The 72089-nt window shown below is 45.2% G+C and overlaps 2 protein-coding genes across 5 annotated transcripts in view; one reads left to right on the top strand and one right to left on the bottom strand.

The window, feature by feature from the left end:
- The first annotated feature begins 12068 nt into the window (after window positions 1-12068).
- On the top strand, window positions 12069-45340 carry KLHL8 (kelch like family member 8). Its single transcript, XM_073541418.1, has 10 exons — window positions 12069-12198; window positions 21983-22264; window positions 22498-23046; window positions 30268-30454; window positions 32548-32691; window positions 33795-33906; window positions 36470-36638; window positions 37163-37322; window positions 38844-39045; window positions 41234-45340. The coding sequence occupies exons 2-10, from the start codon at window positions 22052-22054 to the stop codon at window positions 41355-41357; spliced, it is 1860 nt and encodes a 619-aa protein (XP_073397519.1). The 5' UTR covers window positions 12069-12198; window positions 21983-22051; the 3' UTR covers window positions 41358-45340.
- Window positions 45341-65322: 19982 nt separating this feature from the next.
- AFF1 (ALF transcription elongation factor 1) overlaps window positions 65323-72089 on the bottom strand; it is a 121602-nt gene continuing 114835 nt past the window's right edge. For all 4 annotated transcript variants that reach the window (XM_073541427.1, XM_073541437.1, XM_073541428.1 and 1 more), the window contains 2 exons: window positions 69852-70075; window positions 65323-69460 (listed from right to left, as the gene is read on the bottom strand). In XM_073541427.1, the coding sequence (XP_073397528.1) occupies window positions 69339-69460; window positions 69852-70075 (346 nt within the window). In that variant the 3' untranslated portion in view covers window positions 65323-69338. The remainder of the gene's footprint in view (window positions 69461-69851; window positions 70076-72089) is intronic.

Consider the following 72089-nt stretch of genomic DNA (forward strand, 5'->3'; position numbering starts at 1 on the left):
TTTAGTGCGTTCCGCCGTCCCTAACACCCTTCATGCAGCTTCTCGTTTCTCAAGTTCTATGAGAAACTACTTGTTATCCCTGTCTGTGCACCAGTTCCGCTGGGCCAGCTTCCACGTGTCCAGGGTCTAACTGGAGGTAACACCTGTGTCCCTCGGTCATTCCATTCTGATCTTGTTTGAGGGGTTTTACTACGGGTGACCGGGGCTCGCATAGTCACACCCCCTTCGGAGCCCCCAGACCGTGGGCCCGTGGTTCAACAAAAATAGAAATGAACGAATGTGCACTTCACCATCTGTACCTCTGCTTCCATTCATTACACATTGCTCTTGCTATGGAACCCGCTGGGTCCCACGCACCTCCAGCTGCATAGTTGTGTCAAGAGGTTACTCGCCTGAAGGATCAGCAGGACAAGATCACGACCCATCTTTCAACTTGTCTACACTTATGGACTCGGTGATATCCTCGGCTACTCCCATCTCGACCACTGGTCTCCAGGTTTTCTGTTGTACGGCAGGTAAAGGACTTCGTCTAGTGGCTCCCCCTCGCTTTAATGGTGATCTCGCCCAGTGTCAGGGGTTCATTAATCAATGCATACTGCACTTCGAACTCCTGGGGCATATGTTCATTTCTAAACGGGCCAAGGTGGGCTTTATGTCACACCTCGCTGGAGTGTCCCCTTTCCTCAGAGTTATCCTGGAATGACGAGTTCTGGGTGGCTACCTGCTGGGAGGGTTTGTCCGGGAGAATAAAGGACGAGCTGGCAGGTCGGGATACTCCTGGGAATCTGAATGACCTGATATCCTTAGCAACACGGATTGATCTTCGGTTTCAAGAACATTCCAGGGAATCCAAGCGGGAGTGGAGACCTTATCGTATGGATTTTAGTCTCCAGAAACCGCCTGCTTCTCCATCTCCAGTCTCTCCGCGTGGAAGAGAGATGTTTCTGCTGTGGTAGTTCGGAGCATCAGATCCGCTTCTGTTCAGTGAGGTCGGGAAACTCCAGTGCCTAGGGTCGGTAGGAGATGCTTCCCTGGGTAAAGATAATTTTTCTCCATCTCTGCAAATGACTGTTTCCGTATCCTTGCGCACAGTTAAATTCTCGGAACTTGGTCACTTGGATTCCAGAGCCACCGGGAATCTCATCCAGCAAGCGTTGTGGACCATTACCAGATTCCAGTCCAGCGCCTTCCAAATCCGCTGCTAGTGACTTCCATAGATGGCAAATCCCTGACCGAGCCCATTCAGTTCCAGACTGTGCCAGTGGAACTTCGGGTAGGTCTAATGCATTCTGAAGAATCTGTTTTTATGTTTTGCCTTGTTTGTCTCACCCCTTGTTTCTAGGTTTGCCCTGGTTCTGAACACATGAACTTGTCTTGAATTGGAGGACTGCAGAAGTCCCGCACGGGGGAGATTTCTGCTCCGATCATTGCATCACCCCCATTTGTCCTGTTCCTCCTCCAGTTCAGCCAGCTGCCCTTCTGGGTTTACCATCCTCTTACTGGGCTTTCTCAGATGTCTTCGGGAAAAAGGAAGCAGAGAGACTACCTCCACACAGGTCGTATGACAGTCCCACTGATCGGCTTCCCGAAACGACTCCTCCTCCAGGGCGAATCTATCCTCTTTCCCATGCAGAGACCCAGGCCATGTCGGACTACATCCAGCAGAACCTGACTAGAGGATTTATCTGGAAATCATCTTCCCCCAGCGGGGGCAGGATTCTTTTTCGTTAAGAAAAAGGACGGATGTCCTTGGCCATGTATCAATTATCAAAAATAAATATCCGCTACCGCTTATTTCAGAGCTGTTTGATCGTCTCCAAGGGGCCAAAATCTTCACCAAACTAGATCTCAGATGGGCTTACAACCTAATTCGTATACGTCAGTGAGACGAATGGAAAACAGCCTTCAACACTCGAGATGGACACTATGAATACCTGGTAATGCCATTTGGCCTCAGTAATGCACCCGCGGTCTTCCAGGAGATTGTAAATGACATTTTTAGAGATCTCCTCTATTCATGTGTTGTTGTCAATTTGGATGACAACTTGATTTACTCCACAGACCTAGCCACTCATCAGAAACACATGTGCTAGGTTCTCCAAAGACTTAAAGAGAATAGACTGAATGCCAAGTTTGAGAAATGTGTCTTCGAGCAATCCTCTATGCCTTTTCTCGGTTATGTAGTCTCATCCACAGGTCTAAAGATGGATCCGGAGAAATTATCCGCTATCCTCAAGTGGCCTCGCCCGTCCGGGCTGAAAGCGATACAACGGTTCCTGGGATTCGCCAACTATTATCGCCAATTTATTCCACACTTTTCTACTCAAGTGGCACTCATCTCGGCTCTAACTTGAAAAGGCATTAATCCCAAGGATTGGACTCCAGAAGCAGAAGAGGCCTTTGCTTCTTTGAAAGAAGCCTTCTCTTCCGCGCCCATTCTCCATCGACCGGACTCTGACAAACAATTTTTTAGCGAGGTAGACGCTTCCTCCATAGGTGCAGGAGCGGAGCTCTCTCAAAAGTCCTATACCAGTCGTATGGTCTCTTGTGTTTTTTTTCTCAAAGGTTTTTCCATTTCAGAAAGGAACTATTCCGTTGGAGATCAGGAACTGTTGGCAATCAAGTTGGCTCTGCAAGAATGACTACACCTCCTCAAGGTAGCAGTTTATCAGGTTGTCATATTCACCGATCATAAAAACCTAGCTTATCTCCAGTCAGCACAGAGATTGTATCCCCGCCAGGCCAGGTGGGCTTTGTTTTGCGCTCGATTTAATTTTGTTCTTCATTTTCGTCCAGCTGACAAGAATGTCAAGGCCAATGCACTTTCCAGAGCTTTCCTGCCTCCCGATTCAGAGGAAGAACCACAACATATCATTGAGTCATCCAGGTTAGTGCCAGTAGTCTCTGCCAATCTCTCTCGGCTTCCCCCAGGCAAAACTCTTGTGCCCCCTTCGGACAAAAATCGTGTCCTTCAGTGGGGTCACTCCTCCAAGTTGGGCGGGCATGCCGGTTGGAGAAAGACTTTGCAACTTATCTCCCATTACTAATGGTGGCCTACCATGGGCAAAGATATCCTGGAGTATGTCGCAGTCTGTCCTTCGTGTGCCCGTAACAAAACCGCAAGACGCTTGCCGTCTGGGCAGCTTCTGACACTTCCAATCTCTTCCGCTCCCTGGCAGCACATCGCAATGGACTTTATTTCGGATCATCCCATCTCTTCTGGCTGCTCCAATGTCTGGGTCATGGTAGATCGCTTTTCAAAGATGGTTCACTTCGTTCCTCTGTCTGGTCTTCCGTCTGCTCCTGAGCTTGCTGACTACTTCAGACAGCACATCTTCCTCTCCTTGTGTCTGACAGGGGAGTTCAGTTCACTTCGAAGTTCTGGAGAGCGGTCTGTAAACTAATGAAGGTAGAACTGGATTTTTCGTCTCCTTACGATCCTCAATCTAATGGGCAAGTGGAGAGGACCAGTCAAGACTTGTCCGGCTTTCTGCGTCACTTTTTCAATGCGCATCATGATGACTGGGTCAAGTTACTGCCCTGGCCCGAGTTTTCATATAACAATCAAGTAAGTGAATTCTCTGGAAGGTCTCCTTTCCAGATGGTGTTTGGACTGCAAACCGGAATTCCTCTTCTTATCCCTGGGCCCTCAGGCGTCCCTGCAGCTGACACCTTTGCAGAGGAATTCTATAAAGTATGGAGTGATACCAAGTCCGCCCTGGAAAAAGCCTCACAACGTATGAAGAGACATGCGGACAAAAGACGCCTGGATGCTCCAATCTTTCGGCCCAGAGATAAGGTGTGGCTCTCCTCCAAGTACATCCGTTTGAAGGTGCCCTCCTACAAATTGGGCCTCTGCTTCATCGGTCCCTTTGAAGTCTTGAAACAAATTAACGCAGTCTCGTATAAATTGAAATTGCCTGCTTCATTATGTGTGCCTAACTCTTTCCATGTTTCCCTCCTCAAACCTGTAGTTTTGAGCTCCTTCTTTAAGGACCCGGGTACCACTCCTGATCCCGTCAGTGAGGAGGATGTCTTTGAGGTAAAAGATATCTTGGCTACAAAGAAAGTAAAGGGGTAAGATCTACTTCTTGGTGGATTGGAAGGGCTTTGGTCCTGAGGAGAGGTCTTGGGAGTCCAAAGAAAACATCCAGGCTCCTCTTCTATTGGAGAGATTTTACGCAGGCTTGAAAAAGAGGGGGCGTAAGGAGGGGGATACTGTAATACCTGTGCCTGCGCGGGGTCCCCGCCGGGCTCCCCGTCCCCTCACTGTGGCGCCTATACCTCCTCAGGGCCCCCGTCTGGGATCCCCGCTCTCAGCCTGCTCCCTGCCATTCTTGCTACCTGGCGCGCGGCCAGCACATCCCCGGGTATGAGGCTTAAGTCGCACGTGCGCGCGCTCCCGGTCTCATAAAGAGACAGTGTGCATTTTTCAAAAATGTTATTAACCAATGGTATTCTTGTGTGTGTTATTTCGAGCCCCTCTGCCATAGAGAGGGCGCCGGAGCAACAAGTGTTTACTGTTGCTAGTTCCGGTTTTGTGTTCTGACGTGCCTGTGACCAGTTGTGTCTCTTCCGTGTCCCGCCAGTATCCTGCTAATACTGTTTGTCTTCCTAGACTATCAGCGGCTTACTGTTCCACACCCAAGACGATACCAGTGCTGCCTGTGCAAGTACCTGTAACAACCCTGCTGGCATCACTGCATGGCCTCCCATCTCCCACACACCAACTTACTGCTCCAGGTCATGCTGTGACTTTTCTCTACCGCCAGCTCCTTGCCTTGTCTCTTGTCTTCTATGTTCATGTTTCCTGACTGTCTGTATAGGGGGGCGGCGCCTGAACTCTCTGCTTCTTATGGAGTCAGGGTGCACCTGGCTAATGTATCCCTGACCAATTACCTAGAGCCCTCTACTATTTAGGGCTGCCCCACCCATTGGAACATTGCCTGTGCAATGTCTAAACTCAGTTAGTGGTTTTGCTGCTGAGAAAGCCAGGCCCTGTCCTGTGTTTCTCCTTCTCTGGTGTCTACACTCCTAGCTTTGTCTTGTGCCTGACTGCCTGCCCTCCAGGAGGCAGAATATCCTGGTCTCTGTGCTATAGCTCCTGCCCTTGTCTTACCTAGTACCTCCGTCCGCCCTCCAGGAGGCAGAATATCCTGGTCCTTGAGTCTTTGCCCCTGTACCTTGTCTGAACTCTGTCCTACCCCTGCCTCCTTGTCTTTGACTTCTTTCTCTGCTGTATCTTTCCTTGTGTCCTCCCTGTCCATGCTCTGTACCCTTGCAGCTCTGCCTGCTCTGCACCCTTGCAGCTCTGCCTGCTCTGCACCCTTGCAGCTCTGCCTGCTCTGCACCCTTGCAGCTCTGCCTGCTCTGCACCCATGCAGCTCTGCCTGCTCTGCACCCATGCAGCTCTGCCTGCTCTGCACCCATGCAGCTCTGCCTGCTCTGTAGGCTCTGCCTGTTCTCAGCACTCTTGCGGATCCTGCTTGGTTCTACTGCTGCAGAACCTCTTGCCTACTCTGCACTGCTGCGGCTCCGCCTACTCCACACTCCTGCGGCTCTGCCTACTTCGCACTTCTGCGACTCCACCTACTTCGCACTCCTGCGGCTCCACCTACTCCGCACTCCTGTCTGTATCCATACCTGCACATTCTGTGTGAACAGGTCCAAAACCTGTTCCTTAATATTCCACTCCTTCCTGCCTGTATCAATGCCAGCACCCACTGTGTGAACAGGACTCTACCTGTTTCTTCATATACCACTCCTGCCTGCCCTGTGTCTCTCTTGTGCCATCCTGCCCTGTTCCTCAAAGCCATGCCCACTTGCCAGTGTCTGTAGCCGTGCCCGTCTGTCCTGTGTCTCAAGCCGTGCCCGCCTGTCATGTGTCTCAAGCCGTGCCCGCCTGTCCTGTGTCTCAAGCCGTGCCCGCCTGTCCTGTGTCTCAAGCCTTGGCCGCCTGTCCTGTGTCTCAAGCCGTGCATGCCGTGTCTAATTGCCTGCCTGTCAGTCGCACCTGTCCAAGTTCCTTGTCCCCGAGTGTGATCAGCAGCCACAGCCAGACACCACCCTGGAGTGGCACCTGGCAGCTACCTGCCACACAAGCCTGACCTCACCATCAGAGGCTCCAGCGAAGACCGAGGTAGCTGTCATAGTCATGCCCCTTCCAGGGTAGTGTGGTTTGTGGCACAGTGGGGCCACAACCCCCCCAGCTCATGCCAATTAGACAAGGCGCAAGCGTGACGGTACTATCCTGCTCAGCCGTCCGTCACTCCGTTACCCACGACGACGTCAGCACTGCCTGAGCCAGCTCCGTCCCATCCTGCCGTTTCTCATCTGTCAAGTTCTACGCTACTTGTTATCAAGTTCCGCTGGGCCCGCTTCCACGTGTCCGGGGTTTAACTGGAGGTAGCACCTGTGTCCCTCGGTCATTCCATTATGATCATGTTTGAAGGGTCTTACTATGGGTGACCGGGGCTTGCATATTCATGCCCCCTTTGGAGCCCCCCAGACCTTGGTCCCGTGGTTCCACAAAAATAGCAATAAACGAATGTGCACCTCACCATATGTGCCTCTGCTTCCGTTCATTACAGTTTTAATTTTAGCTTTGTTTTATAATCTACTACTTCTGCCACTATTAATACTGCAGACAAGGGCCGTAGGAGACTGCATTGGGTGTGATGTCACTACATCGAGCTTGCAATACAGAGCTTCAGAACATGTGCTGCCAGGTCCGGAGGAACAAGGGAGTGGAGAAAGGTGAGTACAATGAGTACATTCTATGGGGGTATAATGTTGGGCAATCACACTGTGTTTAGGGCCGTCATAAAGTGTGGAAAGCTTTAAGGGCCATTAGCTGAATGTGGGGGTGATTAAATGGTGTGTGGGGTTTCAGGGCTGTCAAACTGAATGTGGAGTTTTGGGTTCATCATATTTTGTGGGGGACATCATAATGTGAATGTGGAGGGTACTGTACAGGAATTCACTCTGATGGTATCATACTCGGTTTGGAGGCTATTTTTATTGACATCGTACTCTATGGGGACATGGAAGGGGTATGTAGTGGGTGAGAACACTAAGGGGCTTGAGTAAGGGCAAAATTACTTTGTAAGTGCTGCAATAAGTGTCCATGTCTCTGTCTTTAAATGTTGGGTGCTACTCCCTTCTGTGACTATGCCTATTGGCCGTGACCCCGCCAACACTGATGAATACTTTTTAATTGCCACGCGCCATCCCACCTCCTCCTCAGCTCTACCCCTATTGTCAGATCTGGCTGAAAGTGAAAAAACTAAAAATTTTATTTATTTTTTTTTGCAACTTCACGTTGTGCAAAGATTTTGAAATTTATCAGTGTTTTACACCAGAATTCTATAGTAAACACGTTGATGAGTTGGGACCTTAGATGAGACAGTCTAAGGATCACCAAATTCATCATTCAGCATGAACCACTGTGATAAGCCTGGTGTACTGACTGTGGCATCAAGGTGATTATAAAAGGAGTCGGGTTCCCTCTGTAACACAATTGGCTCTCAATCTAATCATGAATTACTGATCAGTTACGATAGTAGTCATTGGGGTTCAACAAGGGTGCAAACCCTTAAATGGCTGTATGCCTCCTGACAGGTAGAGATGATCTGAAGGATCCTGGTCTAGTTGGTGGTCCACGGCTTCTTAACCAGTCACCAGCGAACCTCCTCCTACCTGCTGTAATACCCAGAGCCTCTTCTGATTATCATGGCCTTTTCATTGGAGTACCATAAACACATGATGTTGTGCTAGGCTTACTAATCAAAAGAGGAGCCAGATACTCTGACAGGTATTCGGACATTCACAAGGCCCGATCCAGCAGTTATGGACTACCGATGTACCGTAGCCGCTTGGCAAAGGTAATGTGAATTATTTTGGTGATCTCCACTGACAGGTAACACTAACACGTTATAGAAGTGATCAAGTCATTGTATTCTGTGTTCACCAAGTATAACCAATAAAGTAACATGACATAAAATCTATCTTTTTTCCCCTTGCCCCAAAAACAATCAAAGTTAGGCCACGTTCACAAGTTCAGTATTTTACCTCAGTATTTGTAAGCCAAAACCAGGATTGAGTGATAAATACAGAAGTGGTGTTATGTTTCTATTACACTCCTGATTTTGGCTTAGAAATACTAATATAAAATTCTGACCAAATACTGATGATGTGAACCTTGCCTTAGCGTATGTTTCCACAGTCAGTAAACGTTGCGGGTTTTACGCTGCGTTCATCCACAGCGACAAACCCGCAGCGTCCAGATGTTACAGCATAGTGGATGGGATTTCAAGAAATCCCATCTCCACTATGCATTAAAAGACGCCAGTGGCCTCCCTCCGTAAACGGACATGCGGAGCGTCTGTCAAGACCGCAGCATGTCTATTTATGTTGCGGAGATGCTCCGTCTCCGCCACATAAATTTCCCATACACTATCATTAGATGCGGTAAAAGCACATAATCTTCTTGATCATATGCGTATTAAGTGCGGGAATGCAGCTTATTACGCACATGAACTAATTTAAATAATGTCTTACTTGGTACCACAGCCGGAAGTTCGCGTCCACTGCAGTTCTCCCGATGAGCTCAGCTGACCGTGAGAAGTGCCGTGCACGTAACCGCCGGTGTTATCCCCGGTCACTAGCAAAGTTCTCATGGTCAGCTGATTGTGAGAACTGCAAAGCAGGTGACCGCCGGAGACCGAGTTATCTCCGGTGGTTAACTACAAGCTCCGCTGTGTCTGGATGTCATGCTGTATGGTGGCATAATGCAGCATGACATCCATGCAGTACATGGATAGATGTCTCATAGATGCTTCTCCATTACTAAGCCATGGGCTTGATGTCACCGGACAATACAAAGGTGACATCAACCCCACAAATATTACCCCACTTGCCACCAATACAGGGCAAGTGGGAAGAGCCGGGTAAAGTGTCATAATTGGCGCATCTTTGGATATGCCAATTGTGGGGCAGTGCGGGCTGCTATTTTCAGGCTGGTGAGGGCCAAAATCCATGGGCCTCGCCAGCCTGAGAATACCAGGCCGCAGTTGTCTGCTTTTTCCTTGGCTGGTTAACAAATATAGGGGGACCCCACACAGTTTTTTTTGGAGGGGATCCCACTATTTTTGCTATCCATCCAAGGTAAGCGGACTGCTGGGTCCTGGTATTATCAGGCTGGTAAGGGTCATGGATATTGGATTCTTACCAGCCTGAAATACTAGCCCCAGTAGTCTGCTTTACTCTAGCTGGTTAACAAATATGGGGGCCCCACGCCATTTTTATTTAAATTATTATTTATTAAAAAGGTGGGGACCTCTCTCTTTGCTTTCCTCCACATTCTGTGTCATGTACTTCCGTCTGTGTCACAAGATTCACCATTATGTAAATTAGTACACATGCGTAGTAAGCTGCATTCCCGCGCTTAATAAGCATGTGACTAGGTAGATGATGCGGTTTTACCGTATCTAATGAAAGTGTATGGGTAGAGCGCCTCCGCTACATAAATTGACATGCTGCGGTCTGGAAAGATGTGCCGCATGTTCATCTCTGTAGGTGAGCCGCGGGCATCGGTACACGCATAGTGGGCATGGGATTTCTTGAAATCCCATCCACTATGCTGTAACAGCTGGATACTGCAGGCTGAAAATTGCGGATGTACGCAGCATCCAACCTGCAGCGTTTACTGACCATACATACCCCAATATACTGTATATGCAAACAGGAAATCACTTTTTATTCCTTCCCAGAAGCCAACTTTCAATTAGCTTTATTTCAAGAGACAAAAAAAAATGCGTGCAATGAAAAAACGTATCATAAATGCATGTGGAAAAAAACGCATGGAAAAACGCATCAAAAATGCATGTGACCTGCCAGTGACCTCAAATGCAGCTTTGGTGCAGAGATTTCACCTGCATCAAATCCTGAGCAAATCCTGACCGTGGGAACATACTCAACAAAAAAAATTGGCTCTATTAACTAAATGGTGGGAAAAAGTTATAGTTCTTGGGAGACATGAAAATTATTTCACACAATTCCGGTGTTCCTTTTTTTAAGTTAAAAAATGTTTGGTTTTGTTACGCTCGTATTTTTATTTACACCTTATGATGAACGGCATAAATTTAAAGTGCAGAAAAAACCCTTAGGCCACATGCACACATTGAGCATTTTGTGAGGTTTTTTACCTCAGTTTTTGTAGGCCTAAACCAGGAGTGGAACAGTCAGAGGAAAACCACTGATCACCAACGCCAGATATTCTTACAAATACTGAGGTAAAAGCTCACCAAATACCCAGTGTGCACATGAAAAAAACAACAAAATTTGCCTCGGTCATGAAGGGAAGTAAGGTCTCTGGTACTCAAGAGGTTAAACAGCCATCTCTGGTCCGTGATCAGCATTCACACTTATTCCTCCAGAAACACCAGATCTTGGTTTAGTTTTTCTACCATTTTTTAAAATAATGACAAATATCGGCAATAACAAGTATTGCTCATAACAACCGCATCCAAACAGTAAGGCTGTGCTCACACGTAGCGGTTTTTTTTTTTGCGTTTTCGCTGCGTTTTTAAACTCCCGATTTTGCCGCGAAAACGCAAAAAAAAGCATCCCATGCAATCCTATGGCATTCCGCACATGCTGTGCTAATGCTGCGTATTTTTCCACTGCGGAATTGCATAGCGGAAAAATACGCAGCATGCTCATTCTTTGTGCGGAATCGCAGGAAAACCCGCACACATAGGAATGCATTGTTCTGTTTACTTCCCGCATGTGGCTGTGCACACCATGTGAAAAGTCAGCAGAACATTTGCGGATGGTACCCACGGTCCGGAGGAGAGGAGACTCTCCGGGCTGTGGGTACCAAATCCCTGTAAAAAATGGCATTAAAATAAAAATGGTGTTCTTCTCACCTTCCGGCGTCCCTCGCAGCGTCAGCAGGCCTCAGTGATGCTCCCGGCAAGTCCCGTTTCCAGTGATGCCTTGCGAAAATGACCATTGATGATGTAGTGGTCTCGCGAGACTGCGACGTCATCAATGGTCATTGTCGCATGGCATCACTGGAAACGGGACTTGCCGGGAGCATTGCGATGATCGGGAATGCTGTGTGGGACGCCGGAAGGTGAGAAGATCACGATTTTTTATGTTTTTTATTATTTTAAACTTTATATCTTTTTACTACTGATGCCGCATAGGCAGCCTCAATAGTAAAAAGTTGGTCACACTCGTCAAACACTATTTGACGAGTGCGACCAACCTGTCAGTCAGTTTTCCAAGCGATGCTACAGATCACTTGGAAAACGCTAGTATTCTGCAAGCTAAGGCCAGTTTCACATTTGGGTTAAAGGCCGCAGCGAGGGCCTGCGCACGGCCGCCGCTAAGCCCCGCCCCCTGCCGAGCCTCCTCCAGTAGCTCCACCTACCGGCGCATGACGCTGCATGCGTCCTGCGTCCCCTATCTTTATCACTGGGGACGCAGCCCGTGCGGCGCATGCGTCCTTTTGATGGTGCGCCGAGCGCAACCAAATTGCAACAGGTTGCGTTTGGCGCACCGTCAAAAGGACGCATGCGCCGCCAAACGCATACTGCGCACAGCCTGCGTCCCCAGTGATAAAGATAGGGGACGCAGGACGCGTCATGCGCCGGTAGGCGGAGCTACCGGAGGAGGCGTGGCAGGGGCGGGGCTCAGCTGCGGCCGCAGGCCGTCGCTGCGGCCCTTAACGCAAATGTGAAACCGGCCTAATTACGCTTGCAAATCGATAGTTTTTCCACGGGAAATAGGCGGGAATTTAAAATGGAGATTTCTCGCATATTTCTTGCGGAATGGAATTCCGGAATTCCCGCGGGAATTCCACACATGTGCACATAGCCTAAGTGCAGACAGTCATCTTATTGATAACTCAGGGTAACCAGAAAGCTTTTCACAACAGAAGTCTCACTGCAAGAGGCGCCATCACTGAGAGGTCTGAAACTTGCCCAGCTTCTTCATGCCTCGTCCCCTACTACGCGTACTTCCTTTAGGGCCTGCCTACTGGCAGCTGCACTAACAAAGATGGCCGCCAGGCAACGATGCGCATGCGTAAAGGGAAGGAGGCGAGTGAAAGTAGAAGCAGCTGCTGAGAACCCAGGAGAGGAGCGGAGGCTGTTCGGTAGTGCGCGGGGTGAACGAGACCGGTCCGGTAAGGTGAGTGCTGGGCCCGGTGCATGCGCGCTTGCTGTGTTTACACGGAGCTGGACACAAGAGCTTACCATCTACCTGTAGCCATGACGGTCCGGCGCTCTCACTGTCTCTTGCATGTACGGTGTGCTGTATACCCCACAGCGCCTCCATTAATGAGGGCATAACTTGGATCCACACTGAAGGTCCCAGGCTGTGGCATGTGGGAGCCCCCTGGTTCCCAGCCCTCCTGGCTATGCCCCCCTATAAATGGGCTGAGCCTGTAGGTACAGACCCCATCAATGAGAGCCTACTTCTTACTATAAACAACTCCTGAACCTGTAAGAAAGTAGAGAATGACAAGCCCCCTTCTATGTGTGGTGAGCGACCTTAAGGGGGGGTCTTCCCTTGTGACTATATATATATATATATATATATATATATATATATATATATATATTCACGAAATTTGGTCTAAGGCCTGGTTCACACTTCAGTTTTTTGTGTCAGTCAAAATCCGCCAAAATGGCGTAAAGCGGATCCGTTGCTAAACTGATGTGAACAGATGCTACCGGACTGTTTTTTTTTTTTTTTTTTGACGGATCCGATGAATGAAGAATTTTAAAGGTACCGTAGCCCGGGGAGGAAGGGGGGAGAGAGAATTTTTACCGTCCGCCAGAAATGATTTCAGGGTTAAATTTCCAGCTGACTTCCTTCCTCCGGGCATGCGCACTCTAAAATGCGGATCCTGCAGCAAAAAAACGTTGCATGGTCCATCCGGGCATGTCGGCGGACGCAAAAAATTTGACGGAGCCGCAAAAAAAACGGATCCAACAGATGGCCATCCGTCAAGATCCGCCGGTAATGCATCTCAATGGGGAAAAAAACGGATCCGCCAAAAAAAATGGTGGATCCGTTTTTTTTTTAAAAACGGCAGATTTTGACTGATGATCAAAAACGGAAGTGTGAAACAGGCCTAAGTCACTTTTACAATTGGGTTCATTAAAACCTGTTCACTGTTTCCTCCCTAGAGCCTCGGTGCTCACTGTAGTTCTGACTACTTAGGTTGCACAGCTCCCCAGTCCTGCTGGTGGAGGAGCATGTGATCAGTCTCCTCCAATAGGAAAGTGGCTTTCCCATGACGGGTCTGGTCCCATGCTCTGCCATCTGTCTAGTGGATGGGAGATCTGTACAGTTTGTGGGCCGGTGCAGGGGAACCCGTCATGTCTATATAATAAGTGTAGGTGATCATGTCCTCTACACATCTGGTAATGGTCACGTGGCTGGCCTGTTATCTCAGTCTGTCGCCAGCAATACAGTATAGCAGAGGCTATAGGTAATCCCTCTATAAGATCACTGTCACTCTGTTTTTAATCTCCAGCATGTTGATGGTCGGACTATTTACGTTGCGGCCTGACCTGTCATCGGCCTCGCTGTGTAAGGCCAGACCCTTCTGAGTTCTGGAGACTCGTTTAGAGTCTAGATGTTTCTGCTGTGGTATAAAGAACCTTTTCTCTACTAACTTTGGTGCCATGGTATACATCTTATGTATCTTGCAAGCTTGGCATTCTTTCACATTGAGCGGAAGACAAAACACAAGGGCCGTAGACTATAATGGTGCCGGCAGAGCGAATGTGCATACTCCTACTGGAGGACAGCCAGACGCAGCATTATAGTATATGGCCTTGTCGGCACATCTGTCCAAATCCCATGTTTCGGGGTGGTTCAGACATAAGCCCTGCCGGGCCACTGAGCAGGTGCTCGATCACAGTGTGAATGCCCCCTTGAGACTGATCATGGCAAGTCACCATGTGCGTGAATAATGGATTTCTGAATGAGGCTTGACTTGGCCAGACCACAATACTACTACTACTACTACTACTAAGCATCTGCTGCTCTGGAGAGCTCCTGTTGTCTCTGCTGTACTTGGATCCTGGTGTCCTCCATTGGTGCTCTGTGTACTTGTTGCCTACAGCAGTGTATGCATTGGCCATACTCCAGCCATTACTGATGGCTCTCCTGTATCTCTCTAAAAGTCCTAGGAGTCTCTACACTAGTAACCACTTGTAGAGTTCAGTGCAGATATGGGATACACTCACAGCCTTGTATCGCTGACCATGACATGCTATGTGTGGCAGCCATGGTATGTTATGAGTATGTGATTAGCATCGCTTATTGAGTCATTAAATAGCGGGAGGCACAAAGTACACATTCACACGTCAATACCCGGCTTCTTACTGTGGGTTTCCATAGTTACTGGATAATTGTTCTCGTGCTATCACTTCAATAGTGAGAAGTTGGCAAGCGAGTTTTTCCTCTCTACTGCAATTAGCCCGCTAGTGTTAGTGCTCTTCAATGCCTACTGCCGGACAAGCGACTGTGTAGTTGGATGTTCATGTGGAAGAAGTACTTGGCTTCATATTGGCTCTTGAATGGGTTAGCCCGCTCCTTACACTTCAACATCGGGTGCTGTCTGGTTGTGGGACTTGGGCTTGTGCTCCATAGCTTCTAAGCAGGTGAGTGGCCTCTGTTGCGATATTGTCAGCATCTCGCATCCTGTTGCAGAAGTGTGGTGATTAGTGTTGAGCATTCCGATACCGCAAGTATCGGGTATCGGCCGATACTTGCTGTATCGGAATTCCGATACCGACTTCCGATATTTTTTCAATATCGGAAGTCGGCATCGGAATCGGAAGTTGAAAGTTGATTGACAGCCTGACGTCATCATGATGCGCGGTGTGTGCGCATCATGATGCGCCGTCATTTCGGGCCTTCCGGGGGTCTCTGCCGGCCTGCCGGGGGGCTGTGCCGACCTGCCGGGGGGCTGTGTGGACTGCCCGGGGTCTGTACCGGCCTGCCGGGGGGCTGTGCCGGCCTGCCGGTGGTCTGTGCACCCTGTGGGGGTCTGTACCGGCCTGCCGGGGGGCTGTGCCGGCCTGCCGGGGGGCTGTGCTGATGTCCGGGGGTCTGTGCAAGCATCGTCCGATGGGACTATAAGTCCCATCTGGCGATGCCTGCTACCATGACAGTGATTGACACATTAGCCAATGATGGGACAGTAGTAGTCCCATCATCCGGCTAATGTGTTAAATGTTAAAAAAAAAAAAAAAATAAATAATGCTACATGCATGCTACATGCATGCTACATGCATGCTACATGCATGCTACATGCATGCTACATATATACTACATGCATGCTACATGCATGCTACATGCATGCTACATGCATGCTACATGCATGCTACATGCATGCTACATGCATGCTACATGCATGCTACATGCATGCTACATGCATGCTACATATATACTACATACATGCTACATGCATGCTACATGCATGCTACATGCATGCTACATGCATGCTACATGCATACTACATGCATGCTACATGCATGCTACATGCTACATACATACTACATGCTACATACATACTACATACATACTACATACATACCACATATATACTACATACATACTACATGCATGCTACATGCATGCTACATGCATGCTACATGCATGCTACATGCATGCTACATGCATGCTACATGCATGCTACATGCATGCTACATGCATGCTACATGCATGCTACATGCATGCTACATACATGCTACATACATGCTACATACATGCTACATACATGCTACATACATGCTACATACATGCTACATACATGCTACATACATGCTACATACATGCTACATACATGCTACATACATGCTACATACATGCTACATACATGCTACATACATGCTACATACATGCTACATACATGCTACATACATGCTACATACATACCACATATATACTACATACATACCACATATATACTACATACATACTACATGCATGCTACATACATACTACATACATACCACATATATACTACATACATACCACATATATACTACATACATACCACATATATACTACATACATACCACATATATACTACATACATACCACATATATACTACATACATACCACATATATACTACATACATACCACATATATACTACATACATACCACATATATACTACATACATACTACATGCATGCAACTTACATACTACATGCATGCTACATGCATGCTACATGCATGCTACATGCATGCTACATGCATGCTACATGCATGCCACATACATGCCACATACATGCCACATACATGCCACATACAATACATTCATACAATACATTCATACAATACATTCATACAATACATTCATACAATACATTCCCACGCAGCAATGGCATAAAGTGAGACTAGGGACTTTTTTTTTTTTTAAGTGGCGGAGGAATACAGTGCGGAAGGATACCTACCTTCCGTCATTGGATTCCTGCAGCCCGTAGAGAACGGCAGCAACAGCTGATGCTGCAGTTCTCTACCCAAGATCGTCGTGGGACACACTCGTGGACTGCTTCGGATCGTGGGTGAGTATTTTTGTGGTTTGTTATGTTAATATTTATTCCGTAAAAGACAATGGCTTCGGGGAACAATGTGACAAGTATTGGTAAGTATGTGACTCTGTTATATGTACTGTATGTATTGTATGAATGTATTGTATGTAGTATGTATGTAGCATGTAGTATGTATGTAGCATGTATGTAGTATGTATGTAGCATGTATGTAGCATGCATGTAGTATGTATGTAGCATGCATGTAGTATGTATGTAGCATGCATGTAGTATGTATGTAGCATGCATGTAGCGTGCATGTAGCGTGCATGTAGCGTGCATGTAGCGTGCATGTAGCGTGCATGTAGCGTTTTTTTTTTTTTTAACATTTAACACATTAGCCGGATGATGGGACTACTACTGTCCCATCATTGGCTAATGTGTCAATCACTGTCATGGTAGCAGGCATCGCCAGATGGGACTTATAGTCCCATCGGACGATGCTTGCACAGACCCCCGGACATCAGCACAGCCCCCCCGGCAGGCCGGCACAGCCCCCCCGGCAGGCCGGCACAGCCCCCCCGGCAGGCCGGCACAGCCCCCCCGGCAGGCCGGCACAGCCCCCCCGGCAGGCCGGCACAGCCCCCCCCGGCAGGCCGGCACAGCCCCCCCGGCAGGCCGGCACAGCCCCCCCGGCAGGCCGGCACAGCCCCCCCGGAGCCTGCACAGACCCCCTGGCAGGCCGGCACAGCCCCCCGAAAGGCCTGTACAGACCCCAGAGAGGCTGTACAAGGCAAAAATAGGGTTTTTCTTATTCCGATACCGGAAGTCCCATAGACTTGAATGGGACTTCCGGTATCGGAATCGGCGATACCGATACTTTTTTTTTAAGATCGGCCGATCCATTCCGATCCGATACTTTGAAGTATCAGACGGTATCGCTCAACTCTAGTGGTGATGGATGACTCCTTCAGGGTGGCCTTAAAGTTAAGATAGATGTTGGTAGAACACTGGCTTCCCAATAACTATCCCCCTCCTAGATGGTTGGGGACACTATACTAACACTTATCTATTGTGTACGGCCAACTTAATGGTTTTCCACTGCTGAACTACCCTCTATTAATGTTCACGGGGGAGTGTACTTAGTCGATCAGTGCTGCACCTAAGTACTCTGAGGAATGACATTAGCTGGTCTCCTGGAACCAACATCCACCTAAATAATGGCTGCAATGCTCGTGCTTCATCCAAGGGGAATAGACTGGTTGACATGGTCACGGAACTCCTGTTGCCAAATATTGATCCCAGGACAAATTGCGCCTGATCTGAGGAACAGTGCTGAGGAGTATTTCTTGTATAATATAGTATTGTGTTTTTGTTTTTTTATGAACACCCTATTTCTTCTGATCTATTGGCAATAATGCCAGTATTCACACCTTTACCCGAGTTTTAAGCTGGCTATTATATACAGTGCCTTGCAAAAGTATTCGGCCCCCTGGTACTTTTCAACCTTTTCCCGCATATCATGCCTCAAACATAAAGATACCAAATGTAAACTAGATGTGTATTTCCTGAAGGAAGTACAGATAGTGGTTTGAAATGGTGCCCGGGCTGCCCCTATAAGAGAGACTTGCCTGCTGCCCCTGCAAGACTTTCAACTCAGGATACGATTTAACTGTGGGTGCCTCTCAGGGGCCACTTTGGCCTCATGGTCTGATTTTGTGGGTGGGGCCCCTCAGGGTCCGATTTTGTGGGTGGGGCCCCTCAGGGTCTGATTTTGTGGGTGGGGCCCCTCAGGGTCTGATTTTGTGGCCGGGGCCCCTCAGGGTCTGATTTTGTGGCCGGGGCCCCTCAGGGTCTGATTTTGTGGCTGGGGCCCCTCAAGGTCCGATTTTGTGGCCGGGGCCCCTCAGGGTCCGATTTTTGTGGCCGGAACCCCTCAGGGTCCAATTTTGTGGGCGGGGCCACTCTGGGTAAGATTTGGAGTGTCGGCCCGGCTCAGCCTCCGATTTGGAGTGTCGGCCCGGCTCAGCCTCCGATTTGGAGTGTCGGCCCGGCTCAGCCTCCGATTTGGAGTGTCGGCCCGGCTCAGCCTCCGATTTGGAGTGTCGGCCCGGCTCAGCCTCCGATTTGGAGTGTCGGCCCGGCTCAGCCTCCGATTTGGAGTGTCGGCCCGGCTCAGCCTCCGATTTGGAGTGTCGGCCCGGCTCAGCCTCCGATTTGGAGTGTCGGCCCGGCTCAGCCTCCGATTTGGAGTGTCGGCCCGGCTCAGCCTCCGATTTGGAGTGTCGGCCCGGCTCAGCCTCCGATTTGGAGTGTCGGCCCGGCTCAGCCTCCGATTTGGAGTGTCGGCCCGGCTCAGCCTCCGATTTGGAGTGTCGGCCCGGCTCAGCCTCCGATTTGGAGTGTCGGCCCGGCTCAGCCTCCGATTTGGAGTGTCGGCCCGGCTCAGCCTCCGATTTGGAGTGTCGGCCCGGCTCAGCCTCCGATTTGGAGTGTCGGCCCGGCTCAGCCTCCGATTTGGAGTGTCGGCCCGGCTCAGCCTCCGATTTGGAGTGTCGGCCCGGCTCAGCCTCCGATTTGGAGTGTCGGCCCGGCTCAGCCTCCGATTTGGAGTGTCGGCCCGGCTCAGCCTCCGATTTGGAGTGTCGGCCCTTTAAGAGCTAGTTTGGCTGACTGGACTTCTTTTAAATCCACTTTGGCGCACACATTCTCTCTCAGGGGCATGTGTCATGTGATGAAGTTAGATTTGCATTTGTGCTGTGGGTTTCGCTTTAAGAGCTGATATTATGTGGCATAGGCTCTGTGCTGGGGTTCAAGTGAAGTTCGTAGGCGTTGGCATAGTAACTGGGTCTGCCTGCGCATATCAATGAGCTCAACTGTCATTTCAATCGCCTCAGGGCACGTTTTGCCATTTCCTATTGAAAAGCATTGGAGACAGTGCATTCCAATGACGGGAAAAAAAAATTTCAAACGCAAATTGCGCAAAAACTACAAATCCGATCGACACGAAAAATACTTAGCACACCTCTCATGGACACTGGCTTCGAAACGACACCTCAACGGAGTCTGTGCGTGTAGCGGTTCGGGCCGCATTAATTGCGGAAATCAACTTAATAATAATAATAATAAGAAGAATAAGTTAGCAGCGTTCGGATTACAATATAGTGTTTTTTTCAAACCACTATAATTTTTGGTGAAGAATCAACAACAAGTGGGACAACAATTGTGAAGTTGCACAAAATGTATTGGTTATTTTAAATTTTTGTGGAAATTCAAAAACTGAAAAGTGGGGCATGTAATATTATTCAGCCCCTTTACTTTCAGTGCAGCAAACTCGCTCCAGAGGTTCATTGTGGATCTCTGAATGATCCAATGTTGTCCTAAATGACTAATGATAATAAATATAATCCACCTGTGTGTAATCAAGTCTCCATATAAATGCACCTGCTCTGTGAAAGTCTCAGGGTTCTGTTTGAAGCACAGAGAGCATCATGAAGACCAAGGAACACAACAGGCAGGTCCGTGATACTGTTGTGGAGAAGTTTAAAGCTGAATTTGGATACAAAATGATTTCCAAAACGTTAAACATCCCAAGGAGCACTGTGCAAGTGATCATATTGAAATGGAAGCAGTATCATACCACTGCAAATCTACCAAGACCCTCTAAACTTTCATCTCAAACAAGGAGAAGACTGATCAGAGATGCAGCCAAGAGGCCCATGATCACTCTGGATGAACTGCAGAGATCTACAGCTGAGGTGGGACAGTCTGTCCATAGGACAACAATCAGTCGTACACTGCACAAATCTGGCCTTTATGGAAGAGTGGCCAGAAGAAAGCCATTTCTCAAAGATATCCATAAAATGTGTTTAAAGTTTGCAACAAGCCACCTGGGAGACACACCAAACATGAGGAAGAAGGTGCTCTGGTCAGATGAAACCAAAATCGAACTTTTTGGCATCACCCTGAACACACCATCCCCACTGTCAAACATGGTGGTGGCAGCATCATGGTTTGGGCCTGCTTTTCTTCAGCAGGGACAGGGAAGATGGTTAAAATTGATGGCAAGATGGATGGAGCCAAATACAGGACCATTCTTGAAGGAAACCTGTTGGATTCTGCAAAAGACCTGAGACTGGGATGGAGATTTGTCTTCCAATAAGACGATGCTCCCAAACATAAAGCAAAATCTACAATGGAATGGTTCACAAATAAACATGTCCAGACCTGAATCCAATCGAGAATCTGTGGAAAGAGCAGAAAACTGCTTGTTCACAAACGATGTCCATCAAACCTCACTGAGCTCGAGCTGTTTGCCAAGGAAGAATGGGAAAGAATATCAGTCTCTCGATGTACAAAAACTGATAGAGACATACCCCAAGTGACTTGGGGCTGGAATCGCAGCAAAAGGTGGTGCAACAAAGTATTAAGTTCAAGGGGCCGAATAATATTGCATGCCCCACTTCTCAGTGTTTGAATTTCCACAAAAATTTAAAATGACCAATAAATTTCGTTCAACTTTACAATTGTGTCCTACTTGTTGATTCTCCACCAAAAATTTACATTTGGTATCTTTGTTTGAAGCATGATATGTGGGAAAAGGTTGAAAAGTTCCAGGGGGCCAAATACTTTTGCAAGGCACTGTGGGTGCTGGTGGAAATAAGAATCCATATAAGATCTGGAGCATTGGTGATCTTTGATGGATCCATGCTCTAAGCAATACTGTCAAATATTCAGATGTATGCAGGGCTGTGGAGTCGGTAAGCCAAACCTGTGACTCCGACTCCTCAATTTCCCTTACACCGACTCCGACTCCGACTCCCACACATATTGCTTATATTTATTTGAAAAATTTATTGTAGTACAATGTGAACCTCAGACATTTTAATCATTTTTATGATCCAATAATCAAGATATTTAGATAGAACAGAATATATATTGGTGTACTACCCGGTTTTCATTCTTTTTGGTACAGATACGATATGGATAGACAGATATGGATAAATGGATGGATAGAGCAGATTTCTAATCTGCTTTTGCTATTGAAAACATTATCTATGAGCTCAAAAACCTTTCAGGTGATGCAGTTTTTTAAAAAGATGATCAGCTTTTGCAGCTGAAAAACGTATCCTCAAAAAACACAGGAAAAACGCTGTGTGAATGTAGCCTTAGATCAGGAATATAACAGCCATTTATAGGACATTTCATAACTTTCCCAAACTCCTATGAAAAAATATTCAGCACATCCTGCATTGAATTACTGTACCCAATTTATTATATATTTTAGGAGTCGGTCCATTTTATACAGACTCCAACTCCGACTCCACCAAAATGAGCACCGACTCCGACTCCACAGCCCTGGATGTATGTATGAAATTACTGAACTTAAAGGTATATTATATTTTATTTCTAATAGATCAAGATGGCTGCTTTTTTTGGCCATATCCATTTGATATGAAAGATTTGTGACTGCCAAGAGTTTTCTATGCTTCCGATGGCATCAGAATCCATGTTCCCTGGACAACCAAAGCAACCACAGACAAAGGGGAAAAGGAAGCTCCACCAGGACAAGTCCTTCACGAGTGACAGTGAGGGAGATGGCTCCTTTGTCTTTGAAGCTAATGAGGCTTGGAAGGAGTTTCACAGCTCACTTCTCCATTTCTATGAAGTGGGAGAGCTGTGTGACATCACACTCAAGGTACTGCTTTAGGATGTCTTTGTCATAACTGAGATTACTTTAGCTTTCTGGATAGAGACCTTGAGTTTAGATATGACATTCTTGCTCGGTGAACTGGTAAACCTGTAATAGAACAACTTGTCCTAACTTTAATTTGATTGATACTGAGTTGAGCAGAGTCAGGTTTTTACTCACAGAAGAAATTAAGAATTCCCAAATTCTACACTTTTACATGTGTGGTTTCTTTTTCTTAGGTTGGTTGTAAGCTGATCCCATGCCACAAACTTGTGTTGGCTTGCGTGATACCATATTTTCGTGCCATGTTCCTGTCTGATATGGCAGAAGCCAAACAGACTCTCATTGAGATCCGTGACTTTGATGGTGATGCCATTGGAGACTTGGTAAGGTTTGCCTATTCATCACAAATCGCCCTGACTGTTGACAACGTTCAGCCTCTCCTGTATGCTGCCTGCATCCTTCAGGTGGAACTGGTTGCCAAGGCTTGTTGTGAATATATGAAATTACATTTTCACCCCTCTAACTGCCTGGCTGTCCGGTCTTTTGCCGAAAGCCACAATCGTGTGGACTTGATGGACATGGCGGATCGCTATGCTTGTGACCATTTCACAGATGTGGTAGACTGTGAGGATTTTGTCAGTATGTCCCCTCAACACCTCTACAAGTTACTGTCTTCTGGAGATCTAAACATTGAGGATGAGCAGCAAGTCTACAATGCTGCTGTCAAGTGGCTCCGAGCAAATCCGCAGCACCATGAAGCGTGGCTGAATGAGATCATGTCTCAGGTAATGCTTTTAATAGACTTGTTGCATTTTAGCTCCTATTTGTGGTCACTATGAAAGTTTACTTTAATCCTTGAGCTTTAAAGGCTTTGATATTGATAACCTATATCAGTGAGGATCTGACGTGGCACAAGCCAATCAGTTGTTGGCAGGTTCCAGATTATCACAGCCAGAGATGAGCAAACTTGTTCAGATAAATGTTTTTCCAGGTCACCACCTGACAGCACGCTGGAGGACGTCCTTCTTATCCACAGTGGGACAGGAAACCACGAGAGTTTAAAAGGACCCTCCTCTCACCACCCTTCAGTGTTTTTCCTGTCCCACTGCGGATAGGAATGACGAGAGGGATCCGACTGTTCTGAGCAGATGGTGAGGATCGGGGGGCCCAGCCTCTCCCTTCCCGCCTCAAATTCTGCAGCTGACACACACCTGAGGGTCCCTCAGCACACCCAGTGCAGCGCCGCTCCTGGGAGATGGGGTCGCTTCCTCCTGGCGGGGGCTCTCGACTCCAGGCGTCGCCTCTGATGTCCCTCAGCCGGGCCGCCTCTACAGAGCTCCAGCTAGTAAGCGGTCCCGGCAGCAGATCTCCGCCGCAGAGAATCTCCGCACGCGATGACGCAGCATCAGGCCTGGTCTCAACCAGGTGAAGCGGGTGGATCGCGGCCAGCACAGGGCGGCCACGCGACTTCCGGGTCACAGCATCGCAGGCCCTGGAGCGACAGCGTCACTTCCGGTTTGCGACCGCACCACTTCCGGGTCACGCCTCAGGGAGCGCGGCCTATTCAAAACAGAACCGTGTGCTCCCAGATCGGGCCAACAGAGGCAAGGCGACGTCTCTGCTAAAAGGTTTGCGTCGGACATCGCAGCGTGCCAGTCCAGGTGCGCGGTCATCGACAGGTGGACAGCAGCCCCAGGCAGCCCTTCCTACAGGAGCATGGAGGATCAGGCTAAGACCGAAACGGGGCAGGAGAGCCAGGGTCACGTGAGTACCTCAGATAATTTCACTGCAGGGCCCTAAGGAGGCAGATCCCACAAGGACACATATTCTATGTATTCCAGGGGACCCCAGCGGAGGAAAAGGAGTCCAGGAGAAAAGTGCCCAATTTGCTCTAAAAAAAACTGAAAGACACGTGGCAGAAACCCTTATGCGATGCATGCACCAGACGCATATTGGGGGAAGAGCAGGCCACTCATGTCTAACATGAGATCTATGATAAGGGAAGAGGTGCAGGCTTCAGTGTCAGGCCTGGTGTGTCCCCAGACCCCGCAGACTATGGCCCAACCACAGGTATCCTGTGAAAGGCCAAGGGAATCGGACTCCTCGTCGCAGGAGGCCCTGTCAGAGCTAGAGGAGGAGATGAGAGAACCCCCAGAGAAGGGGAAAAGATATCTCTTTTTGTCCGAGGATACGGACGAACTGTTGGGGGGGCAGTAAGATACACTATGCAGATCGAGGAGCCTCCCAGTTAATATGCATATACTGGCAATGATCCTAGAGGAATGGGAAGAAGCGAAGAAGAGACTGACTGTTCCTAGAGATTTTAGACTGCGCCTACCGTTTGACCCAGAGGAAGTCAAGGGCTGGGAGGAGATCCCCCAGAATAGATATCCCGGTAGCAAAAGTGTTTAAAAAGAAAAAAAAAAAACAGCCATTCCCTTCGAGGACTCATCCAACCTAAAAGCTCATGGACCGAAAGGCAGACGGCCACTTAGAGAGCCTGGGAGAGTTTGGCAGCAGTCATACAGGCCAATATAGCTGCAACATCTGTAGCGTGCTCAATGCACCTGTGGGTGTATGATAGAACCCCTAGGGGTTCTATCCTGAAATCCCTTCCCTTATTGAAATTAGCCACGGGGTTTTTAGCTGACGCCTCAGCGGAGACCGTCAGATTCACGGCCAGAGGTCAGTCCCTGACCAATGCGGCCAGAAGAGCCATCTGGCTAAAAAGTTGGTCTGGGGATATACAGTCAAAGAATAAGCGCTACTCAATCCCCTTCTCAGGTCTGAAAACCTTGCCCCCACCCCCCCGTTCTTGACGATATCTTAGAGAAGGCCTCTGATGAAAAGAAGGGGTTCCCTGAAGAGAAACGCAAAAAATATCAGCCCTTTCGGGCAGATGGAGCTACCCCAAGGGAGGAGAGAGCAGGGGTAGAAATAGAGATACCATCTTCTGCAGGTCAGGCTCCCGAAGGAAACGACGCCACCAGAGTTGGGGGGGGGGTTTACTGCTCGGGTTCCTAGCGGTGTGGCAACAGATTTCCAGCAGTCCCTGGGTGCTATATGGAGGTAATATCTCAGGGATACAGGATAGAGTTTGACTCCCTCCCCCCAAACAGATTTCTGGTAACCAGCTCCCACCTCCATTCAGCCTCCCCTATGTGGTCAGATATTCAGGACCTCCTGGGGATGGCCGCGATCATTCCAGTACCCGCTCGAGAAGAGGGCACTACTCAAACCTCTTCTCGCTTTAAAAAAAAAAAAAAAAAAAAAAAGCCATCGGGGGAGTCCAGAACCATAATAAATCTCAGACCCCTAAACAGGTGGCTAAGGTACAAGAGGTTCAAGGTGGAATCTATTCCCCTCCTCGGAAGGGGGCTGGTAATGTGCACTCTAGATTTAAAGAGTGTGTATTACCACGTTCCCATCCACCCAGACCATCAGAAGTATCTCAGATTTGCAGTCAGGGAAGAGGACAGGATCTATCATTACCAGTTTCGCTGCCTCCCCTTTACCTCTACCATCAGCTTTGTAAAGATTCTTGGGGCTGATACTAGACCAGTGGCCTACCTGAGAATTCGGAACATCACGGTGGTCCCTTATCTAGACGGGGGGAGAGAGAGAATGTCGTACCTTCCAAAAGAAAAACAGACCAGCACAGAGAAGGATTTGTGTTGTGAGCTCATTTTCAGGTTTGCCTCTGGCTTCTGGTGAGGGTTATGGAGCTGGCTGTGCTGACAGAGGAGTAGTGAGTTCTCTATCTGGACTCCCTCTGTTGGTGAAGGGAGGTAATGTAGCTGATCTAAATGGCAGAGACCGGCCACCTGAGGAAGAGGACTGCGATTGGACATCAGGAGTTTGATTGGATTTAAGGCAGCTGACTCCCTAGTTTCTTGCTGGTGATTTTTCCTGACTGTGGCTTCTGGTTTCCAGTTTGGTTCCTGCCTTCCTAAAGCTAAGTTTTCTCTGCTATTGTTCATATGAGTTTTTGTCTGGTTTACTTAGTTTTTGTGTTCAGCCAGCCCTGGCTGGGACTGGGCTGAATCCCCATTTTTGTCTCTGATCAGTTGATCTCTTTTGCTCTGTCTTCAGAATATACCTGAGTGCTGATATAGTGATTTGAAGTCTAGCAACTTCAGGGCCTTTTTCTATCAGACGTGTTGGACATTTTTTTTGGCAGGGTTTTTTGCGAGATTGCAGACAGCAGCTTTTCTTTCCTGTCCTTTCTAGTTAGTGAGGGCCCCATCGTTTGCTCAGCCTGTCTTTCTATCTGTGTTTGTGTTTTCATCTTGTTTCACTGACAATACATGTTGGGGGCTGTCTATTGCTTTGGGGTCTGCTCTGGGGCAGTTAAGATTTTTCCCTTTCTTTCTTTAGGCTTATTTAGTTCTCCGGCCGTGGCGAGGAGTCTAGGACCACCGTAGGCATGCTCCACGGCTACTGCTAGTTGTTGATAGGATCAGGGGTCTGCAATCTGCTAGTTACCAACCTCTCCGGTTTTCTGGGCTTAGCTTGCTTTTTGTCTTTTCCTCCTCGGTGACTCATAACAGAGTCGCCAGTTCGCAAAGAACCGGGTCTCTATCAGGGAGGCCATGAGGATTCTGGGCCTGATGACCTCCTGCATTCCCTGCGTCAGATGGAGTCAACTTCACTCAAGATCTACAATAGGCAGTCCTAACTTCCTGGGACAGAAGACAAAGCTCGCTAGACAAAGATTCGATTGTCTCCCCGAGTCAGAAAATCCCTGGGGTGGTGGACCATTCCGAGCAATCTACGGACCAGGGTCTCGTGGGTCCAGTCTCCAGAGGTCAGTCACCACAGACGCAAGCTAACAAGGTCGGGGCGGTCACGTCCAGGAAAGCTACTACCAGGGACGATGGAGTCGGGAAGACAGCAGGGAGTCCTCCAACTTCAGGGAGCTTCATGCGGAATGGAAGGTACTTTCGTCCACCCGGTCCCTGGTGAGAAACAAGCACGTCAAGATACTGTCAGACAATACCACGACAGTCGCCTTCCTCTGTCACCAAGGTGGTCCAAGACACCCAGCACTGCAGCACCTAGCAGAACAAATTAATCAAATGGGAGCCAAACGACGAAGTGTTCTACGGCCTATGCAACCGGTGGGGAACACCAGAGATAGACTTGTTCACAGTCAAGCAGAACACAAAGGTCAAGACCTTCTACTCTCTGAACCCTTTGGGGAACAGCAGGAATCGACGCCTTGTCACAGTCATGGAGCAGAGGCCTGTTATACGCCTTCCCGCCTCTTGCGCTAATTCCAGGAACCCTCAGGAAAATCAACGAAGCCAGTCATACTAGTAGTGTCCTTCTGGCCGAAGAGGAGTTGGTTCCCCTTGCTCAGGAAGATGGCAGAGGAAGAACCCATTCTCCTACCAGGAAGAAGAGACCTCCTCCACCAGGGTCCGGTTTTGCGCCAGAAGCACTCCAGTTGTCAGCCTGTCAGATGACGTCATCTCTACCCTTCAAGCGAGTAGAAAACCTGTAACCGCTGCGATATATAACAAGATCTGGAAAAGATTCTGTGGAGAGGCGACAGTTGAGACTGACCAACTGAACATCCCAAAGATTCTGGACTCTTTACAGGCAGGTTTCAAAAAGGGCCTTAGACCCAGTACGCTAAGAGTATAGATCGCAGTCGTAGAACACGCTATAGTCACACACACTTGGATAGCCCGAATCTCCAGGGCTGTTCAGAAGCTAAAACCCTTAAGGAAGACTGTTTAAGGCTCTGTCTATCCAGGATCCTTACCTACAGGTGTTTGACGACAGGTTAATCTTAAGACTTGACCCGGCTTTCCTTCCAAAGGTTATCCCAGATTCAAATATGAATCAAGAGGTGGTACTCCCTTCATTCTGTCAGTTCCCTAAGAATAAACCTAGACGTCAGGGAATCAGTACTCAGGTACCTGGATGCAACCAGGCCTTGGAGACAGGATGATAATCTTTGTCTAATGGGGGGGAAGCATCTAAATCCACAATTGCAAGGTGGATTAGATCCACAATTAGTCTAGTCTATAGGTCACAAGCGCAGAATCCCCCAGGGAACCTTTAAAGCCCACTCAACTAGGGCCATGAACATGTCATGGGCAGAGAAGGGGGGAGCTTCGGCAGAACAGATCTACAGGGCCGCATCCTGGTCCAGTCTCGGTACCTTCTCTAAGCACTATAAGTTAGATGTGGTATCCACTCAATTGGCATTTGGCAGGAAAGTACTCCATGCAGTAGTCCCACCCTAGGACCAATCTCCTTTGGTACTACTCCAGCGTGCTGTCAGGTGGTGACCTGGAAAACGGTAATTTGACCTACCGGTAACTGTTTCCAGGAATCCATCCTGACAGCACTGTTAGTTCCCTCCCTATGAGATGTCCATACTACTGTGATGTAACATGTGTATGACGAAATTTGGTTAAATAAAAATCTTTTTTTTTGCATCCATCCAGATGTGTTACTTTGTGAAATCACTGAAGGGGTGGTCCTTTAAAACGCTCGTGGTTTCCTGCCCCACTGTGGATAAGAAGGATGTCCTCCAGTGTGCTGTCAGGATGGATTCCTGGAAACACAATTACCAGTAGATCTAATTACCGTTTTCCAATCTCCATTTCGGCACAAACGTTGCACATCCGGATTTGTATTTCCGATTCGTAAGCTTTTTTTTTATTTATTTATTTTTTTCCTAATTAAGTCAGCTAAAATTTGGTAAATAACAGTTCACTAAAGGCTCTTTCAGACGTCAGTGTTTCCGGTAGCAACCCAGGCCGCAAAAATGTCCCGCACTCTTGCATCCCTGTCATCAGTGTGATGCGTACCTGCACGTGGGTATCAGTGGTGCTGTTCCCCAGTGCCAGGTGCTGAAGACAGCTCTCATCACTGTCCCCTGCTCAACAGTGAGCAAGGGTGGCTGATGGGAGTATTCATCCAGCGCCACCTGCGCTTTAACTAAATATTAAGGGCTGCAACCCTCAGCTGTCAGTTAGCAAGGCTGGCTGGTTATCAAGAATAGAGGGCGCTTCATGTGTGGGTTTTTTTTTTTTTTTTTTTAATGAATAAGTAAACTAAACAGCTTGGTCCCCCATAACTTTGGCAACCAGCCAAGCTAAAGCAAACTGGGGGTTGGTATTGAGGCTGGTAAGGGGCCACAGACTGCGCATACCCCCCCCCATCCTAAAAATAGCAGCCCGCTGCCCTAGAGCAGGGTTTCCCAACTCCAGTCCTCAAGGCACACCAACAGATCATGTTTTCAGGATTTCCTTAGTATTGCTCAGGTGATAATTGCTTCACCTGTGCAATACAAAGGAAATCCTGAAAACATGATCTGTTGGTGTGCCTTGAGGACTGGAGTTGGGAAACCCTGCCCTAGAGAACGCACACCTGTTAAATGCGCCAGTTCTGTCGCTTTGCCCCTGTGGCAAGTAGGGTTGATGTCACCTATTGTATTGTCCCACGTCTTAGTAATGAGGAGGCGTCTTTAAGACTCCTAGCCACTACTAATCCTATAGTTGTTTTGTAAATAAACACCACAAGAATAAAGTCTTTTCTTTTAATTAAAAGAATGAGACTCCTTTAATGAATCTAAATTAAACCATATTCGTGTCATCACCCATTCCACTGTATCATAGAATGTTAGCGTTGGAAGATACCTCAAGGGTCATCATGTCCAACCCACTGATCAATCCATGGCCCATTACCAGTCTGAAAATACCAGGCCCCAGCTGTTTGCTTTAGCTTGGCTGGTTGCGAGAAGTGGAGGGGGGGGTCACCATGGCAGCAGGGGGGCCTGCCAAAGGACCCTGCAACTTATGTGTAAACCTTTTTCCAGAGAACTACAATTTCCTGCTACTGTCAGATACTAGTATTGCAATATATACTGTAGTAACAAAAATCCATTTTGCATCTTATTCTTGTGTATCAAAATTATTGAATCTATTCACTGGTTTTCAGGTTTTTTTTATAAACTTTCTAACTTTTTGTATTTACAAAACACTTAGGTTCGACTGCCTCTTCTGCCTATTGAATTCCTCATGTCATTTGTGGCCAAGGAAGACCTCATCCGACAAGACTTGAAATGCAGAGATCTGCTAGATGAAGCGAGGAATTACCACCTTCATTTGAGCAGCCAGGCTGTGCCTGACTTTGAGTACACTATCCGCACAACACCCAGGAAACAGACTGCTGGTAATTAAAATGATCAGAGTTTTCTTGCATGGTTCTCATCCACCTGCAACTTAAAAAAAAAAAAAAAAATAGAAAAATGCTCGTGACTGGCGGTTAGGGTGACCGCAAAAAATCGATGTCGGAATTTTGTCCGTCTGGACCCCACAAAACGATTCCCCTTTCCAGATATTGAGAGAGCCAAAATTTGAGCTCGATCAAACGACGTTAACCCGTGCCGCTCGTCGCTCAAAGTTTGAAAAAATCCAAATTGAGGTATTTTAAGACTTAGGTATTTTGCATAGTCTGTTAGACTATAAAGAATGTGACAACAACATTGCAGAAATAGCCCTGACCAAATTTTCGAACCATTTGTGGTATTTGAATGCAGAGTTGGTGGGATTATCGTTTTTTGATCCCACCATTACAGACAATGAAAAGTTGTTAATGGCTAATAAATTGCTCAGTAGCACAGATGAACCATCAGAGCACGCTAGGGTTGTAAATCCAAAAGTTAGGAAAGAAAAATTAAGAGGTAGGAAGTAACCGACTTTAACGACCTTCTGACAAAAGATGAAGAACAAAAGCAATATGTCCTCCAAGTTGTAAGCAAATGCCGAGCATTATATTCTGACGTTTCAAAAACTACTTTAACAAAAGCTCTAGAATAGATTAGATAACTATGTAGAATTATCAACTCATGTAGGTTAGCGTGCTCTGATGGTTCATCTGTGCTACTGAGCAATTTATTAGCCATTAACAACTTTTCATTGTCTGTAATGGTGGGATCAAAAAACGATAATCCCACCAACTCTGCATTCAAATACCACAAATGGTTCGAAAATTTGGTCAGGGCTATTTCTGCAATGTTGTTGTCACATTCTTTATAGTCTAACAGACTATGCAAAATACCTAAATCTTAAAATACCTCAATTTGGATTTTTTTCAAACTTTGAGCGACAAGCGGCACGGGTTAACGTCGTTTGATCGAGCTCAAATTTTGGCTATCTCAATATCTGGAAAGGGGAATCGTTTTGTGGGGTCCAAACGAACAAGATTCTGACATTTTTTTCCCCCCCCATATGAGATCCGGTCACCCTACTGGCGGTCATTTCACTCATCCCTCTTTTAAATGTTACTAGGCTTTTGCCAAATTAAACTTCATTCAGCTGTCCAAAAGTCAAACGCATACCCATTAGTCTATGGGGCGTATATATAAATTTTTTTTTTTTTTTTTTCCGTTTAAAGCTCCAATACAGGTCTGTGGAAAAAATGACTGCATTGGTGTGCACCATTTTTAACACTGTAAAGGATAGTAGAGGCTATGTCACTTATCCATACATAGAAGGTAAAAACTGAAAAATTTCCCAAATGCTGACACTAGCACTAAGTGTTAAGTTTCTTAAAACACACAAAAAACTGTGACATAACAGCGATCTCACCAGCGAGATCGCTGTGTGTGACAGCGATCAGCGAGCGGCCCCCCCTGACGGTATCACTGATCGCTGGAAGAAACCTCTGGACTTTTCTTTGGTCACTGGTCTCCTGCTGGCCAGCACGCATCGCTGTGTGTGACAGCGGGAGACCAGCGATCAGGTGTAAAAAAATAATAAAAATAGAAAATAAAGTTATTCTCACCTTCCGACGTCCCGTTCAGCCATCCTGCCTCTCTCCACGCTCCGGTCCCAGTGATCCTTTGCAAGAGTGACCGCGAGATGTCACGGTCTCGAGGGATAACAAAGTCTCGCGGTCATTCGTGCAAAGGATCACTGGGACCGGAGCGTGGAGAGAGGCAGGATGGCTGAACGGGACGTCAGAAGGTGAGAATACCTATATTTTTTATTTTGATTCTATTTTTTACAGGGATGGCCAGCGATGCCGGGCGCTCGGCATCGCTGTGCTGATCGCTGGTGAAGCTGTCTGTGTGACAGCTCACCAGCGATCACATAGCGACTTACTAGCGATCCTGACACCTTGATATCGGTGTCGGGATCGCTGGTAAGTCGCTTAGTGTGACGGGCCTTTAGTCTGAAGACATGACAGTTTGTATGTACATACACAAGATATCATCTCATCTCATTATGACATTAGAGTAACTGTCTGTGTGGTCCCATCAGGTGTTCTGTTTTGTGTGGGAGGACGTGGGGGCTCCGGTGACCCGTTTCGCAGTATTGAATGCTACTCTGTTAGCAAAAACAGCTGGTTCTTTGGCCCTGAAATGAACAGTCGTAGAAGACATGTCGGTGTAATTTCTGTGGGTGGTAAGTAGGCCATGTCCTCTCCTTCTCACTAGGTTACTGCAGATGTTATAGATGGGCCCCTTCCAAGCTGACACTGCATGTGCCGATTATGTCAGAGGTAGGAGAGCGGTCGTGTGACCAGACACTTGTAGCCTCACTGATGTAGCTGTCACTGTGCCAGCCATCTGCTGATGAAGTTATTGTTAGAAAGAACAATGAATGTTTCTTGGGCTTTAGTTTTACACTAAATGCACAGGGTGGATATTACACTAAGATTACTGTTGACAAGCATATTTAACCCGTTAGTGACCAGGCCAAATTCTTGAAACCTAACCAGTGTCACTTTGTGGTAACTCTGGAACTCTTCAACAAATCCCAGCTTTTTTTTTTCTCAACCTATCAGGGTTTGAAGTGACTTTGTTGGTCCTACATATTGGAAAAACCCCAATTGATACCATCTTAAACGCCCCCTGACATATTGAAAATTGCCATCACGTAGTTAACCCTTCTAGTGCTTCTCGGGTATTAATGCAAAGTGACATGACAGGAATGAAGTTTTTACCATCTAAATGTTGCTAACTTCTGAACAGGCTGCTATAGATGTCAGGCTCTAATGTCGCTATTTGGCTGTGACTTGCCATGGCAAACATCAGGACCACACAACCATGATCTCAGAGTGCCGATGGGGTGTTAGAGGAAGCCCCCACACACTGTTAACCATTTACATGACGTAGTCACTTGACAGCAGCATCTAAAGGGTTAAACAGATGGATGGTGCCAACACTGATCATGGCTGATGCAACAAGTTGTCAGCTATAGTTGACAGCTGCTGGATTGTCACCTGTATGGGGATGCTATTCTCCTATATCTCGGGTCAGTAAAAAGACATTGGCGGTTAAGGACCCTCGCTCATGGTCTTTCACTATAAACAGACTGCCAATCGCTCGATGAATGCATAACTTCATGAATGAGCATCTTATCTTCTGTGCAGTGCAAAAAGAGCATTGTTCTAGGCTGACTTAGGCCTTGCGCTGCTGAGAACCATAGCGACCTAGACGTTCCGCATGATCTATAGGAGTCTAGTCTTAAGACTTTTTTTTTTTTTTTTTTTTCCTTTCCTCTAGGGAAGGTGTATGCAGTCGGTGGGCATGATGGAAATGAACATTTAAGCAGCATGGAGGTATTTGACCCTTTATCAAACAAGTGGATGATGAAGGCATCAATGAATACTAAAAGGTAAAGTCAATAGTGCAAGATAAGGAATGCAATGATATGACATGATGACCTGTATTCCAGTGAGCACAAGGAATGGGTCTGTCCCCACATCTTCTGAGATCTAAAAGGTAGTCTGTGGGATTAGTTTAATGCCTCAGGGGCACAGCCATGTTTTATTTGGAGATATATATATATATATATATATATATATATATATAATATAATATAATATAATATAATATAATATAATATAATTTTTTTTTTTTTCTTTCTCCTCCTCACCCCCTCAACTTAAACTTTCAGACAGAACTGAAGCTTTGCTATCATCTGCATTAAATCCTAAGCATGGCTTGAATGTTAGAAGGGACAACACCAATTGTGTAGGCTTATTGTGCACATTGGCAGTGTTTGTTAGATGGCTGAACAAAGGCTGTTTTGACTGTGCCCTTCTGAGACCTCATAGGGTCGATTTGTCAAGTGGCAGGACACGAGTTCTTGCTTAGTTCACAATCTGCAGAGCATGCTCAGCACTTTTCTGGGAATCTCTGCTCCTGGCATTCCTACCCTGGGCTAGCTTCATCAATGTTCACAGTTACTGGGTTTATTACTTGCAGTAGGATGCTTGTATAGGCTATATACTGGACACAGGAGGAGAGAGTAGATTTTGTATCTGATCTACATTACCCAGTTTACTTTTTGCTCAAATGCGATGTACATGCAGTCATGGATGAAGGGACAGATGGTGAAGTCAGAAGATTTAGCAGGTTTTCCTCATTGCTTTTACAGAGGGCATAGAGGTAGTAATGGGCCACCTGGATTTCCAGAGCATAACTTCCCCCTTGTCGGAGAAGAGATTTCTATGTCTCCTCAGGTGGAGCTTTAGCCTAGGTACCTAGGATTGGGAGAAATAAAACGAGGGACACAGTTAGCTTGTCTATATCAAGTAAATCTCCTGGTTTTTTTAATGGTGGTAATGGGACGAGTTCTTATAGCCCGCCAGGAGAGGAAATGAACAAATATGGACAATTCCATAACAATTGGCAAAATGTAGAAGAGTTTACACAATAATTGGCAAAAATAAGTTATATACCAATATGTCAGCTATATCCTGGGATATGATAAATTTAAATATGGCGGGAACATGGGGGGGGGGGGGGGGGTTGGCATTTCCTTTAGGTCAATTTAACAATTCATGGAACCCATATCCTTTTAGTGCATTTGGCCAAGAAGAAGATATTTGGCCTCGACATATTTAGACATCAGTCAAATATAGAAGGGGGGAATTTGGAGCTGACCACTGGCCAAAAGTATTCAACCACGTAGACAGATGATAACAATTAAAATGGTGTCATGGGTTACAGACTTTGTTTTTCTGATATTTTTCTAGACTTTAGAGAACTAAGATTAACCATTTCTTTGACACCCTAGAGGTCAATCTTATGGACTGCAATGTTGCTTGGCTCATGTGTACTGTGCCCAAAATAAAATGGGTCAGAGGTCAAAACAGAAGTGTTGGCATGTAGACTACATGCACGAACTGAGATTTAAAGGGACATATCATTAGACTCGTGCTGCCTGAACCACAAAAGCCCCATACTGGGAACTTTCAGGCTCTCTGGAGACTCTGCCCAGGCTGTCTCCACCACATAATGTGCCATAAGGGCCCAGGGCATGCTGTCAGCTTAGTAATAGAGAATGTGCTGGCAGCGTCTGACGTCACTAATGTCAGGTTTGTTCAGCCCCCTCTGCTGCAGCCATACAATGCAATGGAAGTAGCTGTGAATGATTAGGGCTTAATAAAGCAATTACCCCAGGCCCAAGCATGTCTCATCTAGTCTGGGTCCCCCTTTGCTTCTGCTTCTTGGGCCCCATATATCAGTAATGCCTTGACCACAGGTAGCATAAATCTGACACAGGCTGTCCAATGGCCTGTGTCTCTGCTGGCTAGTCATGCTCTTCTTGCCCACACCCATGACTGATGGGGAGAGAACCCCCAGCAACTGGAATGGGGAGAAGCAGCCTGGGCACTTGCGTCAAAATAGTTGGCCAAAAGAACTTCCGCTGTCTGGCTTTTTGGTGTCCCTTTCAGCTCACTAGTCCAAGGCATGTTTCCCATCTGCTATTCACCATTCTAATTCACTGACTGTCTCGGATGACAGTCCATCCCTGTCCCCATCCATGACTGACAGCAAGGACAAAGGCACTAGCTGGATTTTAGGTAAAAACATGCCTGGCTGCAGTTGCTCATCCAATGTCCTGACTTGTGCTGCCAGTGACTCGGACAGCATGATTCTAACAGAGTACCCTTTGAGAGAAAATGCTGCACTGGCAAAATGGCTGAAAGTGTCCAATTCCTATTTTAGTTACATGCTACTCGCCATCATCTGACAAATGGCTGCTCCTTTTGGCTTCCAATAACTGTGCCCATGGATATTTTTGTAGAAATGCAATGTAGTATGAACACGCCTTAATATGGTTCTTGCAAGTTGCACATGTCATGCAGAAGCTTGTTGTGGTCTGTTCGCAATATACAACTGTACCGATTTTGTTATTAATGGCATTTTAATATATTTGGTTTTCACAGGAGAGGCATTGCCCTGTCATCCCTTGGTGGGCCAATATATGCTATCGGTGGGCTGGATGACAGCACTTGCTTCAATCATGTGGAGAGATATGATGTGGAATGTGACCGCTGGACTGCTGTGGCTTCAATGAACACCCCTCGCGGAGGTGTAGGATCTGTAGCTCTAGTGGTATGATGCTAGACAGTAAACTAATGGAGGGCTACACTAAAATGTTAAAGGGGAAAGCATTTGGTGCTATATCTATTGATGTAAATGGCTCCTTTATTTCTTTTATATCCTTTATTTATTAAACACCTATTTTAATGGCTGTAGTATGAGTAAGTGTGGCGATACTCGCAAAGTCCTCAGAACCAAAGACCTTTACTACTGATTCGCACTGGGCAATCCCTTTTCGCAATGAGCTGCTATGAACCTCTGCTAACTGCTGCTGATGGAGCAAGCGCTAATGTCTATTGTCGGTTTTCTTGTCTGTAGACTTCCCCTGCATTAGTATCATGATTAGAAGGAGCCAGAATTGAAGCCGCTCCTTGTAATGGCTCTAATTTCCATGTCTTTCCATCTTTGAACTCTCCTCCAAGGGATCTATGAATGTCCATATGCCCCAATAGTGTTTATGATCTCCTGGTGTCTGTACTTTTTGACAACAACTTGCCTCTTATAAGTAAAGACATGCCTTGTACACTTGTTTTTAGAATCATGTCTACGCTGTGGGAGGAAATGATGGTGTCTCTTCCCTCTCAAGTATGGAAAGGTATGACCCACATCTAGACAAATGGGTGGATGTGAAGGAGATGGGCCAGAGACGCGCTGGGAACGGCGTCAGTGAACTTCATGGCTGCTTGTATGTTGTAGGTAAGTGTCTTGGAGCTTTCTTACTATGGCTATCCATGCAAGTTTGACCCTCCTTGATCAGCCCATGTGATGGCCCCCACATTGTGCTTTTGAGCAGTGTAATGGAAGTTGAACACTATTTTACAGAGTGGTAAAAAAGGGTAGTTTGTATGTAGTTATACAAAGCATTGGTAAATATAATTTTTCAAAATTGTCTTGCTGTCAGTGCAATGGATCCCTTCATTATATCTTTTCATGCAGAGGCCAGGAATGTATAATGTTAGACATGTGTAAGGAAATATCTATTTATGGATTTAAATGGCTTCTGTCACCAGGTTTTGGCACCCATTCAGAGCAACATAATGTAGAAACTGACCCTGATTTCAGCAATGTGTCACTTACAGGGCTGCTTACTGTAAAATCTCTTCTATCTCATCTCAGGCTATAATTAAAATGGATGGAAGAGGCACCGCTTTGTTCAGAACTGTACAAGCTTTAATTTGATAAGTCACGACTGTTTGATATTTTGAGGTGTCAAACTTTAAATTGATGGGTGATTTCGGGAAAACTTAACTTTTTTTTTAAACTTTATATAAGTACTTGTGTTCTGGTCTACATTTAGTCAGACTCAAGTTGGGATCTCTGTAGGATCATATTTTGAAGCATGAAGTCTCCTTCTAATCTGTTTAACCCCTTCACGACCTTGGATGTATAGATACGTCCAAGGTTGCGTCCCTGTCTGCTTCATGCGCCAGTGATGAGCCCGCAACTTTTCTGGGACATGTCAGCTGACTTCTTTCAGACTCAAACGCAAAATTTTTAAGATACTCTTGTGACGTATCAGGTGAAGTCCTATACGGTTCTGAGTAGAATGGTGTGTGGGTTTTTTCTCGATTGTGGTTCTTGCCTGAGTTAAGAGGAGAAACGTAAAAAAATGCAACACAAATTCACTTTAAAAAAAAAAAAAAAAATATTTAACTTTCTCTTTATTCGTTTTCAAACACTTATCAGCGAACAGAATCTCAAAATTAAAAGAAACTGCATTTGTTCACTTGAAATGGAATTACCCAACTCTCTTTCTGTGGGTGGACTTATACATGGCTCACTAGTATGAAGGGTTAAATGGTGGCGGCTTCACTATTCCTCAAGTGGTGGTCTCCTACTGATTGAACCTTTTTATCAAAACTATAGCCAGTAGCCCAGATAGTGACAGGGCAGGATACTGTAGAGACAGTTTCCAGCAATCAGATTTTGGGGGGTGGGGGGGATAAAACCTGATGACCATTTCCTTTAACAAGAAGTCACCACTAGACTTGTGTTCTCATTAACTGTCTTGTGATGTCAAGTGCCACTAAATTAGGCAGAACATGAGATTTTTAGGGTCAAATAATTCTTACAGCCCCAGACTGGATTCACGTATCTGTCTTGTCAGTACTTGGGTGGATAGTCTGGTATCCTGTTCCTGAAGGCATTGCATTCTGTAGTATATTTTACTTTGCTCCCAAAGCTTCTGTTCTGTTAACTTCTGTTTTATTCTTACAGGTGGATTTGATGATAACTCTCCCCTCAGTTCAGTAGAAAGATATGATCCCCGCAGCAACAAGTGGGAATATGTTGCAGAGTTAACTACTCCAAGGGGTGGCGTAGGTATAGCATCTTTAATGGGCAAGATATATGCAGTTGGTGGTCATAATGGAAATGCCTATTTGAATACGGTGGAGTCCTTTGACCCTACTAGCAACAGGTAATAGTTTATGATGGCACACTTAAAGTTTTTGTTTTTTGGGACTGTCCCAGATATCAGTCTCAACTTGACCATTTAATAGTATAATGCCTACTACAGTGCTCAAAAAATAAAGGGAACACATGCATTGTTTAATTCCAAGTCATTCACACTTGTGCATATGTAACAGGTAGAAATGGATAGATAATTGGCAAAACCACCCCTATAGAGGAGTGGTTCTGCAGGTGGTGACCAGACAATTTATTTTCTCATCCTTTTTGGCTGTTTGTCACTTGTATTTTGTCATTGCTCTCACCCCTTGAGGTGGTGTACAATCCACAGAAGTTGCTCAGATAGTGCAGCTCATCCAGGATGCGAGCTGTGGCAAGGGTAGCTGTATCTGTCAGCAGTGGCCAGAGCATGGAGCCTGATGCCAGAAGATTAGGGAGGTCAAAAATGCAGCAGCAGGACTGCTGCCTCCTTTGTGCAAGTAGGAACAGTACAAAATGACCATCAGCAGGCCACTAACATCCTGGTGTCTGCTCACTGTCAAACACTCCATCAGGGTGGTATCAGGGCTGACGGCCAGAAAGTCAGTTTTGGGCTTACAGCCCAACACCCTGCAGGGCGATTGGTATGTGCCATAAAACACCAAGATTAGCAGCTTCGACATTAGTGCCCTTTATGGATGAGAGCAGGTTCACATTGAGCACATGTGACAGTCTGGATATGGCGTAGAGAACATTCTGCTGTCTGCAACATCCTCCAGCATGACCGATTGGGCAGTGGGTCAGTAATGGTGTGGAGTCATTTCTCTGGAGGGGTGCACATCATCACTCTATGTGCTAGCCAGAGGTACCCTGACTGCCATTAGGTACTGGGATGAGATCCTTGGACCCATTGTAAGCCTGTATGCAGGTGCAGTGGGCTCTAGGTTCCATCTGATGCTTTGCAAAGCACAAGCCGCGGAGACACCATCACATTTTTCTCAACGCAAGCAATGACTAGCCAGGTCTTTCCCCGGGAAGGAACAACCACGGGAAGGGCAGTCTCCAATGAAGGAAACCACCTATGCCAAAACAAGGTATCCATCCACAGACAGCTGTTTCGGGGTATTGCCCCTCATCTGTGTGGAGTAGGAAATTGGCCAGTAGGAGCAATGCCTAGTAGAAGACTGTGAAACATGAAACATGTGATGGTGTCTCCACAGTGTTGGATGTTGATCTCATCACATGTTTCTCAACACAGTGATTCTAGAGCAATGCCCCCATCAGTGTGGAGTAGTTTCCTACTCCACACTGAGGGGCAATACCCCGAAACAGCTGTCTGTGGATGGATACCTTGTTTTGGCATAGGTGGTTGCCTTCATTGGAGACTGCCCTTCCCGTGGTTGTTCCTTCCCTGGGAAAGACCTGGCTAGTCATTGCTTGCGTTGAGAAACATGTGATGGTGTCTCCGCGGCTTGTGTTTTGCATGTTTTTACATATTTCCCATAAGGGATGGGGGCATTGCTCTAGAATCACTGTGTTGAGAAACATGTGATGGTGTCTCCGCAGTGTTGGATGTTGATCTCCATGAGTTCATTCATCCTCATTTTTTACCATCTGATGCTTTGGCCTGGCCTGCCCATTCCCCAGATCTGAATCCAATCAAGTACATCTAGGACATGTCTCGTTCCATCCACCCAAGACCATTTTGCACCACAGACTTGCCAGAAGTTGACTGATGCTTTAATCCAGGTCTGAGAGGAGATCCCTTAGGAGAACATCTACTGCCTCAACAGGAGCATGCCCATATGTTGTAGGGAGGTCATATAGGCACATGGAGGCCACACACTACTGAGCATAATTTCCTTCTCTTGAGGCATTTCCACTGAAGTTGGATCAGCCTGTAACTTAATTTTTCACTGATTTTTGGGTATCATTCCATATGTCATAGAGGTCTGGCTATTTGGCTTTTACATTTATCATTTTTGTTTACATAGTGGAATGCATTGAGAACAATTAATAGAGTTGCAAGTGCAATATTTCATTCAGAGATATCTATAATGTGGTATTTTAGTGTTCACTTTTATTTTATTTTTTTCACAATATATTTTAAGTAAGAAGATGATGCCTCTCCCTGATCGCTTTTCTTATTCATCAGTGGATCTTGAACATGACAACATACAAGTTAATAACATTTTTGTCTCTCCAACTTTATACTACAGATGGGAGCATGTTGGAACTGTGGCTCACTGCCGGGCTGGAGCGGGAGTTGCTGTCTGTGCTTGTCTGACCAGCCAAATCCGAGATATTGGCCATGGCTCAAGCAATGTGGTAGATTGCATGTGACCAACAAAACTGTATTTTTATCTCCTAAGCAAAATTGTTATTTGCATTACTTGCTAATGTTTGACTTGTGTACTAGGAATCTTGTGTACATAGTTATGTGAAGGCTACTCTCTTCCAACCTCCTATGCTGTGATGTTTAAAGGGAAGTGATCATCCAAAAATTAACTATTTTTTAAATCAGGTTGTTTTTTGTTTTTTTTGTTAAAGTTAAATATAATATCTTGTAAACTTCATACTGGGCTCTTAAAGGGAATCCGTCACCAGTTTTTTGGCCTATCATCTAAAAATGTCATCTAATTTTGTGTGGTATACGTTCCCCCAACTACTCGTGAAACCCCCTAACTCATCACGCATCCCCTATAAAAACCTTTTCTTTCCCCCACGCGGTATGGTAATAGCCTTGGTCCGATAGGTGTTGGTTCTGGCCCCTCTCTACACCCCAAATCGGTGTGCTGTACGCATTCTGTTCTGTGACTAGCATTGTCCACGTAAAAGTCCCACGCGTGTGCAGTATGCTTTGCCCAACGGCGGGCAAAGCCGAACAGCATTAGTGCACATGCATCGGTGAACTATGTTCCGGGACATAATAAACTTGGCGCAGGCGCACTAATGCTTTTTGGCTTGCCCGCATTTGGGCAAAGCATACTGCACACGTGTGGGACCTGTACGCGGACAATGCTATTCACAGAACAGAATGTGTACAGCATGCCGATTTGGGGTGGAGGGGGCAAGAACCAATGCCCATCGGATCGAGGATATTACCATACCGCGCGGAGGCAATATAAAAGGTTTTTATGGGGGCTTCATGGGGAGTCTGGGTTTAACAAGTAGTTGGGGAATGTATACATCACACACTACTAGATGATATTTAAAAAAAAAAAAAAAAAAAATAGATATATATCTCAAAGCTTAATCTGTGGTGGGAGTATTTTGAAGCTCACAATCTGCATCTGGTTATCAGTCAGTAATCTTGCCTCTGCTAAGGAGTCTGCTGAAACCTTATTGAAAGGAATGGCTTGAGTACTTTCACATTACATTTACGCCTGTTCAGTGGCCCTGTCGACGCTTGTGTCCAAACCATCCTCAAAACCGGATTCAGATGTATGTGCCACTAGGACTATAGAATATAATGGTGCCAACAAAGTGAAGGTGTGCTGTCATGCGTCACTTTTGGATGTATATGGCTGCTCCAGGTGGGCATTCAAATATAGTAGCCAACTCGTCACATACTACTTTCTATAGGCCTTTAAAAATGCCATTCTCTTGCTACATCTAAGACTGCCTTCAGTGTCTCATTCACACAGCTATATAATTTTTTTTTTTTTTTTTTGTGTTCATGAAAGACAGCACTCTGAGGAAGTGCAGAAGAGATGTTCCACCCCCACATGAATCTGCTTGGGGGGGAAATCGCACTGGGGAAGACTGAGACTTTTTTACCTCCAGAATTTGGAAGAAAAATGGTGTCTTAAGGTGTGTGCACATGCTGCAGATCCGCAGTTTTTGCTGCAGTGTACAGTATCATTATAACCTATGAAAAACAAACCGCAAGGCCCACTGTGTGGAATTTTCTGCGGTTTCAAAACCGCAGCATGTCAATTCTTTGTGCGAATTCCGCAGCGGTTTGGCATCTGCTCCATGATAGGTGTCAAACCGCAGGTCTTTTGACCTGTGGATTTAGTCAAATCCACGCTGAAAATTTTGCAGCGTGTGCACACACCCTTATAGTCCAAATATCACTTAATGGGTGAAGGGGGCAGTGGTGGAGTGAGGTCACAGAAGGCAGAGTTATGGCTGCAGGAGTGGGGCAATGCTGCGGGCCTTGGGATGGAAGAAGCCATTGACCTCCCAGCAGTTGGCTTCAGGAAAATGGCCACCGGTGTCTGCACAGGCACAGATTTAGATCTCTGCTCCAGGACATCAATGGCTCCTGCCTCACAGGCCAGGGCCCGCAGCATCGCCCCACTCTTGCCACCACTGACTTTCTGCAGCAGTTCCCCCCCCCCCAATGCTATTACTGTTGGTTGGTCGGTCGGTCTCACTCTTTAACTTCATACCTTTCCTTTCTGAAACAATCTTTCCACTCTACTAATATGCCTTAGGTGGGAATGCCTAATATCAGTCCTTTTTTGTGTGGGTTTCCCCTCACTACTTTCCTGGACAGCACTTCTACTCATAGATTGGATGTGTTCATTGAAAGTATGGATCTGAGAATGAGATCTGTTTGACTTGATGCATGTCCTGTTCTGATATTTACAGATCAGGTTCTGCTGCTAAAGTCTATGGGGATCCATAAAGCACACTGAAGCCATACGTTGTACTTTAAGTTTTATCCATGTTTAACTGAAGCACTGCTAATCAGTGCGAAAACTAAAAGTTGAGACTACTTGCTTCACTGAAAATTAGTTGTTTTTTTTTTTTTTTTTTCAAACTCTTTATTTCTGACCTTCTTGAAGCTGAAAAAAATTGTTTTTACTGCCTCAGCTAGGCTGATATTTCTGTCTAGGTCATACACTGCTGCCTCAATGGTGTGCCAGTCATTGCACCCATTGCAAATCCATTAATCACACTTGTCCACAAAGCTCTGCAGTGATACACCATCATTGATCTCTCATATATCAGGCTTGGAGTCTTAGCCGCATGGAGAGGACAGGTATGGTGGTAGACAAACATACTTCATAATGTGAGCCTTGCATTCAAGTCTCATGCTTTTCCAGTTTTGTCTAATATACTGTCCTAGGCAATTCCCAGTGGCCATAATTTAAGTGTACCTTAACACTAGGACTACCGGACTTTTCACCACCCCCCCCCCCCCCCCACCCCCGCCTGAACTACCCAATGGAGTCATTTTGACTCCTGCCTTGTTTTCATATATTTTTAATTTTATAGAATGCAAAATAGCAAGAATATTGTCAGGCTTTAGCGCACTTCTCCCAGCCATATTAGCAAAACTGCTAATTATTATAAGTCTAAACCAACATTTATTCTAAACATACAAGTAAATGAAAACTAAAATAACATTTAGCAACAGACTAGCAAAAAAGTACTTTTTTTTTTTTTCCAAAATTTACCCTCAATTACCAAAGGGAGTCATTTTGACTCCCTTTGGTAATTAAAGGTAAATTTAGGAAAAGTTTTTATTTTCTTCCCTATAATTTTTTTTTTTTCTCAATCCTTTTTTTGCATCCTAAATAAGTCACCGAGTCTAAAGCTGGAATATGGAAAAATGTAGTCACGAGAGAAATAAAAATTGCAAGGAGTCAAAAAGACTCCATCGTTAGTTCTAGTGCTAAAACCGCATCTCTTTAGCCAGGCCTGTCATAGTCACTAGGTTAACTATTCAGGTCTTCCTTTCTGCACTTGATTAGCTGGATATAGACAAATACTGACCAGGTCATGCAGCTTTACGTGAATATTATATTATTGATTCCTTGTCCTGTATGATCCAGCCATCTTTAATGTTGGTCTTTCCTTACACATTGTGAGCAGGGCACTTACTCTCCTTAAATAGTTTACCAAAGTTATTCTGACATTAGCACATGCACCCCTGACTTGTAGAGTGCTGCAGAATATGTTTGAGCTATACAAAAACTAAAAATCCATCTGTGAAAATTGCAAGATTACTATGAAAAGAGAACTTTTTTTTTTTTTTTTTCCCCAAAATTCTTTTGCTACAGCAACCTGACTTAAACTATAGGTAACTTTCTGATGCCACATTCCCTTTAATTACTGAGCAATACTACAAGTCTGTGTTTTTTTTTCACCTTTTTACATAACTGTAGACTTAAAGGACAACGGGTAATTTTATTTCTTGAGGTGCCAAATGTTTTTTAAATAGGTTTCTGTATATAGTCTGCATTTTTTTTTCTTTACCTTTTTTCATGTGTATATATAAGTATATTTATTTAAGTGTTTATTTTGTGGATTAATGAGTTACTAATTTAGCAAACTGACAATAAAAAGTTTCTAGTTTGTTTCTAACTGTACACTACATGGACTACAATTTTCTGTAAACCTAAGGGTAGTATGGCCTTAACACACAAGGTATGGATGGACACATGCCTGGAGTTTACAAGCTCACTGCAGAAATCAAAGCAATCCTCAGCACTATTACAGTTTTAAGCTAAAAAGCCGTCACACTGCTCACAGTATTATTTGCGGCCTAGATGTTAATGTGCAGCCTCTGCTGTAGCATTAGATCTCTACTCCTGTGGAAGATTGCTACAGTACAGCCAACTTACCACTGGACAATACCGTCAGTAGCTGGCCACTTACAAATATTCTTCTTGGTCTAGAACCGGGATGTGGCCAACTTGCTGGTGTGTTTTGGGGTGGTTTTCCTACTCAAACATCAAGTTCAAGGGCATTTCTCCTTCAGCATAAGGTAACATGACTTCTTCCTGTGTTTTTTTTTTTTTTGTTTTTTTTTTTTTCTTTCCTTTTTGAGATATTCAGACTGGTCAATGGTACCTGACATGCAATTAGACTCAAATCCATAGTATGTGAAACCTCCCCTATAGACCCAATATGAACAATCTTGCTCTCATGTGTCTTTAAATTGTTGCATCTATTTTCTTTAGGCTAGTCAGTGTGTCCTTTGGCAAGCAGTAACCTTTTCAATAGGTTTTTTGTTTTCAGCAATGGTACTGTACAAAGGTTTGTTAAACAGTTTGGCTTCTTCAGAAAGTTGCAGGACTCACTTCTTTTATATCCATGTTGCTGATAATTGGACTTTGTCATTCTTTGACACCTATGGCATAGATTATGAAAATCTGAAGGCCTACAGGCAGAATCCAGTCTACCTTGTCATTCTATGTGGCCCATGAGGTCAGGCCACACTTCAACATTGCTCTGTCCAGCTCTTCATACTGGGAAAGTGGAGAGCTGGTTGTAGTATTGAAGCGTGTGCTGAAGCTCAAAATCTAAGATGGCACCAACCCCTCTACTAAGTACCGGCTGCATTCTACATTGACACAGCATGTGCGTAGCGGATAGAGGAGCCGGTGAAGCAAGCTTATGTGATATTTGAATCTGAGGAGATGCAGATTCAGCCAAGATGGGACAGCATAAGGAGCATAGTCAGCCAGCACAAAAGGTGACTGCAGTGAACAACCTGCACTTTTGTGTGGTTCCATCTATGAATCAGAGCATACGCAGCTTGTACTTAGCATAGGGACCAGTCCATATGGCACCACACTGAGCCCTGCTAACCAGGGACAGCTCTTACTCCTCCCCCCCGCCAGTTTGTGCATTGCAGTGCTTGTACTGTGTTGCACAGACATCTGTATGATGCCTTCAAAGGACAGATTTTAAGGAAAGTACCGCTGTATATTGTGGATATGGCCCTCAGCAAAAAAGTTTCACACCCCTTATGTCCCATGAACGAGACATTTTACATGCTATAATGCAGTCTCTCGTATTGTTGCTATGTGTTCCTGTGTTTTGCAGAGCTGAAATCATCCCTTTCCTTGAAGTTTGTCTCTTCTGTCTCCCTCTTCTGGGTGTGATGTCACTTCCTTCTTCCCCCTGTCTCATTCTCCATTTTGGCTTCATTAGAGGCACATGTGCTTTCAGCCTGTCTGAAGAAAGTTTTTTTTTTTTTTTTTTTTTTTTTTTTACCTGCTGTTGTTTGTATGCATTCAACAAGAATTCTTAAAGGAATGAAAGTCTCTTCTCGATTCTTCATAACATGTGTGCCGGCAGCTGAGTTAAGCTATCTGTGACCGTCGCCAATTGTAAGTAAGGTGAAGAGATCCAGCATCTCTCAGAGCCATATTTGCAGCCACAGGCCCCGGGGACAGAATACCCCGAATGTGCAGATGTTAGTATTTCTCTTACTACCATGTGTTTCTGGTTTTGATTGCTATTTTAAAGAATTGGAAAATCTTTTTATCTGAGCAGCCAGTTATTTTCTGCACTTCTATGGTTTCCCCTTTCCAAAACATTGATTAAAGTTTTCTTTCTCCTTTGGGATAATATCTGGAATGACCCATTTTACTCACTGAGAGCACTAAAACCAGCAGGTACAACATTTGCTGCCCCCCTCTCCCCGACATGCGTCATACTAGTACTGCGTCTGTCATGTCCCCCTCCCCCCTGCGGTGAGCCCACATCTTTCCCGTGATATGTCAGCTGTTTTGTACAGCTGACGTGCCTGGAACAGCTGCAGGTGGCATTGCGATCCACCCACGGCTATTAACCCGTTAAATGCCGCTGTCAAACTGAAAAAGTTATATGCTATGCTATAAAAGTATAGCATGTCTGCAAAAAACAAGTCCTCACATGGCCATATTGACTAAAAAACAAAAGTTATGGCTTTGGGATGAAGGGGAACAAAAAAACACGCAAAAACGAAAAAGGCTCCATCATGAAAGGGGTTAAATAAGGGCCATAATTGACATCTGTTGCTTCATAGTGAATGAACACTAATTGACTTCCACTGGTATTAATTAGAACACACCCTCTTTCAGTAAATGAGTCAATTACACCCAATTAGCAGCGTGCATGTCATGACTTTGTTGCCCATTACTGCCCCACACCTAAAATTTTTAGTTACACCACGTTGTATCATCTTTTCCGCCAAAAACCATAATTAAAGGTACTGTCATACTAAGCGATATCGCTGTGTGAGATACTTACCTACGACCCGCTAGTTATCGCTGATCGCGCGCGAACATCCAGGACTGTTTCTCGTCGTCAGCTTCCTGTGGAGAGACGAGCATGGAGCCGGGCGGGAGGACGCAGGATCGCCTCGTCTGACAGGTAAGTAGCGACCCCCGTCCCCAGCGATGTCACTGGTGAGATCTGCCTGTGTGGCAGCTCACTAGCGACCACTTAGAGATGCACCAGCGATCCTGACCACGTCATATCGCTGGTGCATCGCTAAGTGTGACAGCACCTTAAAAGTGTTAGACTGCTATTTTGCATATGACTGCATTACACACCAAGGTATGTCAGCAACCGGGCATAAAGCCCTCTGGCAAAGTCGGTTTTGAAGTAAAACGGCTGTGGCAAGCCTAAAATGTGAGATGATTTTAACAACGCAGTGGTTGCAAGAGCTAATGCTTTGTTTTTTGGAAATTGTCTCTTCAGAGAGGAAGAGGACTGGAACTCTAGTGCCCCTATAGGAAGTAGCAATCCTAGAAGTCAATGTTGACCTTTAACAAACCTTGTCACATGATTTAGGATAAAAGCCAAACCAGAATCTCAATTTGCAGAAAGTGTTTGGGGATCTTGCCCCTCGTCAGTGCACAGTGTGAGATCTGGTTTGTCTGTGTGAGAAGCGTCTGACCAGGATCCAAGGAGTAAAGTTTCTCATTGCGGAGAGTGACATGTCAGACATGCCGAGATGAGGAGACTTAAGCCGCAGTGTGTTTCTCTGGGAAACATTTTTGGAGGAACTTGAGCAGTTTGTAAATACTGCAAGTAGTGGCAAGTTAATGTGTCTTACGCTCCCAAATGCATCACAGCTATACTTTCCACTTCCCCACTCAGATAGTAAGGGACAAGGTGCAACAGGCTGACAAACTCAATAACTGCCTCTATACAGACAACAGGTCAAGGGAGTCTGTTATTGTCTACGACCATGCTGCCGCCTCATCACCACCAGAGCTGCTGCACCCCTGACCTTCTGTCTCTTCCCCACTATGCCGTAGAATGTAAGTCCGCAAGGACAGGGTCCCCTCCCCTCTGTACCAGTCTGTCATTGTAAATTTGTTTACTGTTAGCGATATCTATAACTTTGTATGTAACCCCCCTTCTCATGTACAGCACCATGGAATTAATGGCGCTATATAAATAAATAATACCATCTATAACGGCTTTATAATTGTTAAGTGAGAATGTTTCTGCTCTATTTGAACATCAATTTAAAACTGACAATACTCTGCTGTCAAACCAAAAAAACTGAACTGGACTGGACTATAAGCTGGTATATGTTAAAGTGTAAGAGCGTGTTCACACTGTGGTCATTGCACAGGCAAAACCAAAGAAAATCACGAAAATGAGTATATACAGCAGGTAAAGTATTAAGTTACGTAACGGTATTTTTCGGAAGCCCATGACAGCACCACGAGAGAGGGGATCCGCCCTTTAGGAACAGGAAACCTACAGATACAAAAGGGCGGCACCTCTCCCACGCATCAGTTGGTTTACAGAGCTTGAGAGGCTACCAGGGTTAGTACACAACATATAATATATACAACCTATCTACCCTATATAGCAGAAATATTTTTTTATTTTTTTTTACACCATCTCCCACATACCGTAAATTGTGGACAATCCTCTTAAGGAGTGCACCCCTATATGTGAACAAGGGAGGGAACTAAGGGTGCTGTCATGGGCTTCCGAAAAATACCGTTACCGGTACGTAACTTAATACTTTATTCGGACTCCCATGACAGCACCACGAGAGAATTACAGAGATGTAAACTAATTTAGGGTGGGACTACAGCCTGCAGCACCCTTAGCCCGAAGGTGAGATCTGAAGAGGCACCCATATCTAATCGATAGTGGTTAAAAAAGGTGGAAGGAGATGACCAGGTGGCCGCCTTACATATCTGATCAATTGACACTCCAGATCTTTCTGCCCAAGATGATGCCATGGCACGAGTGGAATGCGTCCTCAGGTTCTGCGGAGCCGGACCTCCACCTGCTGTGTAGGCAAGAGAGAGAGCCTCCCTAATCCACCTCGCTAATGTGCGTTTTGATACCCTACAACCTTTCCTGGGACCTTAGAAGGATAGGAATAATGCATTCTCCTTCTTCCAAGGATCCGTGGCTGCTAAATATTTAAGTAAGCATCTCCTAATATCTAATGCCTGAAGTTTTTGCTCCTTAGGGTTGGTCGGATTAGGGAGGAAGGAAGGCAGAACTATCTCTTGTGTCCTGTGAAATTGTGATGCTACCTTGGGAAGGTATGCTGGATCTGGCCTTAGGATTACTCTATCCTGTAAGAACTCTGTGTAAGGGGGCAATCTGGAAAGTGCCTGTATGTCGCTCACTCTACGTGCGGATGTTATCGCCACCAGAAAAGCTGCCTTGAGATATAATCTTTAATGAGGCCGAATCCAGAGGTTCAAATGGTCTTTCTGTCAAGGCCGTAAGGACTAAATTTAAGTCCCAAGGTACACATCTGTCTTTGTTTATGTGTCTCGATCTAGCCGCTGCTTTGATGAACCTTGCTACCCAATAGTTATTGGCAATATCACATGCAAACAAGGCCCCTAAGGCTGAAACTTGTACTTTTAATATACTTGTGGAGAGACCCAATTCGAGACCCTTCTGGAGAAATTCCAGAATGTTTCGTGGGAATTCCTTCTCTGGCATCAAACTGAAAGGTGGATAGGAATCGCTTCCAGGTCCTAGCATAAATGTTAGTGGTAGTCAATTTCCTGCTTTTTAGGAGGGTATCAATTAACTTCTTGGAGAACCCTCTATCCTCTAACAGTGACCTTTCAAAGACCACGCCGTCAAATGGAGTCTCGCTACTTGTGGGTGGCTGACTGGCCCCTGGTAGAGGAGATCCGGAAGGTTCGGCAGCACCCAGGGATCGCATACAGACATGGTCCTCAACCATGCAAACCAGGTCCTCCTGGGCCAAAAGGGGGCAATTAATATGACTCTTGCCCGATCTTCCCTGATCTTCCTTACTACCAGAGGTAGAAGATTTAATGGCGGGAAGGCGTATGCCAGAGAAAAGTTCCATCTTATCAGGAGGGCGTCCACTGCTAGTGGATTTTCCCTGGGATTCAGAGAGCAGAACGATTTTTCTTTTCTGTTTTCTCTGGTGGCAAAGAGGTCTACCTCTGGCCGACCCCATCTGCGGACAATCTGGTGGTAAATATCCCTGTTCAAAGCCCATTCTCCTTGCTTTAGAGCCTTGCGGCTTAGAAAGTCTGCCTTTACGTTGTCCTTTCCTCTGATGTGGAGCGCCGTCAAAGATAGAAAACTTCCCTCTGCTATTTGAAGGAGACGTTCTGTTGTCCGCATCAGGGCGCCGGAGCGGGTTCCACCTTGGTGGTTGATATATGCTACCGCTACCTGGTTGTCCGAGAGTATCCTCACGTGATGGCCCTGTAGGTACATAATGAGTTCTTTGACTGCCTGCTCTATCGCCAATAGCTCTCTTTGATTGGATGAGATCTCCGTATTCGAATCCCACTGTCCCTGTACCACTATGTCCCCCATATGGGCCCCCCAACCGAAGGGACTAGCGTCTGTGGTTATAACACGGGTTATCTGCGTTATCCAGGGCACCCCTGAGGCTAGGTTCTCATCATCGAGCCATCATCTAAGCGATGTGACAGTCGAGGGGCTTAGCAACAGTTGACCTTGTAAGGAGTGTCTTAAGGCCCTGCTATTAAATAGGACATCCTTCTGAAGGGCTCTAGTATGGAATTGTGCCCACCTAACTGCTGGGATGCATGAGGTTAGAGATCCCAACAGGGACATGGCCTGTCTGAGGGTCATAGAAGGATTATCAACCGCCCGAAGAACCTGCTGCTGTATCTTTTGCATTTTATCCAATGGCAACAGACACTGCTGAATTTCTGAATTTAATAGTAAGCCTAGAAACTTTTGTATTTTTGAGGGCTGGAGTCGGGATTTCTCGTAGTTTAATATCCATCCGAGGTTTTCTAACCTGGACTTAGCTCTTTCTATCTAGGATGTACAATGGCCCACCGATTTTTCCCACAATTAAAAAATCATCCAAATATGGAACAATCAGGATGTCCACTTCCCGTAAATGTGCCATCACTTCGGCCACTATCTTTGTAAATACCCGGGGCGCTGCTGAGAGACCAAAGGGAAGGGCTCTATATTGATAATGACGGACTGTGCCGTCTATTGAAACCGCCACCCTCAGGAACTGCTGGAAGTCTGCATGGATAGGTACATGATAGTACGCATCTTTCAAATCTATGACTGCCATAAAACACCCTTTAAACAATATTTTTATTGTCGTATTGATGGACTCCATCTTAAAAGTACGGTTCACCAAAAACTTATTAAGGAAACGTAAGTTAATGATCGTTCTAAATGTCTTATCAGGTTTTTGGATCAGGAATAAGGGAGAGTAGAACCCTCTTCCTCTCTCAGCTTCTGGAACCTCTGTCAGGACGTTTTTCTGGCATAGGCTCAAGACCTCCGCTTCTAAAGCTGCTTGTTCGAGGGGTGAAGATCTTAAAGGAGTGGATTTAAAGGTATCCCGCGGGACCTGGGTAAACTCCAATCTAAGCCCGGTGGATATTACATTGCGCACCCAGTCACTATTTGTAATCTGTGACCATGCCGGAAGGAAGGATGATAGTCTACCTCCCACGGGAATTGCTAGTCATTGATCTTGTCTCTTTTGATCTCTAGACGAGCGTCTAAACATGTAGCCCGTACGTCTTCTCCTTCTATCTTCCCATCTGGGACGGTCTCTAGTAGGCGAAGAATTGCGCCTTCTCCCCCTGACCAAATCTCCTTCTACCAAATGGGCGTCGGTAGGATGTAGGCCAGAGATTTGGGAATTTTTTCTTGTCGTTCCCAGCCTTCTCAAGCAGTTCGTCCAGGACTGCGCCGAACAAATATTCCCCCCTCACACAGAATAGTACAAAGCTTCGCCCTGGTCTGAATGTCTCCCTGCCAGCACTTTAGCCACAGGGCTCTACGAGCCGCATTAGAGAGACCTGCTGCTCTGGCTGCCATTCTTACTGCATCCGCCGAGGCATCTGCTAGGAAGGCTGCTCCCTCTTGGATTGTTGGTAGGGCCCCAAGAATTGTTTGTCTTGACGTACCCTGTTTTAATTGTGACTCCAACTGGTCAAACCAGACCATCATGGACCTGGCTGTGCATGTTGATGCCACTGCTGGTCTTAAGGAACCGGCTGCCATCTCCCAAGTATTCTTAAGGAAGGTGTCTTCCTTCCTGTCTAGGAGATCTTTAAGGGATCCCATGTCCTCAAAGGGCAGTGAGGACCTTTTCGATGCCTTTGCAATGGCCGCATCTAATTTGGGGGCCTTGTCCCAAGTATTTACTGCCGGATCGTCGAAGGGATATCTGCGTTTGAGGGCTGGTGGTATCGGCCGGCCTGGGATCCTGGTCTTCTGTAGGATCCCGTCCCTTCAGGAACAGGAAACCAACTGATGTGTGGGAGAGGTGCCGCCCTTTTGTAGCTGTAGGTTTCCTGTTCCTAAAGGGTGGATCCCCTCTCTCGTGGTGCTGTCATGGGAGTCCGAATAAATAATAGTACATTTAAATAACATTGGGTAATTAAAACAAAACATGAAAGCCATCCCACCACAAGGTGTACCCATTGACATGGTACTAACCTGTCTCTAGTATTAAAACCTCTGCTGCCTCCCATTGGTGCCTGTCATACAATTTGGATCAGGAAATATCTTAGAGTTCTCCAAGAATGTGACAAAGATGGCATCTGTAACATAATTCAAACTGCAGATGTCCTAGACACGTGTCTGGACTGCTGCATTCTGAAGAAACAGCCTGAGATGTATCTCATCTGTCAGAAGAGCTGCCATCACAAGCGCGCATACCTATCTCAGCCAAGGACCAGCACTCACATGAGCCACAATGATATTTTCATTGACTGAGCACAACAGAGGAGGGGTGTTTCCAATTTCAGTGCTTTTCAATGCCTCAACACTAGAAGAAGCTATCTATACCAGACTGCTAACGGATCTATGGACTTCCAATGCACATTAGAAAAAGCGTATTTTCAACTGCAGGATACTGTTGGACAGGAGCAGCCATTTTGTAGACTTGAATAATGCACAGCCTGTGAGGAGGTTGTACTGAAAAGTGCTGGATGAAAATATATGTTTTGGTGTCACAAACCGTTTCAGACTTGGATGCCAAGGGTCCAGTTACATAGACTTTGGGGGGCCATTGTGAAGCTACATGTAAGTATTACTTTACCATCATTAACAATATTTCTCTGCTTTGTCTGTACGTAGTCAATCAACTACTGCTCAGATAGTGGGTAAAGACCCCACTTTAGTACATAGGCCCATCGAGGGATTCACCTACTCCCCTGTGGACCAGTATGAGCCTTGTCACAAAATTTAAATAGCTCAAGACAACTAGTATAATATCTGAATTCATCACAAAATGAATTAAGTTTTACTGACTACTAGTGTCTCAGAATTATTCGACCCTCTGAATAGAATCCCTCACAAATGAAATACCAACGTGGCTAGGGGTTGTTGACTGTGAGGTTTGGTTGCTAGTTAAAAATATGGCTTAGTCAATAAAATGGTCCAAGAAGTTGAGATCAATCTTTGCACAAACAAGGAAAATGATACAAAAATATAGCCATGGCACTGTATGTTCCTAGAGAAACCTGTCAGAATCAAAGTTCTTAATTTCCAAGTTAAAAATAACACCGACTACACTGTGGACATGACAGAAAAAGCATGTCAAAAACAGCCAAGTGGCTGCAAAAGACCTGTAGCAAGATTTGTTGGCATAAGGCACTGAGTTTTCTAAACGTACTAAATGCTGAAGGTCTCTTATGTCCATACTCCCAAGACACGCAAATCCATTGATCCAAAACCAGAAGAGAAGCCGGCTTCAGTATGCTCAAAACCTTATAAATATGCCATGGAAGATTCTGTGCTTTGCACAGATGAAGCAAAAATGGAACTTTTCATGCATTTAGATTAGCGGTATGTCTAGTGGGGGAATAATGAAGCATATTATGAAAAGACCCTGCCTACAGTGAAGTATGGTGGGGGCTCAGTGATGTTTTAGGACTTCTTTTCTTCACCTGGAAACCTGCAGCGAGTGGATTGCAAAATGGATTCTATCAAGTATCAGGATATCCTAGGAGAAAACATACCTTCTGTAGGAAGCTGAAGCTTGGGTGTCATTTGACCTTCCAACAGGACAATGTACTCAAGTAAAGTAGCACTATAGCATGCAAACATGAAATATGAAACTTGAATTGCGTTACTGCTCTAGAAAATGTGAAAAATTGAGAATGCTTATCGTGTAAATAGGCCAATTCATGTGTACCTGGCAGCCACTATAAGTCGATTCTCAATGCTGGGACTTGCCTAATGTGGAATAAATCAACATTTGAGGGAAAAAGTAAACATTTTCAATTTTTTCCTTCCACATTGCTTTAATTGCTGTGAAGAACCTGAATGGTTAATAAACTTTTTGGATGTGGTTTTGAGCACTTTGAGAGGTTCAGTTTTTAAAATGGTTTCATTTTGGGGTATTTTCTATCATATAGTCCCCTGAAAGTCACTTCAAATGTGATGTGGTCCCTACAAAAATAGGTTTTGCAAATTTTGTTGGGAAAATTGCTGATCAACTTTTAACACTTATGACTTCATAACAATAAAAAAAAATTATGTTTAAAAATTTATGCTGATGGTAAAGCAGACAAGAGTTTTTACCTCAAAGGGACACTGGTCAGAATTGTAAAATTTGGCCTGGTCAGGAAGATGAAAGGGTTAAAGCACTACTTCAGTGTTTTTTTTTTTATTTCAGCGTTGGAGTGATGCAACTAATCTGCGTTCCCTGGCCCAGCATTATACTCTTGTGACCATTACTTCTAACGAGAGCCTCGTTCTGGTAGTGTTTCTAGGTCTCGTACACTTTAAGTTGTGACTGCCAGATCACCAAGCAAACACTTGTGCAAACCGGCTGGTCAAACTGCTGGAGACCGATTGGAGCGGCGCCCAGAGCAGAAAAAAAGCAATTTCCTCTTAAAAATTATGATTGTGAGAATAAACCTTTAGCTAAGCAAAGTAATTGCATACTTAGTGTAAATATGCAGACTAATGCCAAAACCGGTTATTACGTACCGGTAATAGGATTTTATGGAGTCTACGACAGCACCCAAGAGAGGGAATCCGCCCACCATCAGGACAGGAACCTACAGATTAAACGGGGGCGGTCCCCCTCGCCTCCTCAGTTGTGTTTCAGAGCATGAGAGGGAGGAACCACCCATGGATTAGCACACAAAATTTATCTTGTTCATTTTATCAATACCGTCACCACTATAGAGTGAAACTTTTAATAACTCACCTTCCGTCAGAGTGCAGGAAAACTGGTGAATAATTACAGGGAAGGGGGGGGGGGGGGGGGGGGGAGACAACGTGCAGGTGCTGTCGTGGACTCCGTAAAATCCTATTACCGGTACATAATAACTGGTTTTTCTATCGCCACAACAGCACTCGCCAAGAGACTTTCAGAGACTATCACCTGGGAGGGACCACAGCACTAAGTACTTATTGCCCGAAGTCTAAACTGGAGATGGATGAAAGATCAAGATGGTAGGTGTCTATAAAAGGTGGAAGGTGACTACCAGGGTGGATTTGATTTAAATCTAACTGATTTAAATCACGATTTAAATCACTAGTCAGTAAGGCTTGATTTAAATCAGTGATTTAAATCAAAGTTTCTACCTAAACTAGTTCTTGCTACTTTAACATGCAAGTAGATGAAGATTTTTAGAATCACTTTTTATATTACTTTTTTCTCCCCAGTTTAATGGGTTAATCATTCATATTTGGACACCACTGTTCTGTTGTACTTAGGAAGGAGAAAAATAATCCTGACCTTAATAACAATTTAAATAGATTTATTCAACTGAAACAATAACAACATTACAGCATAAGTTATTTGCTTAAACAAACATCCATGTTTATTAACTAATTTGGCTAAACAAAATATATATATATTTTAAGAAACTTAGACGGTCAGCCCAGCCGACACATGAAAAACTTAAATACTACTGTCCCTGCTGTCCGCTGTAGCTCACTTGTCGTCATCTTCATCATCATCTTCTTCTTTGTTCCTATTCATAATCTGGAAAAGAAAAACAAGCTTTCCTGACCTTCCTTAAAATATCTTCAGCAAACATATTTCTTGAATGGTTCCCCCTTAGCTCTGAAGTTTATTATAGTTGGCATTAAAGATGGATGATTGCTGGATACCCATGTCATAGCTAACTCCTCTTCCTCAGCACTTAGGTTTTGACCCTGATACTGGATATTGACAATATTTGCCAAAAAATGAGCTGGAGTCAGTGCTTGTCCCATTCGTTTGTTTACTGCTTGTAATTTAATTCTGTCCATGTGTAGTTCTGTTTTTAAGTGTTCACTCAGTTCCTTCCAAATTTCAACAGCATCCGCAATAAAACAGCTATTTTTCTGTATTTTGTTTAAAGCTTGAGAGATGGGTTTCAGGAAGCTCAGCATATGTTCAACATTTCTCTTAAGCCCAATGTTGAGGATTTTGGCCGTGACAGTGCCACCTATTTTATCTCGATTTTCTTCACAAAGTGTCATCAGAATAGGCCAGTTTTTGATATACTGCTCAAAACAGTCCACCACAGAGTTCCATCTAACATCTTGTGGGAGCGTTAGCTTGGTTCCACCCATCCTTTTCAGAGCTGCTGCAGCAAAATGATTATTACGGAAGTATTTAGCAATTTCAACAACATTAGCTTTTATTTCTGGAACACTTAAGTCTTTGGCTAAGAGGTGCAGCAAATGAGCACTGCAACCATATGTTATTAGCAGCTTTGTATTCCCTCCCTGCTCTTCTAAATCTCTTCTCATCTTGGATACGTTTGCAGCATTGTCAGTGACCAAACTGCGTACTAGACATTTGAATTTTTGTTCACATGTCGTTATAGCTTTTACTGCCACTTCTTGTAAGTATTCTGCTGTGTGTGCATTTCCTGACGTATCAGTTGTTTGTGCAAGGAAGACTTTACCTTCTTCTGTTGTTATACAAGCACATACAATAGGATTATTGTGGACATTACTCCACCCATCAATACTTAAGTTAACAATTTTACCCTCCAGAGCTGTTGCACATTGCTCCATTTCTCTGTCATACATTTGATCCAGCAGTTTCCCTGCAACATCAGCTCTGCTGGGTGGACTGTATCCTGGTCTCAGTGACTGAACCATATTAATGAAATGTGGGTTCTCAGTCAGACGGAAAGAAGAGTTCGTTGCATAAATAAACTGGGCAATTTTTTCATCAATCAACTCTTTTTCTAATCTGCTAGTTCTTATCACAAACCTATCTATGGTGGTTCCAGGAGGTAAAGGTTTTTTCTTCCTTTTGGGTGATGGTGATATGTGGCTGTGGGTGTCGGATGATGATGCTGCTGCTAATGAAGCACTATCCTGGTTGGATAACTCTGAAACTGTAGAACAGGATGATGGTGATCTTGGAGGTGGATAGTTTCCAGAATCCATGAATTCCCCTAAACAAAAAAAAGTCAATGCTGTTATTTTATTGTTTATACAATTTCTGCTTATTGTACACAACACATCACTGCCCCTGCCCCAAAAGGAATATTTGTTTTTCTTCATAACTGTACCAAATGACAGTAACATGCAGTAATAATAAGAAATATAATTTTTCTCACACATGACAGTTCAGTCTTTAGAAATAGGATTCAATAAAAATGTTTACCAACCTGAAGATCCTGCCTGTTCAGAAGTGTTTCTTTGGTCATCTTCATCACCGCACTTCTCATGATGTTGCCTCATTCGCGCCACCAGGCCTTGAATCTCTTTGTTGCATCGTTTGCATTTTGCACGCATGCCTGCCTTACCGATAGGCGAAGGAGCTTCATTAAAATATTCCCAAACTGGGTCTCTTTTACGGCCTGCTGCCATTATAAGGAAAGAATGTAATAAACCTCAGATCGTACACACAAACAGATCCAGACTTGTCTGTCTGTGGCTATGCTGCAGTATTGTGCTCAAAGTTTCACTTTCATTTTCTTGTCTGCTTGCCCTCCTCCTCCTCACACATAGATTCACATTCTTCTTGTGTTGTGCAGATCTATTCCACTCCAAACAATCAGAAACATATTGTCTAACTTCTTGGACTTGGCACTGAAGGGGTTGATTCTGTATTCATAGGTTTGTAGAACAATAGGATTAAGGTCTTTTTCTCAACTGTGTTCATGTTGTAACATTTTTGCCATGAAGAGGAGGCTGGGACCTCTGCGGAGTCAAATTCAGTTTTGAGAACTGCGTAAGTAAAGCGAGCGTCTGTGATAATATAGGAGAGAAACTGCCCACTAATCCTACAGAAACCTCTGGAAGAGCATGGCATTGTGAATGTTACACATATACAGCCTTTATTCTACTGAGTTAAACAACTCAGCTTTATCTCATGATGGAAGAACCTTTGGATGGTAAAATATTTTCCTCAAAAAGCAGTTTATTGAAAAAAATCCGATTTAAATCAAAAAAATCCGATTTTTTTAAAAAAAACAAACTGATTTTTATCCACCCTGGTGACTACCACATTGCCGCCTTACAAAATGAACTCAATGGAGACGTCCTCCTTTCCAGCCCATCAAGATGCCATGGCTCGCTCCGAGTGTGCCCTCACTTCTTCTGGCGGAGACTCTACTTTAGTCGAATATGCCAGGCTGATAGCATCCTTATACACCGAGCAATAGTGTTTTGTGATGCTCAACCCTTTTCTTTGACCCTGGAAGGAGACAAACAGCGCACTACTCTGCTTCCAAGCCCGAGTCCTTCCTAAGTACTCTAGTACAGATCTCTTCACATGTAGAGTATGGAATTTTTGTTCTTCAGCTGTAGCAGGGCTATCATTGAAGGGTGGTAAATAGATCTCCTGGCTCCTTGTCCTGATTGACTTTCAAGAAGGGAGCAATTACTGACAACACCAGAATATCACTGACCTGCCTTGCATAAGTTAAGGCTACTAACAAGACTGTCTTAAGGGTCAACACCTTAGCTGAGCCCAAGTCCAAGGGCTCGAAGGGGGGAACCATCAATGCGTCCAGTACCAGGTTTAAATCCCATGGGGGCAATAAATACTGGGTTACTGCGCTCACAGGCTTTTATGAATCTAGTGACCCACCTGTTCCCTGCTACATCATGAGTATACAATGCCCCCAGTGCCGACACCTGCACCCTAAGGGTATTGACAGATCACCCCAATTTTCGGCCCTTCTGTAAGAATTCCAGAATCGCTGGAATCGGAACCTGGTGTGATAGGGGAGCTGAATAAGACAACAAAAATTTCTTCTAGATGTTACAACATATTTTTGTGGTAATTTCCTTTATACTTGTCAGTAAAGTAGCAATTAGGGCTTCTAAAAACCCTCTACGCCTCAGCAGCTCCCTCTCAAATTCCACGCAGTCAAGTGGAGACCCTCCATCTTTGGATGACGGAATGGACCTTGAGAGGGAAGCCCACGGCTCGTTGGTAGTACCTACGGGTCGGTCACGGACATTGCCCTCAGATAGGAAAACCAAGGCCTCTTGGGCCAGAAGGGGGCAGTTAGTATCACTCTTGCTCTCTCCCTGATTTTTTTTTGAGGACTAGCGGAATCAGACACATTGGTGGAAGGCCAGGGTATAATCCCACCGGACCCTGAGTGAGTCTACTACCTGTGGCTGATCTGATGCCTGTAGTGACACGAACCTCCTGACCTGCTATTTTGTTGTTGCGAAAAGGTCTATTTCCGGGCGCAAGGAATGTTGACTGATAGTCCGCCTGAACATTGTGCTCCCCCTGATGTGAAGTGCCGACAGGGAGAGGTGATCCTCGGCTAATGTTAGTAAGTCGCCTGCGATGGACATCAGCGACTGATCTTGTCCCCCCTTGATGGTTCAAATAGACTACTACTGTAGTGTTAACGGTGTGTATCTGCACATGTGAAATTCACAGAGCAGGCAGAAACTCTAGAAGCGCATACTTTACCACCTTGAGCTCTTTCAGGTTGGAGGAATACCCTTCCTCCCCAGTTGTCCACCTCCCTTGGGCTAGACTGTCTCCCATGTGAGCTCCCCATCCCACGGGACTGGCGTCAGTGGTGACTATATTGTCGGGTACTATCCCACACGGTACCCCTTTGGATAGATGCCTCGAGTCCAGTTACCAGGAAAGGCTGCTGACTGGCGACCGACAACCGCAATCTCCCTCCAAGGCACCCCCCCCCAGCCTTTCTGCCTCAAGCACCTTGTTCTGTAGTGTTGTGGTGTGAAACTGAGCCCACTGTACCGCTGGCATGCAAGCTGTCAAAGAACCCAACAGGGACATAGCGTCTCTCAAGGATATATCTGGCCTGTCCATTACCCTTCTGGCTTTGCAGATGATGCCTAATTTTTTGTCCTCCGAGAGAAAACAATGCTGAGCCACTGAGTCCAGGAGGATGCCGAGGAATTTTTGACAGGTCGAGGGGACTAGCCTTGATTTCTTCAGATTGACTAGCCAACCTAGATCCTGCAGGGATGATATTATATGGTTCAGCTGAGTACTACACTGGGCGGCCGACCCTCCCACTATGAGAAAATCATCTAAGTATGGTATAACCAAGGTATTCTGTGCTCTTAAATGGGCCATCTCTTCTGAGATTACTTTAGTAAATACCCGTGGTGCCATGGAGAGACCAAATGTCATGCCTGTAAACTGAAAGGGTCTAACCTGGTTGCCTAGTCGCACGACCACTCAGGTATTGCTAGTGGTATCGGTGTATTGGCAGATGGTAATAAGTATCCTTTAGGTCTAGGACCATGATAAAACATCTGGGAAAATAGAAGCTTGGTTGCAGACTTGATAGACTCCATCTTAAAAGATACGTTCCTGCAGCGTCATATTTAGCTTCCGTAAATTTATGATGGTTCTAAAAGAACCATCCTGTTTGGAAATCAGAAAAAGAGGGGAATAAAACCCCCTCCCTTTCTGGTTTCTAGGGACCTCAACCAGGTCCCACTCTTCCCTTAATTGCGGAATCTATTTCCACACCCGCTGCTGTTTCTTAAAGTTAACCGGAAGGAGTCTGGAGGGATACTCCGAAACTCGAATTTCAGTCCTGAGGAAATTATACTAAGGACCCAGGAGCTGGATGTTATACGGAGCCATTTGTTATAGAAATATGATAAGCTACCGCCCACCGGAAGGTCAGGGCTAGCGATAGTTGCGCCTATGCTTAGAGGGATGAGGCTGCGCCAAAGTAGGCACCTTTCTGTTTCGGTTCTTTCGGCTCCCAGTCTCGTGTTTCTATACCTCTTCTGGAATGACGACCGCTTCCTAAAGGTGTTCCTAAAAGTAGGGGTAAATAATTTAGGAAACCCCTTCTTCCTGTCGGATGCCTTTGTGAGGAACTCATCAAGCACGGGACCAAACAAGTTCTCACCCTGGCATGGTATGGCACATAATCTAGGCTTAGCGTCCTCCCCAGTCCTTTAGCCAGAGTGCTCGGCGGGCAGCATTCGACAAGCCAGCAGACATGGCGGCTAACCGCAAAGAATCAACTGATGCATCTGGTCACGAATTTGCGAGGAGTCCAGCAATCTGTCTCTAGGTATTCCCAGCCCAAATCTGATCCTGCAACTGGTCCAGCAAGACTAATAGATCTCGCAGTTCAGGTACTTGCAATTGCTGGCTTAAACGTCCCAGCCGAGGACTCCCACACTCTTCAGGAGCATGTCTGCTTTCCTATCAGACGGATCCTTCAGATGACCGTCGTCCTTTAGGGGCAGCACACACTTTTTAGACGAGGAAGGTACGGTCGCATGTACCTTGGGGATTTTTACCCACTCTGTCAGAACTTTGTTTTCAAACGGGTATCTCCGTTTTGAGGCAGATAGCAGAAATGCCCTGTTATCCTGCCTATCCCATTCCCTCTTAACTAGGTCTTTTACTGAATCATTCACTGGGAAGGACTTGCAACTCCTTTGATACAAGCCTGCAAACATTAGGTCCTGAGCGGACTTGCATTCCTTACTGTCTAGGACTCCCATGGTGGCCCACACAGACCTCACTAAGGCGTCCACATTTTCAAATGAGAAGCAAGGCCTTTCTTCCTAGTCTGAAGATTATGATGACGAGGAGGATTCTGCGGACTCAAACTGTTTCCTTATTGACGGACTAGATGCCGAACTAGATTAGACAATGTTAGCCTTCCTTTTCTGGGTCATCCCCCTATGGGATAAAATGAAAACCTGGCACTCAACTTAATGCTTGGTAAGGCAGTTTATTGTATTCTGGTACAATAAACTGCCTCACCAAGCATTAAGTTGAGTGCCAGGTTTTCATTTTATCATATATGGTTTGGGAACCTAACTTGGCACCACTACAGTAGTGCACACGGTGTTTTCTACTAAACGTATCCCCCTATGGGAGCTCCTAATCTCTTCCCTGATTAGAGACCTTAGATCCGATGTACAGGGGCCTCTTCCTCAAGGGTCTGGCATACGCATGACTGACATAGCCGTTTACCATAACTGTCTGGGAGAGCACTGTGCATAAGGCACACTGCTTGTGCTTAGATTTTGTTAACTTCTTAACCTGGGGAACACAGAGCACAAAAGGGGGGATTCAGCCATCAGGTGATCAATCATGCACTCACCCTTGAAGCTGTGTTTCAACAGGGTACCGGTTCCGGAGGCAGTGATCCAGCATTCGACGTAGGGGACCTAGATGGCTTATGCCCCTGTCCACTTCGGCTGTCAGCGGTTCCGCTCCCCCTGGAGCGACTGCTGCCCTTGCCTTTTTTCTGCTGGTCCTGCAGTACCACCACCGGCGGTAAGTGCTCCTCCAACGCGTCCACTAAAGACATCTTTGCAACACGCTGTCTGCTGCACAACGCCAGCATAAGAAGGCCCGGCGCTGCCTCCGTGACGCGCCTCCCCAGTCCCACCCAGAAGTTGAATCCACCCCACTTCAGGGTCACAGGCACTTCTGTTCTCCACCTGCCACCATTGCTGCAGAAATCCCTGTACGGTGTCAGCCGGCTCCCCGGGTGGATGCAGGGAGCCTCACCCGCCCGTGCAACCTAGGGTGGCCTTACCCGGACCCTGGGTTCGTGACATCCCATCCAGACGAGGAGTCTACATGCATAAACACCCCCGACGCTGCTTCCGGCGCCCCTGGCTCTGCCGCTCTCTAAGGCCGCTGCACAAAGGCTGATTGGACCAGGGTAAGCTTCTGCTGGTTCCCACTAGGACAGGAACCCAACTGAGGAGGCGAGGGGGACCACCCCCCTTTTAATTTGTAGGTTCCTGTCCTGATGATGGGTGGGTTCCCTCTCTCGGTGGGTGCTGTCGTGGCGATAGGAAAATATTTTTCTTCTTGTACCTTTGAGTATTTTCTTAATGTTTACTTTCCCCTGTCCATCTAGCTTCACAAAACTTAATGCGTAGGCCTAGAACACTGCTAAAAATACTTTTCTTTGCTACTCCTCAGCGATGAATTGAAGACCCATCCCTATCTCCCCTATATGGACCCTCCTCTGAGTTATCAAGCTAATCCAAATGTATAATTCACCTAATGCTTATGTGTGCTCTCTGCTACTGTACCCTATGACCAATTTCATCTTATGCCATTAACATAATTAAAGCTGCAGTGTGGATTTCCATAATTACTGGCTGGTTTCTCAGAGCTCAAACACTCCTGCAGTCCACCACAAATCAGTGATGTGGAACTGCAAATATTACTCTGTTGATGCATATGACAGAGGTTCTTCTGTCATGTCCATCAACAGAGCAGCATTTTCAGGTTTCACATCACTGATATGTTAACACCAGGCAACAAACAGCTCAACTCTGCACTGCCAGGCAATTCCAAGTTCCTTTGTGGAGAAATGCAGGAGAGTTGAGCTCTACTAGAAACTGGCTAACAATCATGTAAAATTACACTGACAGCTAAACTCATGTAGATGGCCAAAGAAAAATTGGTCAGGCAGGGTACTGTACAGAAGACAGTGTTCAGAGGCAGGGAGTATTTGTAAAGGTAGAATGCACTGTATCCATGTTGGAGCCAGAACAGAGATATGCTGGTAGAAGACTGCAGTTTGTATATCACATTGCGATTTTGGGAATAACCTTTTAAAATGGCGCTAGTTCTGAACCTTATGCCCAGTATATCTTTCACAATCCAGATATGCAACGTGTTATTAAATTATGTCATCGCCATCAATAAATGAAAAGAAAGCATTCATAAAAATGTATTTGATATTTTATTTACAGCTTAATTTCTGACATCTCTTTTGCCAAAAAGAAAGAATAAATCATTTTCCTCTGTTCTTTCCATCAAATTATCCTCAACGTCAACAACATAATTATCAAAATAGGAGTGGCACAGCTTCTTTGGAAAGAGATTTCGCATAGAATTTCTTCTTTAAATAAAAGATAACATAATAAACAAAATCACAGATCTGTTCAGTCTCTCTTGCCCTAAGGAACTGTACAAGGCAGCTATAGAGTATTCACAGAAGCCCCAGAACGCAGATCTACTCCAGAAGTAGTTAAAATTCACCAATTACATATCAGTTGTTCTTTGCACATCTTCTCATTGCACATAATTATTTGTAATTGGTGGCGGGTTTATTGTATTGACCAATATATTGAGTTATTCCTGAAATGTAGTGTCTGGCATGGCACTATGGCTCTGGTAACACGACAGGCTGCAGAAGAGAGATCACCACATGCAAGTTAATATTTTTGTCATAATTTCCTTAGGAAATAAAGTTGACCAACACAATCATGTCATGGGCATGCCCAAGTCCATTATTTCATAGTAATAGGACTGTTTTTGATGGGTGTCAGCAATGTCTTAAATGCACACAATCTCAATGCATGACAGGCAGTTAATGCTATTCTGCTAGGTAGCATGAGCCAGTGCCGGTCATGTCATCACTACAGCATAGATATTTCCTGATTTGCTTGTAAGCTGTAGTGTGAAAGACTATATATGCATTAAGCGTTCAACTGAATTTAAAAAAAAAAAAGGGAAATATTTCACAAAAAACTCATTAAAGGGAACTAAAACAGTGTGGCTGTGGTCCCAAACTTTTAAAAGGAAGTGATTAGTAAATCCATGTAGGTGTTACAAATCTATAATTTCTGGCGTGCAGTATTTAATTTAATCTGTAGGTGTCATTGTTGCTGTTAATAGGCAAACAGAATGGGGGACCAGTGCCACCTGCAGACAACAAAATCTATTGCACAGGAAGACAAAATGAATGATGCATCACACAAGGGGCACTGCTTACACAACAAACCTTTTTTCAATTATTCAGAAATCCAAACTACTAAGTCAATAACTTAGAAACTTTCCAATTCACCAATAAAGTTTACACACTTCATATGGGATGCACTAATGTTTAGCATGTGTAATGTATGCAATGACTAGCCCCCCCCAAATTCAAAATTCATGCAATAAATCAGCCAGGCAATTATTAATATCTCAGTACAAGAAATATTTTAACCAGAACTAGTATAGTTCATAAACAAGAGTATGAATATATCAGGAGATCACAGCACCTGGATCAGTAAAGAGATTACATTTCCATATTAATCCAGCAGAGGAAGCCTGTAATACACTGAACAATATGCTCACGTATCCCAGCCGAAACTAATCCCATACAGCTATAACTGAGCCACAAAGGTGACATTTAATACCCTACTATACAAACTTAACCAGCAGTCATATGATCGGTTTAGATGGTTTGGAGACGCTGCCCTTAAAGGAAATCCATAATAGATCTATATTAGAATTATTGGAAAATAATAAGCTTGCAGGACGGTGAATATTTCATATAAAGTATCACATTTCAAACTGAACTACCAAGTACAGGCTGAAAATACCCGGTGAACGAAAAGTTAATCTATTTTGCAGCATTCCCTTAATGAAATGGCCTTGAACAATTTCATGTATTAAGTGTTAATTAGGGTTTGCCCTGATAAACTTGAATGCAGCTTGGAAGCATTTCAGGATCATTATTTCCCTCTGCCAAAACGCAAGTCTGCTGTCTGCAGATTTTTAATTAGAATGTGGTTTTATTCCCAAGAAGCGCTCAGAGGAATAATTTATAGAGGGGAGCTATTCAACAGGAGTGTAGAGTGGGAAGAGTCTTGCTTTTAATCACAGGAACCAGCATAATATAGGAGATTACCCTTTAGGGCGAGACATAAAAAGCAGGGGTCTGAGAAAATGCCCCCTAGTCTATGGAACCATGACAATACTACGATGCCAAACAGTTTGATCAGTCAGTGCCATCTTCAATACTTTATATTTCATTCCTACAGACACAATGATGGGAACAGAGCGATCACTAATACATCATTCTGTCCCCATACTACATCATGTAATCAGCAGCACAAGTCCAGTTTACACTGGTTGATGTGGTGCCCATACTAATCATTTGACCAGGTCACTCGATGAATGAGCATTTTGCCAGCATGTCAAAATGATCCACTTGTCTAGTGTGATTTTAAGAGACATTTCATCCTACATGTTATTACTTATCCACTTACCACACACTTCAGCTCTACCACAAACAACACAGCCACAATGCATACAATCGATATATAGCAGTGTGCAGTCCATGATACTTGTATAGCTTAAAAGGATTGCCCAGTTCGTGCACAGCGTGCTGGGGATTCTCCAGTGTTGGTGCCAGGAGTGGGCAGTCATGTAACTGCAAATATGGAATGATTGCATGCTCCTGGCCACAATAAAACTACACTGTATCCGGCCTCGCTCAACACCCTTGCATTGAGCGAGATCGCGACCAACTAGTTGGCATGTGACTGCATGTATGCAAATCCCATACTTGCAGTCACACGCCCCCCACTGCTCCATGCACCGGAGAATCCTCAGAGGATCACACAAATCTACAGTCAACGATCTTCGCTAAAATCGAAAAAAAAGGGGAAGCCCACTGGGTCTCAATGTCAAAACTTTACTGAGGAAGTAGAAAGGCTGCCATTAGGAAGATGCATCATTCATTTGCCAATCTATTTAATGCAGTGCTGTACAAAAATAAAACAGGACAGACACACGGAGGCAGATTTATCAAATCTGTTGAAAAGAAAAACTGCCCATAGAAATCAACCAAAGCAAAGATTTTTATTTTATCACAGCAGATTTAAAAATTAAAGGCCAAGCTCAGATTTCCATAGTCTACAAAGATAGTTTTTCTTTTAGACAGTTTTGATAAATGGTGCCCAGCATGTTATATGGACAGCTAGGTAGTGTTTGTATATTTTGGATTCGGATTTGTCAGGTACGTGTTTTCTCTCCAAGTGGCAACAAACTTGCCTTGCAGACTTTTCCCCCTTCTCCATAACATTATGATGTGGGGTGTGGGCCACTTTGGGAAAGAAGGAGAAACAAAAAATGACCTCATTACAACCTGTTGCCCCTCCGACTGTTGTGAAACTACAACTCTCAGCATGCTGGGAGTTATAGTTTCACAATAGCTGGAGTGCCACAGAAGCTCAGACGAAATTATAAAATTGGTGGCAGTGTTAAAATAAATCCCCAACATGAAGTTCCATCATTTCATTCATAGTCCTGATAGCTGAGAGAACGGTGAGAGAACAAGCAGAGATCAATGATAAAAAATAATGTGCAGTTTTGTTTTTAGCTTGACACTAAGATATGACAGAACCAGGACGACATATGGAAGTTGTATTAAGGCACAAAGCTTTGAATTTAGAAATGCAGGCTACGCACTGTCATATGTTATCCCCTGCTCCATAGCCATCCATTCTGTGCAGATCAGGGTGCATACACTTCCACCGTCATCGGACTTTAGGGCAGTAAGGAGCCGGCTTGTTTGGCAAGTTCCAGTTTTCCTGCTGCTCAGTTACACCACATCTTAAAGGAGGAGGATGAAGATCTTCCAGAAGACATCTCTTCTCATGCTGGTTTTCTTAAGAAATGTATAAAGACCACTGACTTCTGACCTTTTTAACATCACATTGCACTTTTTTTTCATCAAAAATATAAAAAATGTATTATTTTCGTCTTCTCATCTTCACACAACCTGATGCAGCGATTTCAGGCAATGTTCGGCAAGCTTCCAGTTATAGCAGAACCCAGGAACCATATAGAAATATAGATATATATATATTATCTTTATATACCTAGAATTCATGAACCCAATCGTAAACTCCAGGCTTTTCAAAGTGCAAAAAGTTCAGAGGGTAAGTGCCCTCCAGCCCAGTTTAAGTCATACTTGATTCCAGCCTCAGCCACTGTAAACCCTGTCTAGTGTAGTGTACCAGTTCCGTCAGAGAGCTGTTCAGCGCCAGGGGGCAGACCATTGCACCAAGATCTGCAAAGAAATCTAGAGGAAAGAAGACCGCGTGAGAACAGGTCACACTGGAATACATCCTTGCAACTTTACAGCATACACCATCTGCTTAGATCTGTATTCTATGGGCGTGGGAGAAAGTAAATGTTTATATGGATTTTTGTGAACTGGGAGCGTCTCACGCTTCACTTACTATAGGCAAGATGTGTGACTTAGTCTAAGGCAAGTTTATCCTTTAAGCAGGTAAGAAAAGTAGATCTAGCAAATACAAGTTGTTTAGTGAGTTGACATACTTGTCAAAATTTACTCCCAAAAGGAAAAAAGAAAAAAAACTTATGTAGAAATGTTCTCAGGACTGGAGCTATGGAAGCTAGAGAAATGTTGGATTATCTATTGGTCTATATGGAGTGAAATCAGATCATACCTTTGTTTTTCTTTGCGAGCACATCCGCTTGTTCCCATAAGTCATAGGCATAGAGGAAGTAAGAGGTGATATTGACATAAGAGGATGCTATCTGGTGTATCATCTGGGGGATGCTGACTGAAGGATTCTGCCCTCCGCTGTTGCTGGCAATGGACCCTGGCTGAGATCCTCCAGAGCTGGCAGGTGAAGGTGTGGGGGACATGGGAGAAGGTGTACCAGTACTTCTACAAGCAAAGGTTAACCATTTTAGACATGAACCAAATCATCCATTTTACTACAGACACCATGGGTCCCGGGTCCGGCGCCTCCCATCTTCTAGCGATGATGTCCTCCTCTTTGCTTCCCGTCGCGGCTCCAGCCCACTGCTCTGCCCTGTTGAGGGCAGAGCAGAGTACTGCAGTGCGCAGGCGCCGGGAAAGGTCAGAGAGTACCCTGTTGAGGGCAGAGCAGTGCGCCGGAGCCGCAACGGGAAGCGAAGAAGAGGACGTCATCACTAGACGATGGGAGGCGCCGGACCGCGACATCCATCAGACCCGGACCGCCCCTGGGTGAGTATAATATAACTCGTTTTTCTTCTCTTTCAGGTTACATCGGGGGCTTATCTACAGCATTACAGAATGCTGTAGATAAGCCCCTGATGGAGGTGGCGGCAGCTTATATACGAAAAAATAGGTGACAGATTCCCTTTAAAGCTACACAGTATTGGTAATGCCCGTTTCACACTTCCGTTTTTTCAAATCCGTCAAAATCCGTTGGTTTCCGTAAAAAAACCGGATCCGCCATTTTTTTTGTCCCATAGACTTCCATTAGCGGTTACCGCGGATCCGTCAAAAAAACGGATCCGTTTTTTTAAAAACGGATCCGTTTGCATCAGTTTCCGTCAAAAAAACGGAAACTGATCCGTTTGGCAGACACAAAAACGGAAGTGTGAAACAGGCGCAAGATATCACAGTAAGTCATAAAAACCCTACCTGTTGCTTTAAATTCTTAAACACTATGAAAAAGATCATTGAACAGATCAAAACAAGCATTTTTCTATTCATTCTGCCTATAAAAACAGAAAAAAAATGTGGATTCCTACAAATAACATGGTAACTTTGTATAGGATTTTTAGTCCCTGTGCTTAGGCAGGCATAGTCCTCAGACAGTCCTCTAGGAGCATTCCTTAAAGGAGATTTCCCCTTTACACCTTTTTATGTTAAAAATCATAAAATCAGCAGGTACTCGACCTCCCTGGGCCCAGCGCTGTATTTCTGCCACTGTGTGACTGATTGCTGGTTGTAACCAGTAAGTCAAAAGCACTGCTACCACTCACTGGACTCAGCAGTAGATGGCACAAGCCGCAGAGCCCAATGCTTGGGTTCAGCGGCTCGTGCTGTCTAAAGTCTAGCCCAGTGATTACCTGCAGCGCTGTTAAAGTAGCATCTGCAACTGCTAAACAATGACTGGAGCAGTGGTGGAGAGAGGGCTGAACCTGGGAAGGGCAAGTACCTGCTGATTTTATCATTTCTAAACACAGCCATAATAAATTGAAGATGTTTAAAGGGAACTCACCACCACCAAAAATAATGCTCTTTACCTGGAGACATAGAAGTCATCTTCAGGTAAATAGGTTTATATCATGTTATGCTGATTTACTGGTAAAGCGGCTACAAGGGAAAATGAAGTTTCATTCACCCTGCAGCCTCTTGATTTCAGTCATACAGTAAGCGTGCTGTAAATACTCCCCAGTACATTGACTGAAAGCTTGCATGTGCAGTTGGAGTGACCACAACGGGCTCACTGTGTTCTCAGTGCTGACTGATACTGTAAGCGATTAAATAACTTCATTTTCTCCCTAGAGAGTCAGTCTTAACCCCTTAATGACCAAACTTTTTAAATCTGACGTGTCACTTTATGTCATAACTCTGGAATGCGTCAAAATATCCCACTGATTGAGATTTTTTTTTCATGACACATACTTTATAATGGTACATTTAGGTGATATTTTTATAGATAAACACTAAATTTGACAAATTTAAAAAAAATTTTTTAGCAATTTTCAAACTTTGAATGATTATCCCTTTAAGGCAAGAATTACATGCGAGAAACACAGCCGAGTCTCGCATGTTAATACCCGGCACTCGGGAGCCGAGCGTGCGGCTCCATGTATTACTATGCGGCCACACGCACCGATCCGAGTGCCGGCGGCAGTGCCGGGTATTAACATGCGAGACTCGGCCTTATTCCTTGCATGTG

Source organism: Dendrobates tinctorius, unplaced genomic scaffold (genome assembly GCF_039654945.1).
Source record: "Dendrobates tinctorius isolate UK_male_01 unplaced genomic scaffold, ASM3965494v1 ptg000011l, whole genome shotgun sequence".
NCBI lineage: Eukaryota > Metazoa > Chordata > Amphibia > Anura > Dendrobatidae > Dendrobates > Dendrobates tinctorius.

Bases quoted from the DNA above. Each gene is read 5' to 3' on its own strand.
- KLHL8 (XM_073541418.1), top strand. From the start codon at position 22,052: ATGCTTCCGATGGCATCAGAATCCATGTTCCCTGGACAACCAAAGCAA. The intron at 23,047-30,267 runs GTAATGCTTTTA...CAAAACACTTAG, and splicing joins TGAATGAGATCATGTCTCAG to GTTCGACTGCCTCTTCTGCC. The intron at 36,639-37,162 runs GTATGATGCTAG...ACTTGTTTTTAG, and splicing joins TAGGATCTGTAGCTCTAGTG to AATCATGTCTACGCTGTGGG.